Below are 72,089 nucleotides of genomic sequence, written 5' to 3'. Positions count from 1 at the left end.
ATGGAGGAGCAAGTTTAAAGTTCCTGAGAGGAGAACATTCTTGGCCCATGTGCTTGAAGACAGTGAAGAAAGGAGAGAGTTGTTGGAGACAGGATTAGAAAGATATCATAGAAGTGACTCTGGATTTTATTTACCTTTGCTTATGTACTTACGTACATACATATGGAGATATGGAATGGTTGTGAGTATGGTTTAATGTCCATTTTTAAAAAGATCACTTTTGTTGTATCTATATCAGGAAACACATGCATGGGCATTCAGTTAGCCAGCTCTTGCAGCTGTCCAGCTGACAGCTTACAGTGTATTATGACAGCATTGGTACTGGTGATGATGATAACAGATGGCTGAATTTCGAACATATTCTGAAGATAGAGCAAACAATGTGCTGAAGGACTGGATGTAGGGCATGAGAAAAAGAGAAGAGTTTAACATGACTCTAAAATGTACAGCTTAGAAAATATGCACATGAGCTCTCATTAATTCAAATGGCAAACATGGAGTGGAAAATAGGTTTGGAAGGTTAAAATCCAGAAGGATGATTTAGATACACCAATTCAAGATGATTGTTTAAACATCCAACTACTGGCTTGAACACACCAGTCACTATGATAAGAAAGACTTTTTACTAAGGAACTTATATTCTTGGGCATCATGATATTCAAAGAATATATAATAGCAAAAACTTGAAGAGATCCAAACTATTCAATAGTAAGAAAATGCAAATGCCAGTTGTAGTGTATGCACATTTTACTATTATGGACACATTAAAAATGGTGATTACTTGAAGCAGGTAATGACATGGAAAATATTTACATTTAATATTATACAGGAAAAAACCTGAGGACAAGGGCATGATCCTCTGACCCCAACAGAGCTGGCCACCCCCTGGAAGTGGACTGAGACCTTCAGGCAGGACGTGGTGCCCTGACTGCAACAGGGCTGGCAAACAGGCTTGCCAAGTATGGACTGAGACTGGCGGGCAGGGGCGTGGTCCCTGGCTCAAATGGGCCTGTGAGCAGAGAAGTGGACAACAATGTGGACTGAGTCTGGTGGGTTGCGGTGTGGATCCCTGGTTCCAATGGTGCTGTTGGAGACCCTTGGATCCCTCTCTGTTGAATAGGGTTTGCACTTCCCGAAACAATTTAATTGGAACTCGTGTCTGGGGCTGTCCACCCAGGGACACTCTGAGGTTGACCTTCAAAGTTCTGTAGTGGAATAGAACTGAAGGGTGGGTGCTGGGCACTGCAGCTGTCTGTATCTCTTCACAGCCAAGATATAAACCTAATACCGTGGCTTCTTAGGATAGGGTAGAGGTTGGATCACATCAAAACAGAACTAACTTGCTCTATCTCACCAAGTAAGTCCTCAGAGTCTCCAGCCAAAACCATGAAAGGAACCTTTGTAAGTTTGTAGGAGATAAGCCACAATTACAAAGCCTACCACTTTGATAAGAGGCTGATTATCTCTACTACTTAGGAACCACAATTCAATCTCACTCTACCAGTTCTAATAACCAAACGGTGGAAAACAAACATGGTGCAGTCAACAGAAGAACTCTGGCAACATAAATAACCAGAGTAGATTAACTCCCTACCCAAGGAATGACAAAGGTAATTACAACTGAAGATGCCATGCCTAGACAAATGGTTGAAATGTCAGAAATGGAATTCAGAATATGGATGGCAAATAAGATTAATAGAATGGAAGAAACATTAGAAATTGAAATCCAAAGAGTAGTTCTAAAGTTGTCTCGAGAAATTAATGAATTCAGAAAGTAGTGGGAGGAGATTAAAGATGGCGGCTGAGTAACAGCTTCCCTGCAACTGGGCACGGTGAGTCTGGGGAGATAAGACTCCAGACATCTCTGGCTGGTGGGATCTGCCTATAATCATCCCTTTGAGGATACAGGGAGTCAGCAAGGGACTTCTAGACCCCAAGAGGAGGACAAAAACAGTGGGAAACTGGCAAGTAGTTGCATGTGTTTGATCAACCTAATCACGCTGGCAACCATAAGTACAAGCAGCAGTGAGACTGCAAACCAGAAAGGACTTACCTGTGAACTGTTTCGGTGTTTTTGGACTTGGCACTCATTGAACTGCCTTGGGGAGAGGTTGAGTAGGAGTGCGGAGAACTTTGGGCATTGTCTGGGGCCCCAGACAGAGCCACTGAGCTGGGCTACAGGGAGCCACTGTGTGAGAGAACTGCCCAGGCAAGCTCTGCCCTCAGGGTCCCAGAGCAAGGATTAGGCGGGACCTAGGAATCTAGTGACTAAGCAGCCTAAAGACGGGGACTGAGCTGCTTACAGCCTTAACCGTTAGGGGCAGAATGAGACGGTTTGGCACACTGGAGGCTTGGGCTATTGCCCTGGGTAGAGTGCTGTGGTGTCACAACTCATAGCAACCTCAAATTCCTAGGCTTGGCACTGCCCAGACCTCCATAAGATCTGTGCCGCAACCCAGCACCAACCAGGCCTCCGCATGCCCTGACCAGGAACCGCGGGAACCGGGCAACCCTGCATCCTCCCTCCTGTATCCTCCCAGCCTCCACACTGGTCTGCTCATCTGATCAGGCATACTGGTAGCTGTGTGCCCTCTGGAGCGCTCCCTGCCTCTGTGCAGAGCCCTACTCCTGGCCAGAGACTGCTGGAGCATTGGGCTCTCTGCCAAAGTCACTGGGCACCAGGCACTCCCAGAACTATGCACACCACCTTCCGCCCTGTTGCTGGATCTGGGTGTGTCACACGCTGGAGCTGCTTCCACACCCAGAACTCCCTAGCTGGAGCAGCCCCAGAGGACCTATACAGGGTCACTCCCTACAAGGATCAAGCAACAATAGAGTGATCCTGCTGGGATCTAATCTTGGAGAGACACCACCCCAAATATGAGGACAGCCAGAGGCAAAGGTGAAAAACAGTCATGAGGCGAAATCAACAGAAAAACTATGGCCATATGAATAATCAGAGTAGATCAACTTCCCCAAGAATCAAAGGGGCAGACAAAGCACAAGGACCCATGCACATACAAATAGCTGAGATGTCAGAATTTGAATTCAGAATCTGGATAGCAAATAAGATTGAATTAGAACTCCAAGCAGTAACCCAAAAGATATCTCAAGAATTCAACAAATTCAAAGACCAAATGATCAAAGATTTTGACACATTCAGACAAGAAGTGGCATCCCTCAAAGATCTGAGAAACACAGTAGAATCCCTCAGTAATAGAATGGAGCAAGCAGAAGAAAGAATTTCTGACATTGAAGACAAAGCTTCCGAACACTTCCAAACTCTCAAAGGATGAGAAATGGAGGGCAAAAACAGATCATTCTCTGAGAGAGCTCTGGGATAATTTGAAGAAAACCAAAATTCATCTTATAGGGATCCCCGAAAGTGACGAAGTGGCTTCACAAGGCACAGAGTCTCTTCTCCACGAGATTATGAAGGAGAACTACTAGACATGCCAAGAGATTCTGTAATTCAGATAGCAGTTTCAGAACTCCAGCATGACACAACCCAAATAAGACATTCCCCAGATACATCATAATCAATTTCACTAAAGTTAATAGGAAGGAGAAAATTCTGAAAGCTGGCAGACAAAAGAAAACCATTACCTACAAGGGGAAGAATATTAGAATAACTGCATATCTCTCTGCTGAAACCTTTCCAGCTAGAAGAGGATGGTCATCAACTTTTAATCTCCTAAAACAAAATAACTTTCAACCCAGAATCCTGTACCCAGCTAAACTGAGTTTCATTTATGACAGAGAAATTAAATACTTCAATGACATTCACATGTTGAAGAAATTTGCCGTAACTAAACCAGCTCTCCAGGATATTCTCAGATCTATCCTCCATAAAGACCATTGTAATCCTCCAGCACAAAAGTAAACTCACCCAGAAAATTTTGATCAAATTCCAACTTCCACAGTCGCAAAAGGATTAAAAATGTCCACCAGACTCTCGAAAGGCTTATCAATATTCTCAATTAATGTGAATGGTTTAAACTGTCCCCAAAAGAGGCACAGGTTGGCTGACTGGATACAAAAACTAAAGCCAGATGTCTGCTGAATACAAGAATTGCATCTTATATTAAAAGACAAATATAGACTCAAGGCGAAGGGATGGTCATCTATATTCCAGGCAAATGGAAAGCAGAAAAAAGCAGGTATTGCAATCCAGTTTGCAGACACAATAGGCTTTAAATCAAGCAAAATAATTAAGGATAAGGATGGACACTTCTTATTTCTTAAAGGTAATACTCAATATGATGAGATCTCTATTATTAATATTTATGTACTTAACCACAATGCACCTCACTTTATAAGAGAAACTCTAACAGACATGAGCAACTCGATTTCCTCCACTTCCATAGTAGTTGGAGATTTTAACACCGCTTTAGCAGTGCTGGATAGATCCTCGAAAAAGAAGCTAAGCAAAGAAATCTTGGATTTAAACTCAACCATTCAACATCTGGACGTAACAGATATCTACAGAACATTTCATCCCAACATAACTGAATACACATTCTTCTCATCAGCCCATGGAACATACACCAAAATCAACCACATCCTAGGCCACAAATCTAAACTCAGCAAATTAAAAAAAAATAGAAATTATTCCTTGCATCTTCTCAGACCATCATGGAATAAAAGTTGAACTCAATAGCAACAGGAACCTGCATACCCATACATAAACATGGAAGCTAAACAACCTTATGCTAAGGATAGAGGGGTTATAGATGAGATTAAGAAGGAAATCACCAAATTTTGGAACAAAACAACAATCAAAACACGAATTACCAGAACCTCTGGGATACTGCAAAGGCAGTCCTAAGAGGGAAATTTATAGCACTGCAAGCCTTCCTCAAGAAAACGGAAAGAGAGGAAGTTAATAACTTAATGGGACATCTCAAGCAACTGGAGAAGGAAGAACACTCCAACCCCAAACCCAGCAGAAGAAAAGAAATACCCCAAATCAGAGCAGAACTAAATGAAATTGAAAATAAAAGAATTATACAACAAATCAATAAATCCAAAAGTTGGTTTTTTTAAAATATCAATAAAATAAATAAACCTTTGGCCAACTAACCAGGAAAAAAAGAGTAAAATCTCTAATTTAATCAATCAGAAATGGTAACGATGAAATAACAACAGACCCCTCAGAAGTTCAAAAAATCCTCAACGAATACTACAAGAAACTCTACTCTCAGAAATATGAAAATCTGAAAGAAATCGACCAATACCTGGCAGTACGCCACCTATCAAGACTTAGCCAGAACGAAGTGGAAATGTTGAACAGGCCTATATCAAGTTCTGAAATAGCATCAACTATATAAAATCTCCCTAAAAAGAAAAGCCCAGGACCAGATGGCTTTACATCAGAATTCTACCAAACCTTTAAAGAAGAATAGTACCTATACTACTAAACCTCTTCCAAAATATAGAAAAAGAAGGAATATTACCCAACACATTTTATGAAGCAAAGATCACCTTGATCCCCAAACCAAGGAAAGACCCAACAAGAAAAGAAAATTATAGACCAATATCATTAATGAATATTGATGCTAAAATGCTCAATAAGATCCTAACAAACAGAATCCAACAACAGATCAAAAAAATTATACACCATGACCAAGTGGGATTTATCCCAGGGTCTTAAGGCTGGTTCAATATACATAAATCTATAAATGTAAATCAACACATAAACAAACTAAAAAATAAGGACCATATGATTCTTTCAATTGATGCAGAAAAAGCTTTTGATAATATCCAGCATCCCTTCATGATCAGAACACTTAAGAAAATTGGTATAGAAGGGACATTTCTTAAACTGATAAGAGGCCATCTACAGCAAACCCATAGCCAATATTGTATTGAATGGAGTTAAATTGAAATCATTTCCACTTAGATCAGGAACCAGGCAAGGTTTCCCATTGTCTCCATTGCTCTTTAACATTGTAATGGAAGTTTTAGCCTTTTCAATTAGGGAAGAAAAGGCGATCAGGGGTATCCACATAGGGTCAGAAGAGATCAAACTTTCACTCTTCACAGATGATATGATCGTATGTATGAAAAACACTAGGGATTCTACTACAAAACTTTTAGAAGTGATCAAGGAATACAGCAATGTCTCAGGCTACAAAATCAACACCCATAAATCTGTAGCCTTTATATATACCAACAATTACAAAGCTGAGATAACAGTCAAGGACTCTATTCCTTTCACAGTAGTGCCAAAGAAGATGAAATATTTGGGAGTATACCTAACAACGGATGTGAAAGATCTCTACAAAGGGAACTATGAAACTTTAAGAAAAGAAATAGCTGAAGATGTTAACAGATAGAAAAACGCACCATGCTCATGGCTAGGAAGAAATACTACCCAAAGCAATATATAATTTTAATGCAATTCCTATTCAAACTCCATTGTCATATTTTAAAGATCATGAAAAAATAATACTTTGTTTTATATGGAATCAGAAAAAAACCTTGAAAAGCCAGAACATTACTCAGCAATAAAAACACAGCAGGAGGAATCATGCTACCAGACTGTACTATAAATCTATAATGATCAAAACAGCATGGTACTGGCACAAAAGCAGAGAAGTAGATTTCTGGAACAGAATAGAGAACCAAGAGATGAATCCAGCTACTTACCTTTATTTGATCTTTGACAAGCCAATTAAAAACTTTCAGTGTGGAAAAGATTCCCTATTTTACAAATGGTGCTGGGTAAACTGGCTGGCAACCTGTAGAATACTGAAACTGTACCCACACCTTTCACCATTAACTAAGATAGACTCTCACTGCATAAAAGATTTAAACTTAAGACATGAAACTATAAAATTACTTGAAGTAAGTGTAGGGAAAACTCTTGAATAAATTGGCCTGAGTGAATATTTTATGAGGAGGACTCCTCATGCAATTAAAGCAGTATCAAAAATACACTACTGGGACATGATCAAACTAAAAAGCTTCTTCATAGCCAAGAACATCGTAAGTAAAACAAGCAGACAGCCCTCAGAATGGGAGAAAATATTTGCAGGTTATACCTCTGATAAAGGTCTAATAACCCGAATCCACAGAGAAATCAAATGTATTAGCAAAAAAAGAACACGTGACCCCCATCTCAGGGTGGACAAGGGATTTGAAGAGAAACTTCTCTAAAGAAGACTGACGCATGATCTACAAACACATGAAAAAAAGCTCATCATCCTTAATCATCAGACAAATGCAAATCAAAACTACTTTGAGTATCACCTAACCCCAGTAAAAGTAGCCCACATAACAAAATTCCAAAACCAGAGATGTCGGCTTGGATGTGGAGAAAAGGGCACACTTCTACACTGCTGGTGGGAATGCACACTAATACATTCCTTCTGGAAGGATGTTTGGAGAATACTTAGAGACCTAAAGATAGACCTGCCATTCAATCCTTTAATTCCTTTACTAGGTTTATACCCAGAAGACCAAAAGTCACAATATAACAAAGACATCTGTACCAGAATGTTTATTGAAGCCCAATTCATAATTGCTAAGTCATGGAAGAAGCCCAAGTGTCCATCGACCAATGAAAGGACTAGCAAATTGTGGTACATGTATATCATGGAATATTATGCAGTCTTAAAAAAAGATGGAGACTTTACGTCTTTTGTGTTTCCATGGATGGAGGTGGAACATATTCTTCTTATCAAAGTATCTCAGGAATGGAAGAAAATGTATCCGATATACTCAGCTCTACTATGAAGCTAAATTATAGCTTTCACATGAAGGCTATAATCCAACTATAGCATGAGACTGTGGGGATAGGGCCAAGGAAGGGGAAGGAAGGGGGGAGGTTTTGGTGGAGGGAGGGTAATAGGTGGGGCCACATCTACAGTGCATCTTAGAATGGTTACAGGCTTACTAAATGAAGAATACAAATGCCTGCGTACTGTATCTAAGAAAATGCCATGAAGGCTACGTTGAACAGTTTGATGAGAATATTTCATGTTGTATATGAAACCTGCACATTGTACCCCTTGATTGCACTAATGTACACAGCTATGATTTAAAAATAAAAATAAGTAAATAAATTAATTAATTAATTCAAAGACAAAGTCACCAGAGATATGGACGTAATGAGAAAAGACATAGCAGAGCTCAAGGAAACAAAAAATTTAGTTGAGGAGCTCAAAAATACAGTAGAATCCCTCAGTAATAAAGCTGACCAGGCAGAAAAAAGGATCTCTAATACTGAAGACAAAGCTTTTGAACATTCCCAAACACTCGAAGAGGCAGACAAATGGAGAGCAAAAACTGTTTATTCCCTGAGAGAGTTGTGAGATCATTACAAAAGATCAAACATTCGTCTTATAGGAATTCCTGAAGGAGAAAAGCATGGTCTTAAAGGTACAGATTCTGTACTCCAAGAGATTATGGAGGAGAATTTACCATACTTTGCAAGAGATACAGAACTTCAGATAAGTAGACAGTTTAACAACCCCAGCAAGACTCAATCTAAATAAAGCATCTCTTAACCACATTGTTTTTAAATTTGCCAAAGTTAAGAGAAGGAGAAAATTCTGCAAGCAGCTAGATGTAAGAAAGCACTACCTACAAAGGAAGAAATATCAGAATTACTGCAGATCTCTCAGCTGAAACATTTCAAGCCAGAAGAAGATGGTCATCGACCTTCAGACTCCTAAAATAAAACAATTTTCATCCCTGGACCCTGTATCCAGCTAAACTGAGTTTCATTCGTGATGGAGAAATCAAATACTTTAATGACATACACATGTTGAAGAAATTTGCCAAAACTAAACCAGCTCTCCAGGATATTCTTAGACCTATCCTCCAAGACCAGCACAATGCTCTACCACCAAAGTAAACTCCCTCAGAATTTTTTTTCTTTTTTTTTTTTTGTAGATACAGAGTTTCACTTTATTGCCCTCGGTAGAGTGCCATGGTGTCACACAGCTCACAGTAACCTCCAACTCCTGGGCTTAGGTGATTCTCCTGCCTCAGCCTCCCTAGTAGCTGGGACTACAGGCGCCGCCACAACGCCCAGCTATTTTTTTTGTTGCAGTTTGGCCGGGGCTGGGTTTGAACCCGCCACCCTTGGTATATGGGACCGCACCCTGCTCACTGAGCCTCAGGCGCCGCCCCGCACTCAGAAATTTTTGAACAAAACCAACTTCCACAGTGGTGAAAGGATTAAAAATATCCACTGGACATCTGAAAAACATGACACCCAAAATACAATCAGGCTTATTAATTCTCTCAATTAATGTGAATGGTTTAAATTGTCTTCTAAAGAGGCGCAGGTTGGCTGACTGGATACATAAACTAAGAACCAGATATCAGCTGCATACAAAAATCTCAGCTTACCTTAAAGGATAAAAATAGACTCAGGGTAAAGGGATGGACATCTATAATACAGGCAAATGGAAACCAGGAAAAATCAGGGGTTGCAATTCTAGTTGCAGATACAATTGGCTTTAAACCAACAAAAATAAAGAAAGATAAGGATGGTCACTAAATATTTGTCAAGGGAAACACCCAACATGGAAGAGATTTTGATAATTAACATTTATGCACCCTACCAGAATGCTCTTCAATTTATAAAGCAAACACTAATGGATATGAATAACTTGATATCTTCCTGAACTATAATAATTGGAGATTTTAACACCCCTTTGACAATTTTGGATAGATCCTCTAACAAGAAACTAAACAAAGAAATATTAGACTTAAACCTGACTCTAGAACACATGGACTTAACAGACCTCTACAGAACATTTCATACTAATAAAACTGAATATACATACTTATCATCAGCCCACGAATTATCCTCCAAAACTGATCATATCCAAGGACACAAGTCTAACCTAAGCAATTTTAAAAAATAAAAATTATTCCTTGTATCTTCTTGGACCACCATGGAATAAAAGCTGAACCCAACAGTTCTGATATCTCAAAACCACTTTGAGACATCATCTAACTCCAATAAGATTAGCCCACATCACAAAATCCCAAAACTACAAATATTGGCTTGGATGCAGAGAGAAAGGAATGCTTCTACACTGCTGATGGGAATGCAAGCTAATATGACCTTTTTGGAAAGAAGTTTGGAGAACACTCAAGGAATTAAAATTAGGCTGAATGATACCTGGGTCAAAGACGAGACTAAGAAGGAAATCACCAAATTTCTTCAAAATCATAATGAAGACACAAATATCAAAAGCTGTAGGATACTGCAAAGGCAGTCCTAAGAGGGAAATTTATAGCATTAGAAGCCTTCATCAAGAAAACAGAAAGAGAGGTAGCCAATAACTTAATGGACCATCTCAAACAACTGAAAAAGGAAGAACATTCCAACCCCAAACCCAGCATAAGAAAAGAAATAACAAAAATTAGGGCAGAATTAAATGCAATTGGAAACAAAAGAACCATTCAAAAGATCAACAAAACAAAAAGTTGGGTTTTGGAAAAGATTAATAAAATTGATAAAACTTTGGCCAACCTAACCAGAAACAGAAAAGTAAAATTGCTAATATCGTCTATCAGAAACAATAAAGGAGAAATAACAGCAGACACCTCAGAAATTCATAAAATCCTCAATGATTACTATAAAAATCTCTATTTCCTGAAATATGAAAATCCTAAGGATATGGACCAATACCTGGAAGCACGCCACATTCCTAGACTCAAGAATTAGAAATCTTACAAGGGTACATGTGAAACTTAGTGAATGCAGAATATTATTGTCTTAACACAATAACTAAGAAAATGCAAGGAATGCTATGTTAACCAGTGTGATGAAAATGTGTCGAACTGTTTATAAAACCAGTGGTGGTTTTATAACCACCATGGTGCCCCATGATGGCATTAATGTACACAGCTATGATCTAATACTAATAAAAAAAGAAAAAAACAAGAATTAGAAATCTTGAATAGACCTATATCAATCAAATCTCCAAAAAAAGCAAAGTCTGGGACCAGATGGTATCACATCCGAATTCTATCAAACCTTTGAAGAGGAACTAGTACCTCTTATACAACCTTTCCCAAAGTATAGAAAAAAGATTACAATACATTCTATGAAGCAATACATTCTATAAAGCAAATATCATCCTGATCCGCAAATCAGGAAAGGATGCAACAAAGAAAGAAAATTAAAGACCAATACTACTAATGAATATTAATGCAAAAATATTCAATAAGATCTTAGCAAACAGAATTCAACAACACATCAAAAAAAGTATACACCATGATCAAGCTGGTTTTATTCCACGGTTACAGGGTTGCTTCAATGTATGTGAATCTATAAATATAATATTTCACATCAATAAAACAAAAAATGAAGACCATATGATTCTCTCAATTGATGCAGAAAAAGCTTTTCATAATATCTATGATCCTTCCATGATCAGAACACTTAAGAAAATAGGCATAGAAGGGACATTTCTTAAACTGGTGGAGGACAGCTACATCAAACCCACAGCCAATATCATAATGAATGGTGTAAAATTGAAAACATTTCCACCAGATCAGGAATAAGACAAGGATGCCCCCTGCCTCCACTACTATTAAACATAATAACGGAAGTCTCAGCCATTGTAATAAGGCAAGAGAAGGCAATCAAGGTTATCCAAATAGGGTCAGAGGAGATCAAACTCTCACTCTTTGCTGATGATATGATCCTATACCTGGAAAATCCCAGGGACTCAACTTCAAAACTCTTAGAAGTGATCAAGGAATACAGCAGTGTCTCAGGATACAAAATCAATACTTACAAATAAGTAGCTTTTACGTATGCCAACAATAGTCAAGCTGAAAATATAGTCAAGGATTCTATTCCTTTACAGTAGGGCCAAAGAATATGAAATATCTGGGAATTTATCTAACAAAGGACATGAAAGATCTGTATAACGAGAACTATGAAACTCTGAGAAAAGAAATAGCTTAAGATGTTAACAAATGGAAAAACATACCATGCTCATGGATGGGAAGAATCAACATCGTTAAAATGTCCATACTACCGAAAGCAGTATACAAATTTAATGGAAATTAATTAAAACACCACTGTCATTCTTTAAAAAGTTGAAAAAATAGTGCTTCATTTCATATGGAATCAGAAAAAACATCGAATAGCAAATACATTACTCAGAAATAAAAACAAATCAGAAAGTATCATGTTACCAGATTTCAGGCTATATTATAAATCTACAATGATCAAAACAGCATGATACTGGCACGAAAACAGAGAGATAGATTTCTGGAACAAAATAGAGAACCAAGAGATGAACCCAGCTGCTTACCGTCATTGTTCTTTGACAAGCCTATAAAAAATGAATCCCCAACAATAAAAAAATATATATATATTCAGTGAGGGAAAGTCTCCCTATTTAACAAATGGTGCTGAGTGAACTGGCTGGCGACCTGTAGAAGACTGAAACTGGACCCACACTTTTCATCACTAAGATAGACTCTCACTGGATAAATGATTTAAATTTAAGGCATAAAACTATAAAAATTATAGAAGAAAGTGCAGGGAAAACACTTGAAAAAACTGTCCTGGGATAATATTTTATGAGGAGGACTCCCCAGGCAATTGAAGCAACACCAAAAATACATTACTGGGATCTGATCAAACTAAAAAGCTTCTGCACAGCCAAGAGCACAATTAGCAACCAAACAGACAACCTTCAGAATGGGAGAAGATTTTTGCAGGGTATGCTTCCAATGAAGGTCTGATAAATATAACCCACAGAGAGCTCACATAAATCAATAAGAAAAGAGCAAATAACCCCATTTCTATGTGGGCAAGAGACTTGAACAGAAACTTCTCTGATGAAAATAGGTGCATTGCCTATAAACACATGAAAAAAATGCTCATCACCGTTAACCATCAGACAAATGCAAATCAAAACCACTTTGAGATATCATCTAACTCCAGTAAGATTAGCCCATGTCACAAAATCCCAAAACTACAGATGTTGGTGATGATGTGGAGAGAAGGGAATGCTTCTACACTGCTGGTTGAAATGTAAGTTAATATGACCTTTTTGGAAAGAAGTTTGGAGAATACTCAAGAAACTAAAAGTGGACCTACCATTCGATCCTGCAATTCCTCTACTAGGTATATACCCAGATGATCAAAAATTATTTTACAACAAAGACATTTGCACCAAAATGTTTATTGCAGCACCAAAATGTTTATTGCAGCCCAATTCATAATTGTCAAGACATGGGAACTGCTGTGCCCATTGGCTCATGAAGGGATTAACAAATTGTGGTATATGCACACCATGGAATACTAGATAGCTATAAAAAAGATGGAGACTTTACATCTTTTATGTTTACCTGGATGGAGCTGGAACATATTCTTCTTGTAAAGTATCTCAAGAATGGGGAAAAAAAGGATCCTATGTACTCAATACTAGTATGAAATCAATATATAATTACCTACACATTCATATGAATGGTAAAAATAATTATAGTCCAGAAAGTGAAGGGAAAAGGAGAGAGAAGGGAAGGTAGGAGGAGGTGGGAGGAGGGAGAGTATTTGGGGGGACTTCACCTAATGTGCATGATGGAATGATACATTTCAAAACTATTAGGAAAAGAGTATAATTGGATGGATGTGTTACTTAGTTCAATATAAGCATTTCACATTGTATATCAAATCAGTACACTGAACCCTATAAATACAACAATGTACACAGTTATGATTTAATAAAAACAAAAAAATAGTAACTTCAAAAAATAATAATATTATACAGGAAAAGTCAGCATACTGAATTGTATTTACTGTATAATTCTAACAATATTTTACAAAGAAAGAGATGTAAACAAATGACTGAAAAAAGATTTTGGAAGATTATAATCCCAATAATGAGTATGTTGGAATAGTGAATTCCCAGATGCCCCCTTTTCCCTAATTTTTACTAAATCGCATTATCCTTGAACCTATCTATCCACATATCTATAAACACTTTAAAATAATGATAAATGTTGTTCATGTTTTCATATGTTAGTAACTTTTATATCTTTAAACTCATGAAAGAAAAACTAGGAAGGCAATAAAGTCACTTTCTAGAATATTTACTTCTATAAGGTGACCATAGTGAAGGAAAAACTTCTTTGGAGTCTTCTCAGAGTACTAGGGCCTGGCTGTATTACTCAATCTGTGTCCTATATTTTGAAAAGCTCTTGGCTAAAGAGGAGTCTACTAGTGTCTCCAGAAATTTTTAATAATATCATGACTCCCTAAGAAAATAAGACATAGTAGAGTATAGGCAAATGGAAATTATATCCCAGAAATAACTGCCACATGCTATTAGCACTATCAAGGAAATAGGTATATACCTCTCAAGAATCAAAAAGGATTTGCCAACAACAGATAAAGAATGTCTACTTAGACTTGTCCATGGTTATGGTTCCATAAAATGTCTTTTAAGTCCTTTTCTGGATATCTTTAGAAAAGCTTTACTCACAACTACAACCGACAATGATAATTCCATTGGGAGAAAAGGCCACGTGACAAAGTCATAACAAGGTAGCAGGTTGGCTTTATTGCCAAGGTTGAACTTATGGAGAGACAAATCCAAGATAAACAAAGATGTAATGTCTACATGGATATGTAGTTTTCCATGCTCAATAAAAAAAATGAAGAATTAGAAGATAATAAAAGAAATTAGGAAATACAAAAAAATTAATTTTTTAAAATTTTACCTTCAGCACTCAAAACTATATAGTTACATAGTCATATATCAATTCATAAATGAATTCAAAACACTCATTAGGCTTCTGTTCTTCCCCAGTCCTTTTACTATGGGAGAAGACAAATAAAGAATATACTGAATAAAGGAATGCTGAATTGCATGGAAGAGTCATGGAAGGAATTAGAAGCAAAAGTTAACCTTAGGTTTAGGCTGGAAGGACCAGTCTAAAATCACAGATGATTTCAATCCTCTGTTCCTCTGAAACCTTCTTCCTGTGTTTCTTAGGACACAAGTCTCAGAGCTCTCCGGGTTTGCTCCACACTGCCTCTCCAATGCCAGCCCCTTGCCAGCCTGCTCTCCTTAGTCTCCTAGACTTTAGAAGATAGGAAGAATTATCAAACTGAATTTGATTGCTACAGATATATATGGACAGCAAGTATTTTAAAATATCTGTCCCTAGAACTGGATAGCAGTAACAATTACATCATTTAATTTTTTTTCCATTTGAGCACTGTTGTAGAACTGTCACAAAAAAAAAAACAAAAACTATAAATAAAAATAACAGGGATGCACCTGTGGCTCAAGGAGTAGGGCACTGGCCCCATATACTGGGGATGGTGTGTTCAAGCCCGGCCCTGGCCAAAAAACTGCAAATAATAATAACAACTAATGTTTATGACTCTCTTCTTTGAAAAATGCCAGTCACAATTCTTAAGTACTTTGTAACATTTCAACCATCACAGCAAACTTTTTATGTTTATACCATTTCTATCTTCATTTTATAAATACAGAAATAGGGATTTAGAAAATTAAAGAACTTACCCCAGAGGAATACAACAAGCTCTGGGGGTTGGGAAGGGAGAGGTCAAAGAATTCAAACCCAGGCGGTCTAACTGAGAGCCTGCATGATTTACCAACTAAAAGACTCGTTGAATAATTTTGATTAAAACTAACCAAACCTTTTTTTAATATTTGATCTTTGTTATCAATTCCTATGAATAGGGGGCCAGAAATCTACCCCAGTCCTTGACTAGTTTCAGTAGGTCAGGTTGGCATAGCACACGTCTCTTACCCAAAACTTGGGTGAAGATAAAATCAAGTGGCAAAATCTAGAACATGTTGGACTCTGTAAACTGGAGTGGGGGGCTTCCTTTTATATATCCTCTTCTCTACTGTGTACACGGCACGGACAAATGGGTGTTTAAAGGGGTAAGGATAGGACAAACGCCCAAAAAGGCAGCACTAGTATGTTCTACACTGCTTCCAGTGACAGGGAAAGAGCTTTGACAGTGTCTTTCTCAATTGGCTTTGCCATTATGCAAGTAACACCAAATGCTAAAACTAAACTCAGGCCTAAAGTACAAGTCTAGGGCAAAATCTCAGTCCTCAAAAATAGTCTCCAGATTTGCAAAAAGCTTTTCAAAATCCGGTTAAGGAGTAATGATAAATGAATGGATCCTCAAATGAATTTGCCATCCATCTGGTAGTATCAGACATACAGCCACAAATGAAACTGATGTGACGAATGATAGAGTAATGCCTAAAAAGGTTTAAAAAGAAGGAAGTGGTAATATTGATATTTCTGCATATTAAATATTAGTATTAGAGTTTAGATGCCAATTCCTAAAAACACAGACAATGGCTATGACAGGATATTCTCAAATATGAAGAAATATTATTTCTTTATTTTATAACAAAAAGCATAGACAGGTATTCAGAGTCAGCTTGTTACTATGGAATCACATATGATGTCATAAATTTGACATTCTGAATGCAAGGCTAGACTGAACAGGGAACCAAAAGGAAATGGAGCTGGGGAGAAAAGAACCTGCGTAACAACAAAGAATTTCAATAGTTGAAGAAATGAGTCAAACATCACTGAAACAGAAGAAGAAGGTGAGTGCATTAAATGTCCTAGAATCTTTCCACAGAGCTTAGGAAATGTAATATCAGTCCATCACTTACCTCCCTGAATGCTCTACAACCACCAAATAATTTCAGATAGTGGCAACATGTAAAGGAGGAGAAGTAAAGGAAAACATGGAAAACAAGAAAATTAACGTATAGCATAGTAAAACAAATAAGTCATTATTCATTGAGCACATGCTCACATGCCAATGGCAATAGATAAAAACACAGTTGCTATCTTTGAAGAATCTATAGCTTAGTCGAAGGGTGCTCAGTGCTCAGTAAAAGTATCTACAAAAGTTGATGGCAACAGAGACGAACGTTTAATTCTAGGTACTTCCTCCAGGTCACACTGAGAAGAGCATAAGGGTAGCAGCTAGGCAAATACAAGTTGCCTTACATTCTAATAAAGTGTAGAGTGGAGGGCATGCAAGCTGGAGGGAGACAGAGCTACGTCATGAGAATCCTGGTCAGTCTAATCAAATGAATGAAGGCTTTATCCAGGAATGAAGCATAATTCAATTTACATTTTATAAACATCGCTCTAAATAAAGAGGGTGGACAGATCTAGAAGGGGAGAGGGTTTAAGGCCAGGAAACCTGTTCAAAGAGTATCTGCTAAGAACGTAGTCCCATGATATGATCAGAGGCCCAGAACAAGGAATGATAATAGGGTTAGAGAAAAGAAATGAGGTTTAAAATATTGTTTGGAGTTAGAAATGATGGGATATTATGATGACTGGTGTGTGTGTTTGAGGGGGAGGCTGTTGATGAAAAGATTTTATAATTGGTTCAAGAGCCATACTCTGCACTATGTTCTGCAGTCATGCTCCTAACGTCGATGAGATTTTTTCCTAGATGCAAGGCAGACAGCATAAACACACAAATATAGACTGCTATTAGGAACCCTGGTCTAACCTAGAATTTGAGCTTGTTAAACAGATAAATAACACTTAGCTTGATCACATCACAGATACTGAAATACCATGTATACTATCACAAATAACATGAAATGGGACTAATAGTGCAGCGATAAGTATCCAGAATTGAGAATGAAAACATAAATATTTGAATAGGTTTCCAAAAAATGAGTTATTTATTTATTGTACTCTCTTACATAAGTTTTCCTATCAATTTGTTAGTAAGAAACTCATTCCTCTGGAGTGTTCTGAATAATAGATAGTAAGAACAGGAGACATGTTTGTTAATCTGTATGGAATTAATATCCTTGTTTTCAAAAGTCAGACAAACACTGGTAATACTTAGATCCACAGAAAAGTGGAGCTACAGTTATTAAGCAAAAAAGAGAAAAGTTTCTCTTTTATATGGCAAAAGAAAATTTTGCATAAGTAGTGATCTTTAGAGTAATGGAGGGAAAAAAAAAAACTTATTCTGTGTAAGCAACTTCACATTTAAACCCAAATCCTGCCGAGTCCTGAAAAATCCTCCCATAGAATTTCCCACGTTATCTTTTTTAAAAACAATAAATGATTTGTATCTTAAATCTATGAACTCACATTTTTATATTAAAAATTGTTTATATAATTCTTATTTATAAAATATGTGCTATTTTTACTCACACTTGTTAGAACAGGGGGAAAATAATGCCTAAAGTTTATATAGTTTTATTGTTGGCAAAAAGAGAAATTCTGTGTTTGGTTTACCCTTTTATTCTCAAACCTAACTTTTCTAATGCCCCCAAGATTAAAAATTAATAAACATTCTTTGTTTCTCATATTAAGAATGAGACCGGAATAAGGTACTCAAAAGAGAGTCTAGATGGAGAAAAAAGAAAGGATTCTGAGAAATCAGGAGTTCGTCTGAGCACTCAGGTGAGCTGACCCCTGCAGTGGAGGTGAGAAAGTGACAGAATAGAAAGCATAATGGAAAATATTAGGGGATGTGGGAGGGTCCGGGAGAGAAGACCGAGCTGTTCAGATTTGTATTAAGGGCTACCTAATGTCTTCAGGAGGAGGTTAAGGAAAAACTAGGAGAAGCTGGGCCCTACCTTCCCCTCCAGCCCTCACTTCAGCTTGTTCCCGGAGCATGTAGACAGCAGGCTCCTCTGCTCAGCCTATGGGAGGAGAATGGTCTTTGTTCAAATTTGGGAGGGAAAGGGATTCCAGCCATCACATTGACCATTTTCTGCACAATCTTTCAGATGAAGCGTGCAGTCAATCCGAATCACTCGCTGAGATGTTGCACCATGCGGGGTCACCCGTCGTGTAGACGCTGCCTTTGTGCAGCTGAGGGAACAATCCTTGGCCCCTGCCGCACAATACATATTTTTATTCACATGTGCCTGTTGTGGGAGCAGGGCCGGCAGATCACCATGATCAGGGTGAGCAGAGATCCACACTACTGATTTTGGAGGGGCACCCCCTAGGCAATCTGGGGGAGGGGAAGGATCTGGGGAATGGAAACACTTTCACTTGCCTCCCACTGGTCTCCATTCTTATTCCTTCTGCAAGGAATACTTAATGGCCCCATTCCCTGTCAGGCAGCTGCCTTAGGCCTCACAGTAAGCCACCAGCTGCCCTCATTTTTATCATCTTATGAAAAATTGTGCCCTTGCCTTTTAGCATCTATTAACAGGCCTTAAGGGGAAAAGTGGGCAAAAGGGAGGAACAATGGCCAACTCCAGTATGTTCCACAAAAGAGAAGTCACGGGTGAAGAAATACGAGCTATCCAGCATGCTTTTTGGTTTTGGATGTTCTTCCAGGGGAATCTCCATTTTGTTGTTCCACAGAGAAGTTAGGATTGGGCCAGAATTAGAATAGCACGAAGGGCTCCGGTTGAACTCAGAGTCACAGAGGCCAGGGACCTCCCCATGGGTGCTGCTATTTTTAGTGTAACATGGCTCTTTTGTAGGCACATGCATGGAAGGTGTGGGTGGTGGGGTACCACATCCTGGGTTTCTTTTCTCCTTGACAGGGATCACAAGAATTACTGCCAAAGTCTGACTCTCAAGGGTACCTTGTGCAAAATCAATTGTCCAGAACATCTAGAAGCCAGTCCAGCAAGCCTGCGCTTGAAGAACCGCGAAGCAGAAGCAACAGTATCAAGGTAGAAACAGAGATGAAAGGGAGGGGTAGACGGCAGAATAATAACAGTCACAATGGTTAACACGTACTGATGCTTTCTATGCACCAGGCCCTGTCTACGTACTCCACATATTCTAGCTAATTTAGCTTGCATGAGATGCCCCACCCTTATCCCATAAACCCCATTTACCACTGAGAAAACAGAATCACGGAGTATCTTGCCTAAGGTTTCACACTAACAGGCTAGGATTAAAACCCTGTGTCTTAAAGTAGACAGGCTGGGCATTTCCTCCTTTCTTCTTTCCTTCATTCAACAAATATTAACTACCTTTGACTCTCGAAAGAGGGGATGGAAAAGTAACCACAGAGAAAGGTTAAAGAGTGTTAAAATGTGTGGACCTTGTCTCTGACCTAGGCCTGGCCACATAAAGAAAAAAAAGAAAAGTTCGTTTTGAGATTATATATATTTTTGGATCCAGAGAAAAATGGTACAGACTCAGCCATGGGGAAAACATGTATCTCTACCCAATCCCTCTATCTCCTGCGTCAGGTTTAGGTCAATAATCTAGCCAACAGTAGCCCTTGGGATGGTCATGTATGAAACAATCATAAAAACTGACACAATACACAGATGCTCAATAACTTCTTGTCCATCTTGGTAAAGGGGTCCTTTCTCTAGAGTGGTCCCCGCCTGTGATGTGTTCTCACGGACACAGGAAGCTTGGGAAGGTCGGAGGTGATGAGGAGACCTGGGGTTTCTAGCCTGTGGACCTTCCCAGCACCGCTGCACTATTCAATCCGAGATGGGAAGGGACATGCCTGTAGTGTTCCAGCGGGAACGCCAGGCCCAGTTTGTTCTTCCAGTTAACGGGAGGGCACTCACTGAGGCAATGGCCAAGCTAGCTTCATTACCCAAAGCTTCTTGTTCTACCTTGAGGCCTCTGACTGCACAAAACTTTGCAAACTGTGTGCCAGCTGCCCAGGGGTGTGTCCTCTAAGTTCAACATAAACAAAACAACATGTGTGTGTGTTGACAGAGGTGCTAGGAGAAAAAAAAAAAAAAAAGCAGTCACGTGTCTGTTCAACACAAATATCGACTAGCTGGGGCCTAGACCTGTCGGAGTTCCCTTATGCCTATGCAAAGATCGTGCGATGAAGCAGAATTCTTAAGGTGTAGCCCAGGGAACAGGAGGGAAGGGACAGCCCTTTAGCGAAAACTGGGCAGGTACAGGACCTGGGGACCTTGGCTGGCTTTGAATCGAATGCCCCTTTTCTCACAGCAGCCCCCCGACAGCTCCACGACCTCCCGGACGTCATCTGCCTCTCCCAGCCAGCACGACTCTCCTCCGCCGCAGCCCACGCCACCCTCGGCCCGGCAGTCCGCGCCCAGCCAGCCGTCCATACAGCTGGACTCGCAGCCCCCTACGCCCCCAGAGGCCCAGCCCACGTCCCGGCGCCGCAGCTCCAAGCAACACGAGACTCCGGAGCCCAGGATAGAGTCCAGGATGGAGCCCAGGCTGGATTCCAGATCGCACAGCGTCATGCGGGACTCCAGGGAGTTCAAAGGGCGGGAGTATCCGCTCACCCCCCCCATGGAGTGGAAGGCCTACTCCCAGCGTAGAATGTTGTACCCCAGCAACTTCCCGATGGACCCCGACTGTCTCCCCGAAAGTCAACAGCGGCGACAGGAGGAGGATGAGGACGACGACGAGGAGGCTTACTGGGAGTCGGTGAAGAAGTTCTACGAAAAGATCCCCAGCTGCTCGCGTCCGCGGCCGGTGAGCTGCCTGCCGCTCCCGGCCCCCTGGGCGTCCGTCCCCGCAGCATCCCAGCCTCTCCCAGCTTCTCCCAGCCCCTCTCAGCCCCTCCCAGCCTCTCCCAGACTCTCTCAGCTCCCTTTCGCCCCATAGTGAAGACTGTCCCAGGCCCCTCTGTCTAGGGCCCCGACCTCACACAGTCCCAGCCATGGCTGCCCCAGTATCCCAGTTTTCTAAGCAAGGGCCAGCCCGTTTTCTTCCCACCTACTCTGGGTGAGCCCCAAGCCTGATTCCTTCCGGCTGTGTGACTGTTCCCTGGGCGCTCCTCTCCGCAGCCCAAACCCAAGAACGCCATCACCATCGCCGTCTCATCCCGCGCCCTCTTCAACATGATGGACGCCAGGAAAATCTACGAGGAAGAAGGTCTGGAGAAGTACATAGACTATCAGCTCAACAATGAGAACGTCATCCTGACCCCAGGGCCTGCCTTCCGCTTTGTCAAGGTACTCTGCAAGCTGTTCTTGGCCCCGCCAGGAGTCTGAATGGCCAGGCAAGGAGCCAGGACTACCGTGGGGAGCTTGTCTAGCTTCCCTGATAATTCCGAGCCGCCCTTGTCATTCTTGCCCCTTCTAGTTGACCCAGGTCAGTCTATGCCTTCATAAGGGTTTCCAGACTGTTGAAGAAGGGCCTCAGCCCACAAACCTAGAATTGGGATATGGGGCTTCCCCTAAATGGAGTCATGACCATGAGATCTCTAACAGAAGCCTTTGCTCCCTTCCTAAATGGAGTGGTAAGAAGCTATAATGAGTTTACAGTGCTGAGTAGTAGAAATAAAGTACCTTATTAAAATGAAATGAAATTCACTTTGGCTCTTCTGACGCATACACAGCATATTAAGAAAGCCAAGATACTCTTGGCACTTGGCATGATTTTAATAGAGAAGTTAAGGTTCTCTGAGCTTATCCTGAAATGTATAGCACTTACAACATTGATCCCCTACATTATTTATGCAAATATTGCACACTAACATCAAAACCATGGAAAAACAAATGGCATGTCTTCAAGTTGTGGGTAGAACCTACGGTAGCAGCATGAAAGAAAATCACAAGCCTAAAGACCTATGTTTAAAAAACAGATGAAGTGCTCCCTTTGGCAGTACACTACAAAAGTTTTTAGACAGACTGTGTAATGGTCCATTATTTCACTTCAAACAAACATAGTCCACAGCACCTTCCTATTCACCCATGCAAGTTTCAACTAGCTCAGTTTGGTGCTGCAGGGAAGGCTTCATTTGTTTTCATCTGTGTGGATTTTATGTTTCTTAATTTTTGTATATCTCAAAACTTTCATAATGATCCATGTGTCCTAAAATTGGAACAATGCAGAGATAATTAGCATGGCCCTTGTGCAAGGATGATGTGCAAATTCATGAAGCATTCCTTATTTTTTTTACAATATATTTAATTAAATAAGCAATAAAATCAGATAAAAAAATCAAAAACAAACAGACAAGGTATGAAATGCTTAGCCTAATCCCTCTCTCCACTTATCCCCCAGAGATAATTCTGCTGAACAGAATGTTGCAATGATTTTTATTGTTAAATTACCCATGTATTCAATTAATGTTACATTTTATGTTTTTCACTTCTGAGGTCCTATGTATGAGAGTATGAAAACACAAAAATGCATGGCATAACCCTGCCTTAAAGGAGTCATATTCTCTCAGGGAAGTGTTCTGAATTTGAGTTTTACCCTGGTGAGATGCTTTCACTCCAGTCTCACAAACCCCACCTTGCCTGCTCCTCTTTACCCACGTTCGTATTTGTAACCTCCAGGCACTGCAGCACGTCAATGCTAGACTCCGTGATCTGTATCCCAACGAACAGGACTTATTTGATATTGTACTGATGACTAATAACCATGCCCAAGTGGGAGTGCGGCTTATAAACAGCGTCAATCACTATGGTAAGTAAAATAAATACCATGTGGAAGACCAGCTTGTGGCTCTGGAGGAGAGAGGCCATGTTATTTTGCTAACTGTGGCCTAACCAATGCACTGTCTTTGATACTGACACCCCCTTCTGTGGGAGGAATGTTTATTTGCCTATGTCAGAACAAGAGAGGCCATGTTCATTTTTAGCTTGAGCGCAGAGTTGGGCTCAAAGCTCTGGACTTAACTTGTCAAGTGTGAATTTCAAAGTCTTAATCCCAGATCCTGCAATATATTTCTCTGTTTTATGTTTTTCACTTCTGAACTTGACTTCAAGGAGCTGTCAACCCAAAGGCTTTCTCTGTGATCAAACTTCTTGTTCACCACAGATCCGTGTTAAAGGTTTAAAGGTTTTCACCTTTCCTTTCCACTCTTAAAATCTTGATTGCCCTAGCTGCTCTCTCTCCTCACACATCAAATCCATGCCAGCAAAATTAACTTTATCCTTTACGTGGAAAATTTGATTGACTCCTCATAGCATTTCCATCAATGAGTTGAGGACTTTAACAGAAATTTCCCATTTTTTTTTCCATTATGGAATTATCTGTCTTCTTATTTGGGGCACTGGTAGCTTATATTAGAAGTAACATACCCGCACTGTGGGAGGCAGAGGCGGGTGGATTGCCTGAGACCAGTATGAACAGCAGTGAGCCAGAGTAAGACCCCGCCTCTACTAACATCAAGAACATTGCCAGAGGAAAAAGAAAATGAACAACAAAAAAGAGTACTTCAAATGAAGAAGAATGAACAAGGAAGTTGAAATTAAAAAAAAAAAAAAAATTAAAAAAAAAAAGAAGTAACATACCCAATCTTGTGAAGTATATCAAGTCAAAATAAGGTTTAAATTGTGGACATATTTTTAAATAACCAAGATATATTACAAGTTATGTATTTTATATTATATGATCTTAATTACTATGTATAAGGCTGGCATTCCACTAAAACATTTTAAAATGCAGTCTTAAATATATATAACTATTATGAATCCATAATAATAAAAATTAAAAATTCAGCCTTTATGCCATGTGAACAAAAAATAAAAAATAAAAATTCAGCCTTTACAGTGTTATGAATTGAGAAGAGAAAAAAATATATAAAAGGTTTAGCATAGAGGCTGGGCCTGGTAGCTCATGGTTGTAATCCCAGAATTTGGGAGGCTGAGGCTGGTGGATTGCTTTAAGCTCACAGGTTCGAGACCAGCCTGAGCAAGAGCAAGACCCCATCTCTAAAAATAGCCTGGTTTTGTGGTGGGCACCGGAGTCCCAGCTACTTGGGAAGCTGAGGCAAGAGAATTGCTTCATCCCAAGAGTTTGAGGTTGCTGTGAGCTATGACACCACAGCACTCTTCCAAGGCAACAAAGTGAGACTCTGTCTTTTTAAAAAAAAAAAAAAAAAAGGTTTAGCATAGATGAATGGTACATAGTAATCACTCAATAAATGATAGCTAATATTTTTGAAACTCTTAATCTTATTTGCCTAAGTGATTTAAGTCTATCTATCCCTAACTACACTGAACCTATAATAGGCTGGAAGCATAAGGAATCATAGTTATTTACATATTAAATTCTGATTAACTAATTGAGTACAACTTTCTCATGTAGCTCTGTTCATGGAATAACAATCTTCCACCCACAGGACTTAGTTACTCCCCTTCTCTGGGTGCTGAAGGTAATCTGTATCTCTCTCAATTTACTGTGGCATTTATTATATTATAATGAACATTTTACACGCCTGGCTCTTAGTGAACTGTGATCTAGAGAAGAGAAAGGATATTTTAATGATTCCTGAAGTTAAAGTGTCACCTAATAATTTCTTAGTTACTAACTTAATACTTGTTAAGGATTTTTAGAGTATGTTTCTCTGCCATCTATGCCCAATAGCTTAAGTGGAAAAGTGAGAATATTTTGTTAATACCAAAGCAGACACTTCCACACAGACTGTTAATGGATCTTACCTAATCTCTTGATCCATATGGATGATCGACAAACTAGATTCAATATTCTTGTTTATATCATGTGCAGCTATCCAGTTCATCATATATCTAAAACTAACTTTGAATAAGTACGTATTTTATCATATACACAGTGTTATACGCTACATAACTAGTCTCAGATTGTTAAACACTGTTTTCTTTTATAAATAACTCTAGACCGAGACTTTTCTATCTATATCTCTGTTAGTGTTTCAAATTATTCTCTTAGGGTAAACTCCTTAAAGGGGGGGGGGGAAGATGGGGAGGATCCTAAGTCAAAAGGCATAAACCTGTTAAAAGCTCTTGATATGTAATGTCAAATTACTTTCTATACAGTTTGTACCAATTTATACTTTCATCCATAATATATGTGGGTGCCTATTCTACAAACCTCTCATTAACAGCAGGTGTTTTGAAATTGTTTTTTATTTGAAAATAATTTAATTGTATATTGTTTAGTCTGCTAATAATTACACTGAAGATTTCACATCAGAAAAGAGTGACAGTTTCAGATGTTCTGATGTTGTTGTTTTTAGAAAATAGTTTAAATCATAGCACTACTTGTTATTACTATGGGATTGCTACTGAAGAAATACAGAAACAGCACTTAAAATAGAGCCACATATTAACAGGCCTTTTCAACAAGTAGTAGCCTATAATTCAAGGGAAAGTGCACTGTTCCATTGCAGACAACAGTCAAACACTTGGTTTTCAAGTTTTCCCTATGCATGTGAACCAGTGGGTTAGACAAATCTTCAGTTTCCTTTTCTATAATGAATATAATTATACCTCCAGTAAAGCTATGAAAACAAATTGGCATGGTCTATGTGATTATACCTCATAAACTACAATACACCAAACACACCTACCAGTATGTGAAATAACTGAGAAATTTTTCAATATTGGTGCTATGAAAATAATTCTAAAATGCAATTTATTTCTAAAGTAACTTTCATTGAGATTTATAAATGAAGTCATTTAGACTTACAAATAAACTCAGTTATTTCTAAGGTGGCTTTCATTTGGATTGACAGCGTTTTCTCTTTAGTCTTTGCCATGACGAAGTCTTTCTTACCCGATAACAGGTTTACTGATTGACCGCTTCTGTCTGACTGGTGGGAAGAGCCCTATTGGCTATTTGAAAGCCTATCTTACCAACTTGTACCTTTCTGCGGATTCTGAAAAAGTACAAGAAGCAATAAAAGAAGGTATTAGTCTGGTTTCATCTCTCTGGCTAATAAAGAGGTTTGCACTAATGGTTTACTTACATTGGGTTGCACATGAGGTTATGAAGCTCATGTTCATCTTGAATTTTCTGCCAAGGTATTTGTTTTCACATGTGGCAGTCCTTAAGTTTGTTCTTTAGAGTTTTGACTTTCCTAGAAGTGGACATCCTTGGTAATTGTCCTGCCATTCAGTTCACATTTTCCCGACCCTGTAGAAACAGAGGAAGTACAGAGGCAACTGTTCTGAGATACGTGCTTGTGAAGAGGAGTTGAGTCATCAGGGCATAGCTGGCGAGGAAATAAATACAAAGTCTGGGAGGATTTTTTTTTTTTAATGGAAGAAACTAAAACTCATGGCTCCCAGAAGAGTGCTAATTCATCCCCATGATCTGTCAGGTATCGCCTCCGCCACAATGTTTGATGCAGCCAAAGACCTGGGTTACTGTGACACCCAGCTCCGTGTGGCCTTTGATGGGGATGCTGTCCTCTTCTCTGATGAGTCTGAATTTATTTCCAAGGAGCATGGGCTGGACAAATTCTTTCAACATGAGTCACTGTTTGAGAATAAGCCTCTTGCTCAGGTAGGTTCAATGAGCTCTCATTGATTTTAATGCACTTATTTTCTAACATGTAAATACAAATACTTGTTCATTGTGATGGCTTTTAAATTATTTAAGGCTGGCCACTTCTCACTGTCTTACCTTTGAAGCTTTCTCCCATTCTTTAATCCATTTTTCACTTTGAAGTATCAGCTGCTGAAAACATTTTTAATTTTAACACTATTTTATTTATCCTTTTGGAAATTCTAATATGATCTTCTTATAATCATTCTACTCCCTCCAAATTATGAGTAACAGAGGCAAAAAAAGAAAAAAAAAAAAAAGATTACCAATAGGCTATTTCTACATAACAGGCTCTCAAAATAGTAAGGTCATTTCCAATTGGTTAGTAAACATCTTTGTAATTTGTCAGCCCTTGACCTCAAATTCAAAAAAGGCATCACTTAATTGATAAAATCTACAAAACTGAGAGATAGAATTGAATTGAATAAGTTTCAAACAAGTGCAAACTATGAACAACTTACTGAACTGAAACCAAATACTTAGGTTTTTTGGAATCCAACCATGAACTGAAGTGTTAAAGTCAAGGTCTAAAATGAACAAAACCTACAACTTCTGAACCAAAGAAATTTGAAACATCAAAATATTCTTCAATCGTAATCTGAACTGATGGATAATTTAGTTTTACGTAATGAATTTTCCCAAGAAATTTAAGTGTCCCTTTATTTCTCAATTCTTCTTGAACTTAAAATATTGTCATTTTTGCTTAAATATATGAAAGTATGAGTAGACTAATTGAAAGCGAAAAAGTTTTACTACTTTCGGCCACCTTATTTTATAGTGGGCAATATTTACACTGTATGTGTAGGTGTATATTTAACTTCATATTTCCTTTCTAAACAGCTTCTTTTGAAGCCTTGACCTAGTGTTGTGAAATAGTTCAGTATTAACAAATCTTACTATTGGAAGGAAGATTCTTTGTTGTATTTTGTATCAGTCTGTTTTCCAGAAGCTCAGAACCCATTGTTTATTCAGATCCATTGTATATTCAGATATTTTCACCATTACTGAAATGTAGACGTTCTCAAAAAAAAAAAAAAAAACACTTCAAAGAAAGAATTACTTCAGTATTAGAATACTGTTTTCTCGTCTTTCTACTTCTTTTATTTAATTATTTATTTTGCAAGGGGACAGAGTCTAAATCTGTCACCCCGGGTAAAGTACCAGGGTGTCATAGATCACAGAAACCTCAACCTTTGGGCTTAAGTGATGCTCCTGCTTCAGCCTCCCAAGGTAGCTGGGATTATAAAAGCCTGCTACAACATCCTGCTATTTTTTCTATTTTTAGTAGAGACAGGGTCTCGGTCTTATTCAGGCTGGTATCGAACCTGTGAGCACAGGAGATCCACCAGCCTCAGCCTCCCAGAGGATTACAGGTATAAGCTACAGGGATAAGCCAGCCCTAATACACTTTTTTTAGATTCTGCATATATTAGTTCTTGTTTTCCCATGTGTTACCTTGTTCTTTTTTCTGTTCAACTATATTGAGGTATGTTTAATTTATGAGAAGTTGCACATATTGAATTATACATTTTGATGAGTTTGGGCATATACATACACCTATGATACCATCACTACAAACAAGATAATACATATATCTACCACTTTAAAAAGATTGCTTATCCCCTTGCCTTTTTATTTTTGTGGTAAACACGTTTAGCATGACGTAGACCTTTCTATCAAGTTTTTAAACGTACAATGCCACATTATTAACTACATAAGTACTATGTTGTACAACGAATTCTAGAACTTAGTCATCTTAGCATGGTGTCTTAGCATATTCATCTTAACATGTTGCTGCAAACAGTAGGATTTCCATGTTTTTAAAGGAGGAGGAATAGTATTTCACGGTGCATATAGACCAAGTTTCCTTTACCCATTCCTCTGTTGATGGGCATTTGAGTTCTTTCCAAATTTTGGCTATTGTGAATAGTGCTACAGGAAACATGGTTGTGCAGCTATCACTTCGAGATCCTGACTTCATTTCCTTTCATTCAGGAGTGGGATTGCTGGATCACATGGTAGTTCTATTTTTAATTTCTTGAGGAACCTCCATTTTGTTTTCCACAGTGGCTGCACCATTTTACATTTCTACCCACAGCATACAGGATCTCAAATTCTCCACATCCTCACCAACACTGATCTTTTTTTTTTTGTTACTAGCCATCCTGACTGGCATATAAAGTGTTATCTCATTGTGGGTTTGCATTCCTCTGATGATTAGTGAGGTAGAGCACTTTTTTCATATACCTATTGGCTATTTATATGTCTTCTTTACAGAAATGTTTATTCAGCCCTTTCCTTTTGCTAATTGTTATTTTTATTTTGCTATTGAACTGTTAAGAATTCCTTGTATATTTTGGAAATTAATGCCTTACCAGATGTATGCTTTGCTAAATATTTTCTCCCATTCTGTCAGTTACTTTTTCACTCTATTATAAACTGTTTCCTTTGCTAATCAGAGAGTTTTTAGTGTTATGTAATTCCACTTGTCTATTTTTGCTCTTTAAATCATCTTTTTTCTTCATTTAATACTTGAAATTCTTGGTTTGGTGCCCATAGCACAGTGGTTACTGCACTGGCCACATACACAGAGGGTGGCAGGTTTGAACCTGGCCCAAGCCAGCTAAACAACAATGACAAATGTAACAAAAATAGCCGGTTGTTGTGGTGGGCACCTGTAGTCTCAGCTACTTGGGAGGCTGAGGCAAGAGAATTGCTTAAGCCCAGGAGTTTGAGGTTGCTATGAGTTGTTACGCCACAGCACTCCACAGAGGGTGACATAGTGAGACTCTGTCTCAAAAAAAAAAAAAAAAAAATACTTGAATTATGAAGCCCAACTCTCGTCATTACAGAAATACCCAACAAATGTCTAGTTAAGTATAGTTGTTTTATTATACAGTTTCTCTGCCAATGTAAGAAATGCTATTTTGTTTTTTCTAACATAGAAAGGTTGGCTTTCCTATAAAGGCTGGAAGGCTTTGCCAGGTGTATTCTGCTGATGAGAAAGAAGTTAGGAGGTACACTTCATACCTAAGATGTTCAAGGAAAGTGGTAGTGGGGGCCGTGGTTTGGTTATGGCAATGTCTCAACTTTCTCAGCTGGAGGTGGTCTGAAAGTCACCAGAAAAATGATACAGCTGGAGAGGATTAATTTGACAACGCTCCGTGTAGCTTTTGAACCTCTAATCTCCATGGTGGCACAGTGACAACATAACTGATGTCTCCTCATTTGACCTCTCTCCATCTCCATCTCCATTATTCTCCAGAATAATGGTCCGTACCTGTGTGTGTTTGGGAGGGGTTTAATAAGAGCTATTGAAGTCTAATTTATGTATAGTAAAATTCATCATTTTTAATGATAGTTCTGAGTTTTGATAAGCATATTCAATTGCAAGACTTGTAAAAACCACTGCCTGCACAGAAATAATTAACATTTTCATAAAATCATAAAATTCCTTCCTCTAGAGGGTTTTATTTATTTATTTATTTTGGTATTTTCTAGATGTCACAAAATGGAATCATACAGGATGCAATCTGACTTTTTTCATTTACATAATGTCTTTGAGATTCATCCATATCATTGCTGTTTCGCAAGTTTGTTCCATTAATGGCTAAGTAATATTCCGTTCCATGAATGAACCACATTTTCTTTATCTACGTACTTACTGAAGGACATGTAGGTCATTTCTAGTTTTTGTAATTTACAAAGAAAGCCACTTTTTAAAATTTTCATACAAGGTTCTGTGTAAATGTAAGATTTCATTTCATTTCTAAATACCTAGGAGTAGGATTGCTGGATCCTGTGTTAAGTGTGGTGTAACTTTGTCAAACATTGTATTTCCCAAAATACAATGTTTTGCATTCCTGACAGCAATGGACAGAGATTTTGTTGCTTTCATCCTTGCTCCCTTTCAGCACCCGGCTTTCTCTGTGTGTCTGTGCCTCAGAGAAGGTCTCCACATCCTTACCCCTCCTGGACTGTTGCTTCATTGTCCCTTCCTGCCCTTTCTCCCTATGATTTAGGGATGAAGATTGCTCCTGGATCCTGCCTTTCTCATGATATGCGCTGTCTGATGGTCTGGGTTCATGTTTCTTCTCTTTCATCCAGAGCTAAAAGAGTTATTCCTTCATCTTTCCCCAGAAAGGAATCCACTTTTTCCCCCCAAAGTGGATTTTGATTCATGTCCTGAAAGATAACAGTGTTTGAAGCCCTTCGACAGTTTGAGACTATTGTTCCTTAGAGTCTAAGGAACCAGGTGCATTTTTAGTCTCTGCCCAGAGTGGCAGGGGCTCTCCTCCTCCAAGTCTGCACCTGTGAGGATGGCTTTCTTCTCTCGCTCTCCTGCCTTCAGTGTTTCTCATCAGCACCTTGTGAAGTTCATGCAGAAGCCTGAAAGAGGGTGTGCACTTCTTGTATCTGTGGACTCCAGGTCTCTGCATTCTCTCATTAGTTCACTCCTGTCCCTTATCAAATTGTTTCTAAAAAAATACTTAAATTTTGATACTTCCTTTAATAGTGTCTGGCATGTCTTTCTTCTGTGCACTGCCAAACATGTGCCAGTTCTTACATCCAGTCTCTCCTTGAAGATGCCTGTTTTTCCTTAGATTTCATACTAGTTATTGCCCTGTGATGTTAGCTCTCTGATGGGCTCAAGAAAGCTGAGGGCTTTTTTTTTTATCTGAGTTTTTCTTGTTACTGGGTGAGATTATAGCCCTTCTAGAATTCTATGTCTTAAGCAGATTCCAAATGTTTTAAATGATAGTATTTTTGAGTAACTTTTGCTAATATTTCTTTTTTATATGTATATTAAATCATAGCTGTGTACATTAATCAATCATGGGGTACCATGTGCTGGTTTTATATACAATTTGAAATATTTTCATCATTTTGCTAATATTTCTATATTTTATTGATATATTATATAATTGCACTACTATACAAATATACAATTTATAAAACATATCCAAAAATAGAAGTAAAAGAGGATGAAATGGATGCCTCGTTTGAATATGGTGACATACACTCAGCTTTCCCCATTTCATCCCTTTGGAAGTTATTGAAAAGCAGCAAAGAAAATACACCCCTCTGTGTTTCAAAGACAAATTGAAAACCAGGATGGCTGCTGCCAACACTAATTACAACAACTTTATTGCTGTTGCTGAAAAAAGTTTTTTTTGTTTTTTTTTTCCACCTATATGTATGCTTCTGACCTTTGGAAAGCAAATTTATTTTCTTTTTCTTATATGTAGCCTTAGAGAAGGTAAGTCTAAATAAATGATCACACAATGAGTAAGATTACAGAACAAAGGTTGTTTCCATGACAGTAGAGAACTGAGCCTGTGTATTGTGAAAATAAATCAGAAGGAATCCCTTTGACCTTTCCCAGAAAACCACCAATTATCTGAAGGAAAAGCAATCTACTTCAGTATGAGGAATAAAAAGAGAAGCAGCATTGAACATATACAAAAGTACAATGAGGAAAAGGCAGATAAGAAAAAAAAATAATGAAATCTCAGATACTTTTTTTTCCCCCAATCTTGAGATACTTTACTAATAACAGATGAAAAACTCTCTCCAGAAAAATTTGCTGCAGTACAGGTAAAGAATCCATCTAAACATTTGTCATGACTTTTAAAAATTTAAAGTAACATCATAAAGTAGAAATGCAATAATCAAGGAAGAAGCAATGAAACATGAAATGGTAGAATGCTGTAAATGAGAATTGGAAATAAAATTTTAGAGAGACAAGTGACAGAAATAAATAACAGGTAAAGAAAAACCTAACACATGCATAAGTGGAAACCCTGAAGGCAAATACTGAAAGTATATTGAGGGAGAGGATGTTGTGGTTAAATCTAAAGATCCAAATTTCTATAAAAATACAAATCAAAAAAATCCCTAAATTATTATATTTCAATACACACATCAAATTATTAAATTATTAAGGAATAAATGCCCAACATTATGTGACAAAGAAATACATACAAGGTATCTCAAAAGTCACCCCTGAAATCACCATACGTGGGGAAAATAGGAAATTGAAGCTAAATGCATCTTTATTTACAAAATATTCATTACAAAATTTTACAAAGAGGTGGTAAACACATAGAAAATAGTTTGTAAATATTTTGTAAAGTTTTAGGATGAATATTTTGTAAATAAAGCTACATTTAGTTACAATTTCCCATGTTTCCCATGTATGGAGTCTTTAGTGGTAATTTGGGGAATACCATGTAGAATCAGAAAGATTATCACTGAGACATAGCTCAGTGGAATTATATGACTTCAAAATGAAGGAACAATGTTTTCGGTTGACAGTCCACAAAGGACAAGCACCATAAATGCTAGAAGGGATTGGAGGTGGGGTGTGGAACCAAGCCACTGCCTTTAAGTTTCTTAATAGTAAAAGACAGTGGAGCACTACTTACACAATCTCATGAAGTGTGAACATAAACCACAAATTTGATATTCAGGCAAAAGTTCATTAAATACAGAGAAAAGAGGTATGGTTAAGAACATACTACACTCTTAGGGATTACTTCCGTAAGATGTTTTTATGAAAATCAGGACTAGAGAACAAATTTCAGCCAATGTGTGGGTAACTGCAAGTACAAAAGTACAAATGAATATAGAACATGTTTAGCCATAAAATTAAAGCTAAGACAATTGTAAGGTTTGGAATGACAGAAAATAGAAAATAATTATGTGTTCAAAGAATGTAGAAGTTAAACAACTAACAAAGAAAGGAAAACTATGGGGAAAGAAGGTCTATGGAAGATTAAGTATTGTGATAGCTTTGGTTACAAAAGCAATCAAAGGATGAAATATAAAGGTGATAAGCAGAAATAAAAGAATATTTAATAATGAAGTGAATGCACTGAGAAAGATTAAATGACTAAAAGTAGATGGTGGAGGAAAAATAGAAGATTAGAGAGACACAGGAAATATCTTAACTTTATTATTTACCATTGGAAAGAATAAATATTAGTAGATTTGGGATGAAAGGTTAAAGTAATGAAAGTATTCAATAGAAGGAAATAATGCAAATCTTCTTAAATCTCAGAAGAACCATCCATACACACATATAAAGAAGGCAGACACAAGCATGGAAACTTTAGAGACTTTAAGCATGGAAAATGCAATGAAATTGCAAGATAGAGAACCAATCTCAGGTATATTTCTAATATAAATAAATGTAAATGTAAAATTCAACTCATCTTTTAGAAAAACTTTCAGATCAGATCACATAGAAAAATCCAATTTTATGCTCTGCGAAAAAGAGAGAGAGAGAGAGCCAGAGCTAACTGTTCAGAAAGGCTGAAAATGAAAACAAGTGTGAGGATATACAAAGCCACGGTAAAGTACAAGACACAGTTGGATTCAGGCCAAAAAAGCACTGAACTGGACAAAAGAGTCTCATATTTCATGAAGTTAAAACATGCAATTCACAAAAAAGAAATAAAAGACTAGTGCTTTTATTGACTAACTCAAGTTTTTTTTTAGAGTGACCATCTATTCCAGTTTGCCATAGACAGACTAGGTCGGTTGTCTTGGTTTATTTATACAACATCGTTTCACACTTAAAATATCTGGATTCAGATGATAATCAAGTGAATCATGTGGTAATCCAAGGTTTATTCCAGGAATGCAAAGATGGAGTTGGCTGCCCATCAGGAAATATACTCACATAAATACATGAAGTTTTAACATTGTGCTATCGGTCTTCTAACACGGCATGCCATACCCTTTTATAAATTCTTATCCTCTGTTTTTTCAGCACTTACTTTGTTTGGCTCACTAGATCACAGCTCTGATATATGTTCCTTTTACAGGGTCCCTTGAAAGGCTTTCTGGAAGACTTAGGCAGACTGCAAAAGAAGTTTTATGCCAAAAATGAACGGTTACTTTGTCCCATCAGGACCTACTTGGTAACAGCAAGGAGTGCAGCCAGTTCAGGCGCCCGTGTGCTGAAGACCCTTCGCCGCTGGGGTCTAGAGATAGACGAAGCTCTTTTTCTTGCTGGAGCTCCCAAAGGTCCCATCTTGGTGAAGATCCGTCCCCACATCTTCTTTGACGACCACATGTTCCACATTCAAGGGGCGCAGAAATTAGGCACCGTTGCAGCTCATGTACCTTATGGCTTTGGTCAAAAATACAACCCTTAGGGGAGAGGGAGGAGAAATAAAGCAGTGACAGTCTGGTCTTACAGAAGCCAGTTCTTCGACACTCTAAAGTGATTAGGTATTTCAGTAGACTGGACCTCAGAACTTAGCTCGTTTGCAAAGGTTTTCTCTTGATTTTTTAGAAAACATTTTTAACCTCTAGTTACCCTTAAAGGTAACTTTTGAGCAATCAGTACTGCTGAATGCCACTACACATGTCCCATGTAAGTCATAATGATGACACTTTAGGGTAAGTTTAGAACTTCAATGTTTGCATGTTTAAGGGGTTGTTTCAAAAGCTTATTTAGTTTCACAAAACCTTGCTCATTTTTGGATGTCTGTAGATGGAATGAATTGTTACCCATCATTATTCTAAAAAGTGGTCTTCAAAGGTGGAATGGGTATGATTAAGTCATTCTTGAAAACTAAAGCTTTTAATTCTGTTGCCCCTATGACCAGCTTTTTAACTGATGCAAAGTGAGAATGCATTTCACCTGCATATGTATTCCAATTTTGACATTGCTTATTTAGAAATAAATCACCTGATTGTTCTTACAGAGTACTTTCTAAGAGGAGCTCTAGACCAGTGGTTCTCAACCTTCCTAATGCCTAACCTATCCTAATGTGAGGATATATAAAGCAACTGTAAATATAAGACAATTGGATTCAGGCCAAAAAAGCACTGAACTAGACAAAAGAGTCTCATGCTTCATGAAAACTTCATGCCCTTTAATACAGTTCCTGTGGGTTTTGACCCACAGGTAGAGAACCGCTGCTCTAAACAGAACCTCTTGAGAAAGACTCTTTGAAGCTTACTTGGTGGGTTAAATTAGCCCCCGGACCACAGAGCTTCATATTTGACCCAATGTTTATATGGGAAAAAAAAAAAAAAGAAAACATGTTGGCCATCACTTCAAAATGTGACATGAAGTGTTATATTTTGGCCCTTCATCATCTTTCTATTTTGATTTTTGTTTCATTTTCAACAAAAATGTATTGGTTATTAACCATAAAATTCCATATGTTAGGCACAGTGAGCTGGTTTTCATGTTACCTTATTTTCTAATCAAATTAAATGTTTGTGACATAGTAATATTATTACCTTCCTTTTTATCAACGAGGAGCCTAATATTCAGAAAGACTGATAGCTTGCATATGGATGTGGGGCTAATAAGTAGTAAGACTAACAATCAAATTCAGATCTTACTTCGAAAGCTGTATTATCTCCTTTCCCCTCTTCCAAACAAAGTTGCAATTAATTTCATGGACTTTGGGTCCATCCAGAAAGATTAGTCAGTCCATTAAGTCCCATACATAAACTACACAGCACTCACACTGCAGGTCTAAGGTAATTCTTCTCCTCCTCTCTTCTTCACTGTCCCCAGCTCTCTTCATCCTTGCCTCCATCTCTACTCCACCTTTACATACATATTCCACCCCTGCCTCTACTTGAGAGAAGACCACAGCTGAAACATAACTTTTGATTTGCTTCCTAATTTAAGCCAGTCCAAAATATTATCAGTTGAGGCATGTGACATTTTTTGAATACCTACTGTTTTCTAGGTGTTCTCCTAGGTGAAGACAAGAGGGACTCAGATATAACTCTCTCCTTTAGGAAAGTTAAAACCTTCTCAAATCTGGTAGAGGAAGCAAAATATGCAAATTCAAAGTGACAACACTAGATCCTCAATGCCAGTAAAGGTAACACATGAGACTGGGGAAACAAAGGTATGCATAGGCTGAAAGTGGCTGGAAAGAGACTTTTGGTGGGCTTTGAAGGATGAGCAAGATGTAGATGAGCAGGAAGAGAAAGAGGAAACAGATATACTGGGGATTCAGTGAATTTGAGTGGCAGTTTCAACTGAGGATAGGGTGGAACAGGGCCACCTGTTATGGTTCCTGTTCCAGGTGCTTTGTCTAATCCCCAGTGATAGTGCTCTTCCTCACCCTTGAACTCCATTCTCAGTACTCTTAAGAAACCTTTTGGAATCTACCCCTTTTCTCTTTGTATTGTGACTATTAGTTACATGTTACATCTTTCACAAATGTAAGGGAGCAGAGGGAGTTTTATCAAAATTATTCAGAAATTTCATTTCAAATGACACAATTTGTGTCTCTCTTGCCTTGTCCTGACGAATCTGGAATGAGTGGAGTTTGAAGGTAAGAGATCTCTGCACCATACAATAAGCACCCAAGGGCAGAAATGTAGTCCTATTTCTCTGTGGCTCTCACAGGGCACAGTTGAGGCCTAACACAATTGTATGGAGAAATAGATGAATGAATGACATCTTCAAGAGCAGCTTTGTCTAAAGCTATGAAATCTGCAGCTTGAAGATGGGCCTCCATGGTACTAATCTCTGATCTTTATGAACCATTTGATAGTCTACAAAGTATTTTGTCCCGCATTCCTACATGTAATAGTCTCAAAGAGAAGGCAGGGATGTATTTTTCAATGGGTCTGCTCAGAAATATACGTTTACAATTAGTCCAAGTTACTTATCCACTGTGTTCTCTCCCAGTGTCAAATAAGATCATTGAGGATGACTTTTTCTAGAGGGACCAGTGTCTCAGTGGTCTGCTTCAGTGATTCTCAATGCGTGGTCCCCAGATCATCATCACCTTGGAATATGTTTTAAGCACATCCTTAGGCCCCATCCCACATCTATTGAATGAACCCTTTGTTTTGCTTTGTTTGGTCTTCCCACACGTGGCCATCAAACCCATTGTATTTTCAATCCATTCATGTTGCTAAACTTTTATCTAATCTACGAAAAAAAAGGTCCTTCCTCAGAATTCAGTTGGGCTGGGACCATTCTCCAGAAGTGAAAGTAAATTGAATGGCGTTTATAAGTCACAGAAGCCCTTAAAGGAGAAAACACTAAAAGCACTGAAGAGTGGCGCTTTTAACCCAGCCTATAGTGAGATTTGTAAACTCAAAGTATTCATTTGGTATTCCCAATGGGAAGGCTGCCACCCCTCTGGAATATCGATGGTTATGATAATCCACCCAGCCTCCACCTTGCAGCTGGGAACAGGGTCCACCACTGAGGGCACAGGACTCAGAGCGCTCAATTCTCCCAACCAATCAGGTGCTCACACGAGGGAAACTACAAGTCCCGGCATGCCACGCGCGCATCGTTGGCGACTGACTGACCGCACCCCAAAGTGTTTCCCGGGCAGGTGGCAGCCTTCATTCTGGGAAGGCGGCGGCTCCGGAAGTCCCGCGCAGGGGCCGATGGACCCTCGAGCCCGGCGGCTATGACCTTGGCTACCGCGGCGGCATTATTGGCCGCACTAGGTGGGGCGCTGTGGTTGGCGACCCGTCGGTTCGTGAGCCCCCGGGTCCAGCGGCTGCACCGAGGTGGGAGCCCTGGCCTCATGCACGGGAAGACCGTGCTGATAACAGGGGCGAACAGTGGCCTGGGCCGCGCCACAGCCGCCGAGCTGCTGCGCCTGGGGGCGCGAGTGATCATGGGCTGCCGGGACCGCGCGCGCGCCGAGGAGGCGGCTGGCCAGCTCCGCCGTGAGCTCCAGGCTGAGGAGTCCGGGTCAGACCCCAGCGCCGGCGGGGCAGGCGAGCTTGTCGTCAGGGAGTTGGACCTCGCGTCGCTGCGCTCGGTGCGCGCCTTCTGCCACGAGATTCTCCAGGTGTGGGTCTCGCGGGGCGAGCTGGGGAGGAGGTGGGAGGGCTGGGGCCGGGCTCGCGGTAGGAGGAGCCTGGGGGCCTGGGCTGAGCCGGGCGGGGGCGGCCCCCGAGTCCAGGGGTGTGACTGAGACTGCAAGGAGAAAAAACAGCTGTGAAGTTGCTGGCTTGAGAAGGACAGAGAACTGGGAGGGTAGTCTTCTGTCCTCCAAGGAAGTTGAGAAAGAATGGGCCCAATAGAAAACGGTTAAACAAATCAGTTTCTCAGTCTGTCCCTGAAGTAGATTCTCCAGGCTCTGAATTGCTTTTCCCGTGTCGGTGAATCTGCACTAAGCCACGTCTTCTGAACCCAAGGGCATTGGGGAGAGTTGCTTAGATCTTCCTTTCTTTTTCTTCTTCATCTCTTTCTCTTTCCTTTTCCCCCTTTCTGTGTCCCCTTTCTTTTCTGCTGGGGTAGAGTGTAGCTTGCTGCCACCCATAAACTCAATAGCATCATCCTTAACAAGACTCTGGCCTGCTTTCCAATGGAATAAAGGGGACAGAAAAATAGTACCTAGCTTTTATTAAAGGGTCACTGTGTGCCAGGAGCTGGGCCAAGGGAGACGGATACTCTTTTCTTCAAACGCAATTAAAATGCCCCCAGGAATTATTATCTGGAATCTTCTCAGTGATCCTGCATTATTATACCCATTTTACAATGTGAGGAAACTGAGGCATAGGAAGACTAATTATCTCTCTTCTACCCTCCTCCCTGGCAGTGAGGTGGGAGGATTTCTTTGTGCAGATGGTAAGTATTCCACTGAATATCCAGTTGGTTTCTTAAGTAGTTAGACCTATACAACCTAGTTCAATATTTATGTCCTATGAACTTAGTAGCCGTTAGACAAAATAATACACATATTTGAAAAATAATACTTTTCTTCTTAACCATAATTACTAATGGGAACTTTGTGCCAACTTTTCAAACATTGGAATGCAGTTGGACACTATCACCCACAATTGCTGTTCTACATTGATTTTTAGCATTGTACTTGTTTTTTATTATACAAACTGTTAACAAGGTCTAAAAGGTCAGCTTCACAAAGAAATGATTTCATTGAAAGGAAAAGAGTATTATATCGCTGTGAACCACCCGTAGCTAGGATTTTTTGAGATATTGAGCAGAATATCATTGTGTTTCTCTCTCGACAATCTAAAATATTCCACAGCACCCTAGCAGTTTGGTACAGTGCTCTACAGCACCCTGAATCTAAATTCGGGAGCAGACGCATTTGTATAGAGTTGGGTTTTTTAATTTAGCATTTCATTATTGTGTAACACAAGTTAAAAAATAAGAAATACTACGTTAGAAGTGGGATTTTCTGTTCTTCATTGCAATGTAAATGGAGCTGGGTGTGCTGCTTCTCATTGATGATACCTGTGATACTTTGCTACTTTGACCTCTTGAGGCAGAAGCTATTAAAAGGTAGGGACCCAAGGAGATAATTAAGTTGTCCTTGCTCCTGAGTATTTACGTTCCTGGTTGGCTCTGAAATTCAGTGACTATAATTAGAAGAAAAAAAAAAATGGAAGTGTAGATTTCCCACAAGTTGGTATTCTTGGTATTTATGTCGTTTATCTCCTAGAATTTAAAAAACAGTAAATGATAAAGTCTTAAAATAACACATGCCCAGCAAAGAATGATGGCTCAGTAATGATTAATTCAGGAAACCCTTCCAAAGGATTAGTGAAAAAGAACACTCCTTTCTTTCCCCCATCGGTGAACTCTTGTCTTCTTTTTGAAGTTTGACCATTGGAAAACCTAAAGGTGCTTAGATAGACCAGAATGAGAAATAGTTAATCCTCTGACAGGTAGGCTTTGATAACAGTTGTGAAATTTAACACATTTTTCTTTTCACTTAGCCTTGGGCAAGAGGCCAGTGAAATTTGAAATTTGAGTTCATGCTAATTTAATCCTGGGTCATCACAGAGTCCTTAGACCTGGAAGGTGCTGTGCGTTTCTTTTTCTTTATCAGGAGTCACAGAGGAGCCATGAAAGAGCTGGAGAAGATCAACTCACTTGATAAAGCAATGAAAAACCTTCCCTATGAGACCAGTCTAAATTTTAGGACTTTAACTTGGAACAATGCAGAGAAATATGGTCAAAGTACAAAGTTCTCACTATATAGATCTCCTAATTTGGGGCCACGTACAGCTTGAAAGAGATTGTTTTTATTTAGAGAAAAAAATGACTGGTAGAGGTTAAAGGCATTTGTTGACCTACCTTCACACATTTATCTTTGTTGTTACTATTTACAAATCACTGCATTGTTCTGATATTTTTATATTACCTGTTCAATTTTGTTTCTTGATCTTCCTTTGATTTATTCATGATGCTCTCTCTAGTGTTAAGTTTGCATTCTTGACTTTTTCTGTTTGTTTGTTGCAGTTTTAAGGAAATGACTTGCAGTCTTTTCATCCCCTTGGTGGCATTTATTCTTAAGAGAATGAAGAATAAAGCAATCATAATGTTGCCTGTGGTTGATACCAGTGGCTCTGTGGATAAACAGTGCTGAATGTCTTTTTTTTTTTTTTTGGCCGGGCTGGGTTTGAACCCATCACCTCCAGCATATAGGACCGGCGCCCTACTCCTTGAGCCACAGGCGCCGCCCAACAGTGCTCAGTGTCTTACGCTGTCTGTGGTTTCTCTAGCTTACATTGCCTCACTAGCTGTATTTATAAATCCCAATTATAAAGCCAAGCTAGAATGCTAATTAAGAGAAGGGGACCTATATGAAAAGATTTCATCTTCAGATCTGATCTTTGTTTTGCCACTTAGGAGTTCTGTGATAATGGGCAAGTCACCCAGCTTCTGTACTTCCACTGGCCTACAGAGTTGTTGGAAGCAGATGTGGTAAAGTGAAAAAGCACAAGATAGGCCCCTATTAAGCTTGCAAAACTTTTGTTTTCTAATTTTCTCTCAATTGTGGGAAGCACATAGCATATTATAGAATTTTAGTAGTTTGAAACAATCTTTAAATTTTTTATTATAGGAACAATTTTTATGATTTTGTTAATGATCTCAGTATTAACATGACAATTCCCCAATGGGTATTTTTCTAGTTCAACTGAAACTAAAGGAAAAAATCTGGAGTCACAGGAGTGCTTTGTCCCTAAATTGACTGTATTTCTGTTTTAAGAAAAACTTTTAGTGAATTCAAAGTATTTGTATTTTAAAATATTATAAAAGCATAAAATTAGAAATCATGTCTTAGATTGAGTTTCTACATATCTTGGCAGATAACTGTGGATATCTTTTTGCATATCATTTTAATAAATGAGAAAGAAGAACTGTTGAGTAAAAGATTACAAGTATCAGTATTTATTGGAGAAACATTCTTCAAAGGAATGAATCCCTCTTTTCACTAACTAAAACCAAAATTGCCAATGTTTCAGGAGTTTTCTGATCCATAGGCCAACAACTGAAATTAAATACTTTTAGTCTCAAGTTCCGCTTTTTATTAAAACTTATCATGATGAGAAAAAGCAATAAAGGGCCTATTTTCTTACTTCTGCTATTCTCTTTTTGACATTTAAAGGAAGAGCCAAGGTTGGATGTCTTGATCAATAATGCAGGGATCTTCCAGTGCCCTTACATGAAGACCGAAGATGGTTTTGAAATGCAGTTTGGAGTGAACCATCTGGGGCACTTCCTACTCACCAATCTCCTCCTTGGACTCCTCAAAAGTTCAGCCCCCAGCAGGATTGTTGTGGTTTCTTCCAAACTTTATAAATATGGAGATATCAACTTTGAAGACCTGAACAGTGAGCAAAGCTATAATAAAAGCTTTTGTTATAGTCGGAGCAAACTGGCTAACATTCTTTTTACCAGGGAACTAGCCCGCCGATTAGAAGGCACAAACGTTACTGTCAACGTTTTACATCCTGGTATTGTACGGACTAACCTTGGGAGGCACATACACATTCCACTGTTGGTCAAGCCACTCTTCAATTTGGTGTCATGGGCTTTCTTCAAGACTCCAATAGAAGGTGCCCAGACATCCATTTATTTAGCCTCTTCGCCTGAGGTGGAAGGTATGTCAGGAAGGTACTTTGGGGATTGTAAAGAGGAAGAACTATTGCCTAAAGCTATGGATGAGTCCCTTGCAAGAAAACTCTGGGATATCAGTGAAGTGATGGTTGGCATGTTAAAATAGAAGCAAGGAGTAAAAGAGCTGTTTTTGAAATTGGGTATCAGTTATATCTGTGATCAGGAATGATATGGCTTGAGCTCTTGCTACTTGTATAAAAGACAGTTTTGGTTTTACAGTGGCAGTGCTGAGAGGTACATGTGGGATATTTTGAAGTTTTTGAAAGGTTATTTTTTGGATAACAATTTCAGCGAAGATGTTATATATAATATAATAAATAATAAGTATAATGAACAATCTAATTTTAATTCAGAAATTATAATTTGGCAAGCATGGATGATAAATATTGAAGAATTTGTTAACTTAAAATACTATCTTAAGAGACTTTTCAAATATGTTTGAATTTCATGGCCAACCCATGCTGGGTTTTGTGTGGAAATAATATGCTCGGTCTGTGGACACACATCTTACTTGGAATAAATTTACTGATGCAAATTCTGAACTGTGTATGTCTTTAGAGTCTTCACTGAATACAGCCTTTATCACGCTCAGCCGCTGCTGATCTTACATACTATCTGAGGTGATATTTCTAAAACCCAGATCTCTGTCATGGTGTCACATCCCTTCTTGAGAAAGTGTTTTCTTAGACCTTTTTTTTTTTTAATCTGCAGAATTTCTTTCTTTCTTTTTCTTTTTCTTTTTTTTTTTTTTTGGAGACAGTCTCACTATATCACTCTCGGTAGAGTGCTGTGGTGTCACAACTCACAGCAACCTCCAACTCTTGGGCTTAAGCGATTCTCTTGCTTCAGCCTCCCAAGCTGGGACTACAGGCACCCACCACAATGCCTGGCTGTTTTTTTTGTTGCAATTGTTTAGTTGGCCCAGGCCACGTTTGAACCCGCCACCTTTGGTGTATCTGGCTGGTGCTGTAACCAGTTTGCTACAGGCATCAAGCCTGCGGTATTTCTTATTCAAAGAAAGTTTTTTGCGGGCAGCGCCTGTGACTCAAAGGGATAGGGCACTGGCCCCATATGCCAGAGGTAGCGGGTTCAAACCCAGCCCCGGCCAAAAGCCACACACATGCGCAAAAAAAAAGTCTTGCTCAAATGTAGAAGCTACATGGGTAAAAGAGATCACAGCTGCTGCAGTGGTGGAATTCCCCAAAGCAATTCCTAAAAGGACTTTGTAGAATATAGTAGTTTATAAACTACTTCTATTAGATTCAAGATTTCAGTATACATGTGAGACACTTCATGAGCTGGTAACAAGCTTCCCTTGTACACTCTTAAACTCAGTACCGTCCAACAGAACTGTCTGCACTAGTGGAAAGAATTCCATCTGCACCATCCAGTCTGGTGGATTCTAGAACACGTGGTTATTGAGTACTTGAAATACAGCAGAGAACTGAGTTTTTCCAATCTTATTTACTGTTAATTATGCCTAGGGACTGGTAGTTTGGCCAGTACATCTTTAATCATTCCTTTGGATCACTCAGTCCTGAGCATGGGATAGTCACCTACTCACTTCTGGGCCTATCTTTATATTGTTCTTTCAGTCTGGAATACTCTGGATTTTTCCTTGGGAATTCAAGTTACCCTTTAAGTTCCTTTCTAGTGTGTTCTTTCTCTAACTCCCTGGGAGCAGAGAGAATTCTCTCTACCTCTTCTGTTTCCATTGATCTTGATAGTTTTACTAGGAGTTTAGAGCAATAATTATCTGTTCACAGGTCTAGTTAGATAATTTGAAGAGGAATTCTCTAAGGAAAGGAGACTTACTAGTTTTCTTCCCTCAAGAGTCAAAACACACAGTAAACCTTTAATAGTGGTGTGCAAAAAAAGTAATTGAGCCCAAACTGGAATATTATAGACATTAGCATTACAGCATCAAATATATCTACTTAATACTTAACGTTATCTCGCCATCTAATACTGGAAAGAGGAATTATGACACTAAAAGATGGACAACTATACTGAGTTTAATATTTATTTTGGTTAGGGGTAATCTTTAATTTGATTATTTTTAAGACCATGGAAAATATCTAGTTACCAATATCAGTTCTTTTTGAGAATGACCTGGTCCTGGCAGATCATACAGAAGATCTGTTTTCTGTTAGAACATTGCCTCGAAAATAGGGGAAATGCTTAGTGTTTGTATCAGCACAGGTGTTTGTCTCTGCAGGTGTAGTGTGTATAGGAGCATCATGTTCTTTGAAACATCATGTTTTTAAAAAGTAATCCTACAAAAAGACCTGGTGAACTTAGAAATATGGGCAGGAAATACACTAGAATGCAACTTGGAAAAATGGAAGCTAATAAATCTGTCCTACACCTTGACTTCATTAAAAAGGAGCCCTCTTTTTTCATTTAATAACATCTTTTCTGGCCACATTTTGATACCTGATGCTTTTCAGGGAATTTGGATCATTTTTAAGAGTTGAGCCTTTCAGAGTTCTTGTATGTGGCACCATAATAAAATAGTATATATTAATTTATCCTGATGGAAAACTAAAACCTTATCTGGAAACACCAACTGTAAGGCAAAATGAACTGCCATTTGGAAGATGTCCTCACCACTGTGTCTGATGGAATCGAGGACTAACATCTTGTCATCTCTCCTTTCTCCCTTTTGCTGACTCACTTTTAACTATTTGTGGAACAAAGAAGTAAAAGGCAATCCTGTTACTTTGATAACTTGCTCTCATACTCAGCAATCTGACAGATAGAGGAATAAATGAGTTGAAAATCTATTTTCCATGCTGGCTCTTGGCTTCCTTTTTTTAAAAATTGTCTTCTAAAAGGGGTGGGATTGCTGGGCCTTCTGCCTCAATTTCACTTGGAACTATTTACTTGGGATTCTAAGAAGCATTTAATTGAAAGGGGTTTCACAGCTTAAACATACCATATGCTGGGTTTGATTAACAATCCCACTACTTAGCTTCTGTGTGACTTTGGAAAATGACTTTACTTCTCTGAGCTATTCTTTTCTTGGCTCTGTAATTGAGGTATAAATGCCTACTTTAAAGGACTGCTCAGTGAATGAAAGTGACAGAGTGGGTAAAGGATCTTGGAAAGTGCCCGGCACATACGTGCACACATCCATTTCTTCCTCAGTGCACCTAATTATTACTGTTAATGACAACAGTAATTAATATAATGGTTCAGTGAGTATGTATAATAAGGAAATAAAAAAAAGAAAACCTCTAAGCCAGGTATCATTGAACTATATAAAAGGTCAGATTGTAAATACAGTTGAACTTCTGTAAGTTGACCACCCAAGGGACTGCAGCAACATCAGAAGTGGTCAACATAAGGAACTAGGCCTACTGTACTGATAATACGTACATGTGGTTCATGTCCAGTCTATGAAAATTAAGTCAACTTACGAGGTAGTCAGTGGAGGGAGGTGATCAGCTATCAAAGTTATACTGTATTTAAGGTTTTGTGGACCTTATGCAATCTGTACATATTCTCACATACTGGTTTTGGCTTTTATTTTACAATCCCTTAAAAATGTAAAACCCATTCATAGTTGAAGCACAACAGGCTGTACTGTTGTACTTCTACGACTAGTCTCGTCTTCCAATCCCAGTGTACTCACTCATTTGTCTTTAAGGTACTCTGTGTGGGAGTAGTTGTCCTTTATGCTGTAACTCTTCCCCACCCCACCTCAGCCCCAAGCTGAGGATTTTTTTATTTTATTTTATTATCGAGTATTCATTGAGGGTACAAAGAAACAGGTTGCACTGATTACATTTATTAGGCAAAGTCCCTCTTATAATTGTGTCCTGTCCCCAAGAGGTATGTCCCACCCATGACCCCCCTCTCCTCCCTCCTTCCCTTTCCCTGCATGCCCCTTCTCCCATCCCCCGTCATGTACTAGGTCATCAATTGTCCTCATATCAAAATTGAATACATAGGATTCTTGCTTCTCCATTCTTGTGATGCTTTACTAAGAATGTGTTCCACTTCCATCCTGTTACTCTATAAAGCTGCTGTTGTTTTTCCATATTATTTCTAATCTTGTGTGACTGTTTGCTTGCAGACCCAGGAAGTCTAGAGAGTGTATTTTTAAAACCTATCTCCAGCTATAGATTCTGGTGTGAGGAATAGCAGTTATCTGCCTTCAACTCCCTCTCCTGACAAACCTGCTGGGCCTGGCCAGAGATCTGAGAGAATCTGTATTTGAATATTTAATTGATTCCAAATGTCCTAAGGATCACTGGAGAGAGAACATGTTACTAATCACCCTTCAGGAGTGTGGCCCCCACAGACAGCTTCAGATGTTTCACAAACCTCTGGATGATGGGGGCTTGAATTAGTTACAGGTTAACATGGAGGAAGGTAATTTATTCCTAGAGGAAACTCAGTTGTAGTGTTCATTTACATGCAGACAATAAGAAAGAGTTTTTGCTGAGACAGATGTTTAATGGAAGAACAGCAGAAGCACTTTTAAGCTGTAGTAACAGATTATCCATGCTTTTTGAAAAATATACTAATGCCCATTGCCTGTGACTCTTCTAGGCTGATTCTCCCCTTTAACACACAAACAGCTCTTCTGCTCTCTCCTATTCTATTATATACTTAAGAGTAAGTTGTGTTTCTTTCATTTATTCACTTACTAAGTATTTATGGAATGCCTATTATGTGCCAGGCATTATGCTAGGTCTTGGGATATAGGAGGGAACAAAGAAAACCCAAATTGTGTGTGCATGTGTCATCTGCTTGGTATTAATCATATATAGATTATTGGTCTTGTTACAAACCAATGAAATACAAGTTTAAGGGTGCCAGTCCCATGTGCCGGAAGTGGCAGGTTCAAACCCAGCCCCGGCCAAAAACCACACACACAAAAAAAATAATAAATGTTTCTCTTAAAGGGCGGTGCCTGTGGCTCAGTGAGTAGGGTGCCAGCCCCATATGCCGAGGGTGGCGGGTTCAAACCCAGCCCCAGCCAAACTGCAACAAAAAAATAGCCGGGCATTGTGGCGGGCACCTGTAGTCCCAGCTACTCGGGAGGCTGAGGCAAGAGAATCGCGTAAGCCCAAGAGTTAGAGGTTGCTGTGAGCCGTGTGATGCCATGGCACTCTACCCGAGGGCGGTACAGTGAGACTCTGTCTCTACAAAAAAAAAAAAAAAAAAAGAAATATGAGTTTAAAGAGAAAGAATTCCTATAAACGGTAAATTTAGTGCTTTGCAACAATCAAATGAGTGCAAATCAGTAGAAATTTAGTGTTGAATAAAGCTTAAAAACAACTGTTAAATACTAAAAATATATGTTATAAAAAATATTAAAAAGCATCTCTACTTAGTGCTTTGCAAGTAACTGTGAAATTTGAGTCCAGGAAATAATAGACTATACAATTTGAGATACTAAGATAACTGCTGGTTTTGTGTCAGACCACCACAATAAAGTGAATTATCACAATAAAGTGAGTCACTGGAAACTTTTTGGCTTTGGTTTCCCAGGGCATAAAAAGGTTGTATTTACTTTACACTTAAAAACACTTAACAATCATCTGAGCCTTCAGCAAGTCATAAGCTTTTTGCTGGTCGAGGGTCTTAACCTGAATGTTGTCAGCTGCTGACTAATCAGGGTGCTGAAGGCTGAGGTGTCTGTGACAATTTCTTACAGTAAGAGAACAATGAATTTAGCTACATCAATTGACTTTTCCTTTCACAAAAGATTTCTCTGTACATATGATGGTGTATGATACCATTTTACCACAGTAAAACTTCTTTCAAAATTGAAGTCACTACTCTCAAAATCTGCTGCTTTATCAACTACTTTTGTGTAATATGCTAAATTCTTTGTTTTCATTTCAACATTCTTGCTAGCATCTTCTCCAGGGTTACAGTCCATCTCAGGAAACCACTATATTTGCTCATCCATAAAATTGTAACAATTTAGCCACATTCTTAGACTCCAGTTCTAATTCTAGTTTTTTCTATTTCCACCACCTCTGTAATTGCTTCCTCCATTAAAGTCTAAAACTCCTCAAAATCACCCATGAGGTCTGGGGCTTAACTTTTTCCAAACTCTTATTAATGTTGATATTTTAACCCCTTCCCAGGAATCACAGTTGTTCTTACTGGCATCTAAAATGGTGAATCCTTTCCAGAAAGCTTTTAGTTTACTTTGCCCAGATGCATCAAAGGAAATCTATGACAGCTGTAGCTTTATGAAATGTATTTCTTAAATAATAAGACGTAAAAGTTGAAATCACTTCTTGAGTCATGGGCTGCGGAATGGATGTTGTGTTAGCAGGGATGAAAACGTTAATCTGTTTGCACATTTCTACCAGAGAGAATAGAGTCCATGAGCAGTGATGTTTGAAAAGTATTTTTTTCTTTTTTTCTTTTTTCTGAGCAGTAGGTCTCAAATGTGGGCTTAAAAATATTTAGTAAACCATGCGGTCATTCAGGCTTTGTGATTCCATTTATAGAACACAGACAGAGTAGATTTAATGTAACTCTTAAAGGTCCTAGGATTTTCAAGATGGCAAATGAGCATTGGTTTCTGCTTAAAGTCACCAGCTTCATTAGCCCCTAACAAGAGATTTGGCTTTGAAGGAAGGCATTGACTTCTCCGGAGTGATAAAAGAGTGAGTAGGGCTCCGGCCCCATATACCAAGGGGGGCATGTTCAAACCCAGCCCCTGCCAAACTGCAACAAAAAAAATTGCCGGGCGTGGGGAGCGCCTGTAGTCCCAGCTGCTCGGGAGGCTGAGGCAGGAGAATCGTGTGAGCCCAAGAGCTGGAGGCTGCTGTGAGCCGTGTGATGTCACACGTCACAGCACTCTACCGAGGGCGGTGAAGTGAGACTCTGTCTCTACAACAACAACAAAAAAAGTTCTAGATGGCTGTTAACATCTACACTGAGTATCTTTTGTTTAGTGTGGCCACCTTCACCAGTTATCTTAGCTACATCTTCTGGATAACCTGCTGTGGCTTCTACATCAGCATTTGCTGCTTCCTCTTGAACTTTAATGTTTCTTGCAGAAGGTTTCTTTCCTTAACCACTGAAGCCTTCCATCTTTTCTTGTGCAACTTTCTCACCTATCTGAGCCTTCATAGAATTGAAGAGAGTTAGGGACTTGCATTGGATCAGGCTTTGGTTTAAGGGAATCTTGTGGCTGGTTTAATCTATGCAAAACAGTAGAAGTTTCTCCTATCAGCCTAAATCTCTAACTTGTTTATCATATGTGTGTTTACTGAAGTTGCATTTATAATTTCCTTCAAAAACATTTCCTTTGCATTCACAACTTGGCTGTTTGGTGTAAGAGACCTAGCTTGCTGCCTGTTTCACACATCTGAATCACATTTTCATTTCCCAAACTAAATTTGAGAACTTTTTTTAACGCATTGATATACTTAATTGATAATTTGATATATTTGGTCCTTAACATTTAATTTCATCATCAGCTTTTCTTCTGTTTCCTTCATTTAAAAAGCTCTTGCTAATTGCATTAAATAGCTAAGTTCCTGAATATTTAAGTTATTTTTTCTGCATGTTATTTTAACTTTAGAAGTTACCATGATATATGATGTATTACAGCTTTGTCTATCCTAGAGTGTTGGTTTTAGAGTCTATTAAAAAAAGACCAAAAAAGGTGTCGATTCTCCTTTGTAAAATTCAAAGTTAAGAAAAGCATTTGTGCCTTTCTTTCTTTTATCCCTGTGGTACGTGCCATGTATCCAGATAGTTATGCAGCTATTGGCAGAATAGAACTGGTTCTAAATCCTCATAGCCCCCCCCCAACTTTTTTGCCTTTTGCTACTATTAGAGTAGTATGGTGAATGAGTAAGCAGAATTGTATGTTGTGAACAGATTCAAAAGCTTTCATCTGTGAAGACTGACATACCTATTAGCATTTTAGGTAGAGCTTGAAGTTGTACACATGGTTTGAGGAAATGTTGAGCACAGAGAAATATATAATCATTATTATTTTGAAAAAGGGAAAGCAAATTTCTGCCACCAAGCCATGAAAGGACAGGAAATGGCTTCATGTAGTAGGTGTTCAAGGCTAGGCATTCTGTTGACAGAAGCAGGTCCTACCCAGGGGTTTTGTGTTAATGTAATCAAACACTTCAGAGCTGCAGCCTAGCAAACTCAAGTCCACCCACCTCAGAGTTTATCTTTAGCTCATCTGGAAGAGTTTATTTTAAACATTGAACATTGTTTGCTGCTGTTGAAATGAAAGTGAGAGAGTTACAAGCTTTCTTCCACTGCCATCTGGCAGATTTACTGATGGATCGGGTTCTTTAATCCATGTAACCCCATGTGTGGGAGCTATTGTCTTTGTGTTGATCATGCAGCTGGCTTGGCTGAACTTAAAAAGCTCGCACAAAGCTATCAAGAGCCATCCTATAGATAAATGAAGTTGGGGATGTTGCAAAAGTCACTCAGGCCTTTTTGGAGAAAGCTTGGATATATATTTTTCATTTTTCTCTGAACACTTTTTTTCACTCTGAGTTTCCCTTTGTGAACTGGAAAAGAGAAAGATAACTGTGTATTTGGATATTTTGGATGAAATAAATGAAGCTACAGAAAAAGTGACTATATTTAAATAGAAAAGTATGTAGTGCAGTGGAAATGAAAGGAGCAGTATATTTGGGGGTCTGTATCTCATTGATGTGAATACGGAGTGTAAGAAGTTAACACGAGTGTGTCTTTTCAATGGGAGTTTGTCTTGCTTTCTCATCACTCTATATATGACACAGGGACATTCAATGATATATTTATTGCATATTTAATCATTAGAATCCTAGGAATAGTACCACACTGAATCTTAGGTAGTACATTACACTATGTTTTGTAGCTTGCAGCCAACTCCAGGGTACAGTTTTGATCATATCTACACATGTCTACATAAACCTGCATTAAGAGATTACAACAGTAGGCAGTGTACAAGATAGGTTAAATTATATTACATTTCTAGGAACATAAGACAAATGAAATATAGAATATCTTGGATATGCTCAACTGGTATTCAGTTTCCATTTCCACCTACATCTAGAGTGCCCATTTTATCTTGCATAGGCTGGAGAGTTTAAAACAAACAAACAAAAAAAGAAACTACATGTTCTACATCATAGATGAAAACCAGTTTCCAACAAACAGATGACCCTAAAGTGAGATGTTGAGTGGAGAATTGAGAAAGAGGCCTTCTTCCTACTGCTTTTGGTTATTTTCTGCTGACAAGAAAGGTTATAGAAGCAGGGTTGTTTTTGTTTGGTTTGGTTTGCTTTACACAATAAGAGGCAATTGAGGCAGACTCCATAATGATTCCAAGACCGCTCACCTCCTGATGAGTGCTGAGAGGCATTTCCAGTGGTAGTGGCTTCCTGATCCCAGTTCCTGATCCCTGGATCACAGTGTGGCAGGTGATGCTGGGTGTGTAACTTGTATTGTCACTGATGGCCTCCTGATGGTGGCAGAGGAGTAGTGCTCCCTGTGAGGTGAGTTCTTTAGTATTTTTGAACTCATTCCTGTTTCTATAACCTAGTCCGTCCTTTCAGCCCTTCCCATTATTTTGTAGGTACCTATTTTACTGTTCTCTGTTCCTCTCTCCTTAAAATATCTGGGATAGGTTCTGTTTCATGTAAAGGCAATAGTATACCAGGATTACAGAACAGAAAGGAAAAAAATAAATTTCTAAATGTAAACACAATTTCACATGACCAAGCCAAGAACTATATAAAGTGCATAAAGAAATTGAGTGTTATGAAGGGGTCTGGGTGTGGGCAGGGAACCGATGAACAAGAGCCAGCATGGCATTCCTTTGGTGGAATCACAACTGCATGATGTTTAAGCCTAAGCTTTGCAGCCTTAGGTGTTTGGATTTGTCAAAAGATCTGTTGCTAATGAAAAACCAACAAAGGAACAGAAAACTTCTTTCCTTTTGGCAGCAATGCGTATACCAATATGGAAATCCATTTGGGCAGGAAGTAATAATCTGAATCTTGATTAGTTGTTACAGAACCAAGAGAGGAAGTGAATTCTGACACAGAATGTTTGGTGACATTAGCGGTAATATCGGCATTAGGTGAATCCAGAAACTGGGTATTTATTCTCTGGCTGTGTCTCCTTATGTGGGTCTTATAATTACACGTTCTGTTTTGCTGCCTTTACTATCTTCTGAGTGACTTCGTAAAATATGTGTTTATCATTTAAATCTTGTTAGTCTGGCTCAGGAAACATTTTGCCTCTACTGTATCTCACAGAGAAATATAATAAAAGGGACCAAGTGAACTAGCTGCACTCAGAGACACAGGTAAACATAGAGGAAGATTTTGTTCATAGTTGGACAGGCTGGCAGTTAAGAAAATACCTATATGAGGAATCAGATATTCCTGCATGAGGAATATGAGGGTATCTTTTTCAAATATGAGATTTCTGGTGAATGGATCAATTTATCACAGCTGTTTTCCATTTAGGAGAAATGTAATAAGTCCTAGGCTTCCTTCAGCAGGCAGTGAGATTGAGACTGCAGAAGGACTTGTGATGGATAATCCTGCATAAGTGTTTTGGGTGGTGTGAATGGATTAGAAAGACATTCATAACTATGTCCCTGGCTACCCAAAGAACATTTATTTCTGTTTCTCTGCTACAAATCAAACCAGAAAAGTAGAGCGAGTACAAGGGGATTCAAAGGCAAGGTGTGAGTAGTCAGGTACCAGACTGTGAGTACATTGAGGGAAAGAGTCTGTTTGAAACTTTTCTGCATCCTGTTAACATCTGGAAAGTGACTGTCATGAACCAACTACTCATGAAATATTAGCCTGACTTACTGTTAATTAATGACCTGAAAGCCAGGTCATATTGACGGCAGGGTAGATGGTGCTGACTTTGCTATCCTGGTCGATGGTCTCTTCCTGCACATCTAGGAAATGAGTTCAATCTTCTAGGGACGAGTCCTGTCTTGTGAACCAGTGCCAGACTCTCCTGCACACCTTTATTCAGTAGTCAAAATGGTAAGTATGAAAGAGACTTTATCATTTTTGAAAAATAGAATAGTGGTAATTGGGGAATAAGTATGAAGGAGGCTAAAATGTCTACAAAGAAGGCACACCGGCAAAAAAAAAAAAAAAAAAAAAAGAAAGAAAGAGAGAGAAAAGAAAAAGAAAATTCTGCTAGAAGCTGCTGTAGAGTTTTCCAGATGCCCATGTACTCCTGTGAGCAGCCTGCCTGCAGTTGATTGGATGTGACTTGCTAAAGCCAACATATTTAATTCTGCTGTGACCAATATTACTCTGTCCATTAATTAATTTTCAAATAATGATATATATGTGTGTGTGTGTGTGTGTGTGTAAAAATCCAAAGAGGGCTTATTTTCTTTTCAAAATAATGCCATATTCTTGCAAATCTCTAAGATTGTGGCTCATCAACTAAAAGGATATAATAGGACTAAATCCAGTAGAGAAAATTCTTTCTAGAATAATAACTACCATTTTTCATATATTACCTTTAATCCTTGTAACAACATTGCTAAGAATTCTTATTCCTAATTTTAGACTAAACTTCAGAAAACTTTAGTGACTTGGCTTGAACCCCGATGAGCCTGGGATTAGAACCAAAATCTTTCAGAATTTGAGAGACTATAGGATCTTTACTATACCTGCAGATACGTCTCTGAGTGAACTAAAATAGTGTATATGAAAAATTCAAAATTTTTCCGAAAATTGAAACAATATTAGATGCCTAATGTTCACGTTTGTAATTATTCACAATGTTTCCTTTTCGTATATTGAATTGCTAGGTTAGATATTATTTTAAAATAAGGGTATTTCTGCCTGATAGGTCAAGAATGTGTTAAAAAGGCTTTTTTCACTACTATCTTTAGTTTCTCTGTCAACAAAAGTTAATTGAAAAGGTTTCTGCGATCATGGGGCACCATACACTGGTTTTATAGACCGTTTGACACATTTTCATCACACTGGTTAACATAGCCTTCCTGGCATTTTCTTAGTTATTGGTTAAGACATTTACATTCTACATTGATCGCATTAATGTACACAGCTATGATTTAATAAAAAAAAAGAAAAGGTTTCTGCGTAATATCCTCATGTGTAAATTATTTATCATGGTGGTTAAATAACCCCGTGCCCAGCCTAGAGTGTTAGTTTCCTGCCAGAGGGACATGTATCATCCTTCAGGCTTTTGGGGAAATTGCACAAACGAGCATCACAATCATAATATGATGATTAAAAGAAGCATATTAGTTCTTTATATTAGGTGGATTCATTTCTTTTGAAATGCTTCAGTTTTAACTCTTCAACATCTGCTGAGAATTCAGAGAGTAGGCATATCTTTTTAGTGAAAACACAGTAATTAAAGACTTCAAATATTTAGAGTAGTTTTCCACTGTGCAATTAATAACACACTTGGCATGTCAATATTATTTCATGTAAAATTATAAATAAAAGTGAGAAGTGGCAGAGAAAAGCTTTTTTGTGTTTTCTTTTTCAAAAATATTACTTGCGAGAATGTCAGCTTCTAGACACGACAGACTAGGAAGTTACATAGACCAATGCTTCTTTAAGAACAACTAAGAATTCTGGATGAAATTTAAACATACAGAATAGAAAAAGAAGTGAAAGCCTGCACAAAATCTGGGTTTTGATAGACACCCACACAGATTCACATTAAACCGTATTCTGAGGGTCTACATACTCCAGGTAAGGGGAACACGTGAATTAGCACTACTACCATTAGTTATACTACCAACTGTCCCCTGGAGCAGGAGAGTTGCCTTAACCCTGATCAGAAGAGAGCACGTATAAAAGAAAAAGAAAGAAAACCTTTGCCTGAAAGGCTGTAAATTAAGCAAAGGCCCCCATACAGAAGTACAAATCATTTCATCAAGGCAATCCAAGAAAGCTCAAATCATTTGTTAGGTCTAAAATTGTTGGGAGCTGACAGTGTTCTAAATGACCACAGGAAAAAAATACAAAATGCTCTTCAGAAGAAGATACCTTTGAAAAAGGGCTTGGGTAGCCTCTGTTAACATATTTTTCAAGCGCAATGAAAAATGGTAGTTTGCATATCACTAAGGGTGCCAGTACAGGTACTGTGAGTGAGAATCAGCAACACTGATCTAAATAATTAATATATAGGAATTATTATTATTGGCAGTGATAAAGTCACTGCTTACTATGTTTAAAGAAGTAAATGTAAGCTTGAAAATTTCAGTAGAGAGCACAAAACTATAGAAGTGACAACTTTGAGAATAATGCTATGGAATGTCGAGAAATGAAAATTACTATTAATATAACTGAGATGAAAACTCAGAGGTAGATTTGGCAGCAAATAAACACAACAGAAGAGATGGAAATGAACTGAAAGGACAGTTCAGGTGAAGTAATCCTGAATACTGTAACAAAAGACAGGATGATAGAAATTTTAAAGAGATTAAGAAATGTGGTGGATAGAATGAAAATGTGTATTATTCAAGTTATGGAAAGAAAATAGAGACTAGGAACAGAGGCAATATTTGAAGAAATAATACAAAAGAATTTTCTAGAACTCATAAAAAAGATTATCCACAGTTTCAAAAAGCCTAATTGTAAATAGGAATATTAAAACATGTATATTAAAAAGTTATATCCAAACACAAATGGAACTGCAAATCTACAGATGTTCATAACAGCTTTATTCACAAGTGTCAAAGCTTGGAAACAACTAAAATGTCCTTGAGGGAGTGAATGGATAAACCATGGTACATCCCAACATCTGTTCAACACAAGAAATACGCCATCAATCCATGAGAAGACATTGAGGAACCTTAAACCTTAAATGTTGCTGAGTAAAAGAAGCCAATCTTAAAAAGCAACATACTATACAATTCCAACTATTTAAAACTCTGGAACAGGCAAAACCATAGAGACAGCAAAAAGATTAAAGTTTGCCAGAGGTTGAGGGGAGGGAAGAATGGAGAAGTAGAGTACAGAGGATTTTTAGGTCAGTGAAACTATTCTGTATGATATGACAATGGTAGATAGCTGTCATTATATACTTATCAAAACCCATTGAATGTACAATACCAAGAATGAATCCTATTTTTTAACAAAACATTTGTGCCTAGATACATAATAAAGAAACTGCCAAAACAGAAGATCTTAAAAGCTACTCCGGACAAAAAGAAAAGGCAGATAATTGATGCACAACTGCCTCTTCATCAGCAATTGTACAAGCCAGAATTGAATGAAAATAACTACCAATCTAGAATTCTGTACCCAATCAAAATATATATCAAGAATCAATGTAAAAATGTTGACAAATTTGCCAAAACCAAGAAAACCGGCCTCAGATGAACCACATCAAACATTATGTATGTTTCACTTCAACCTTAAGGAAAGTAATTTCAGATGGAAGTTCTGAGATATAAAAAATAATAAGATATATAAAATAAAGCCTCAGTTGAACCACATCAGACATTATATATGTTTCACTTCAACCTTAAGGAAAGTAATTTCAGATGGAATTCTGAGAAATATAAAATAATAAGATATAAAAAATAATAAGACCAAAAAAATTAAGTAAATATAAAACTGATAATTAGCAGATGAAGATAAATATAATCTTGTATATAATGTAATATAAAATGATAGACTTAATATATCTAATAATATTTAGATCAGGAAATGAAAATAAATTAAAGTGTTCTAAAATTTTCCCATTGTCCAGGAATAATGAAAAAGTAAACATTGGTATTAAAATTTGTTAAGTCAAGGATACATTATACAGCAGAACTTCCACAGCTGACCACCTCCCTACATTGACCACCTCATGAAGATGACCTAATTTTCACAGAGCAGACATGCCATCACATGTACATTTCAGTATCATAGGCCTAATTCCTTATGTTGACCACCTGATGTTGGCCAGTTTTTTATAGTCCCGTGGGTGGTCAACTTACAGAGGTTCTACTGTATAATATAGAGTAACCATATTAAAAAGGTATAGTTTCCAAACTAATGCAGCACAAAATAATGAGAAAGATAAAAACAATCTTTCTGAATGAAAATAAGAAAAAAGGTAGAAAGGGTGGGGCACAAAATAAAATGGTGGATTTAAATAAAAATATATGGTTGTAATAAATGTAAATAAATACTCCCATGAAAATATTTTAGACAGCTTTTTTAAAAGTTTCAGTTTCCCGAGATACAGCTTAAATTTAGTAGGCAAGTGAGTTGGAAATGAAAGAAAAATGATACTTCAAGAAAATACTAGCCAAATGTAAACTGGTATTACTATATTGAGACAAACTAGAACTTATACCATAAAACATTAGTTTAGAAAAAGAAGCTCACTTCATGTTCAAAATAGTTTATATTCAGCAAGAAAATACAATAGCTTTTTTTTAATTGCAGTAACTTAATTGTATAAAAATTTTAAATTTAGAGTCTCAAAACATACCATAAAAAGCAAAAAGAAGAAAAGAAAAGAAAAAAAAAACCACAAGAGTATCTACCAAGGGAGTAGGCTCATCTACCGTCATGCTGGATGTTTTAAAACACCTCTTCCTCAGTAATTCATTGAGAAAGCTGACCAACTATCTGTAAGCCTAGAGATCTGAATGATTTGATTAACAAAGTTGATGAAATGAATAGATTTAACACTGTACTCAACAACAATAGAACACATCAACTATCAAACACATGCTAAAGAATTTCAAAAAGTAACTTTATATTAGAATAAAAAGCAAGGTTCAGCATTTGTATATATTATGAGTTTGAGATTACATGGAATGTATTTTCTACTCATAATTCAGCTATGATAAGCAACAGTAACTAAGTGATAACTGGAAATTCTCTTATGTTTGAGAAGAGGGAAATAGACTTCTAAATCACTGGTGAATCAAATAAAAATCAAAATGGAGTGTTAAAATATTTTGAAAAAATAATCATGAAATGATAGCCTTTAAGGAATATGTTAGAAATAGAGAATAACTAGAAAAGCATCATTTGTGCATTCATCTCCAGAAGTGAAAACAAGCAAAAACTATCTCAAGGGAAGTTTAAAAGAAAAAGAATTTAAAAGTAAAAGCAAATGAAATGTTTTCTCTACTCATAACACTGGGACACCAAATGTGTAGTATTTATTTCCCCACACCAAGCAGTGATTCTCTGCAATCTCCAACTGCATATCTGATGATTCGATTCTATTCTGATGTTATCTACCAGGCATTAACGTCAAATCTCAAAGATTAAGTGTTCAGTCCTATAGGACCTTCACACTTCGGACACGAATTGATTATACGGGTCTATGGCTTTTCCACACTGTATCCCAGTTTAATAAATTGCTCATAGACTCTCCCAGCATTCAGCAATCCTAAAGCTCTCTGAACTCCATTGCTTGAAATTTTATGAGGGTTTCATTATAGCGTAGAGGCCTGATAGATTAAATCACTGGCCATTGGTGACTGAGCCCAACGTCCAGTTCCTCTCCCCTCAAGAAGGCTGGGGAGGAGGACTGCCAGTTGGGTGATTCCTGTGGTAACCACCCTCATTAGCATAAACTCAGGTATGACTGAAAAAGGTAAGAACAGATATAAATGAAATAGAAAACAAACATATAATAGAGAGGATCAACAATGTAGATTCTTTTTTTTTTATTTTATTAAATCATAGCTGTGTACATTAGTACGATCATGGGGCATCATACACTTGGTTCATAGACCGTTTGACACATTTTCATCACACTAGTTAACATAGTTTTCCTGGCATTTTCTTAGTTATTTTGCTAAGACCTTTACATTCCACATTTACTAAGATTCACATATACCCTTGTAAGATGCACCGCAGGTGTAATCCCATTAATCCCGGATTCTTTTTTTTTTTTTTTAACTTTTTTTTTATTTTTCTGGCGAGGTTTTTTTTTTTTTTTTTTTTTTTGTAGAGACCGAGTCTCACTTTATGGCCCTCGGTAGAGTGTGGCGTCACACAGTCACAGCAACCTCCAACTCCTGGGCTTAAGCGATTCTCTTGCCTCAGCCTCCCGAGTAGCTGGGACTACAGGCGCGCGCCACAACGCCCGGCTATTTTTTTGTTGCAGTTTGGCCGGGGCTGGGTTTGAACCCGCCACCCTCGGTATATGGGGCCGGCGCCCTGCTCACTGAGCCACAGGCGTCGCCCTGGAGTATACAACAAGTGCAGATATACAGGGCCTCATTTGCATGTTCTGCAATCTTTGTTTTCTAATTCTTAATATTTTCATTGTTGAATTTTTCTTTCAGAAGGGCAATCTGATGGGACAATGGAGCATACATTGAGGACCTGGGGCCTAGGGTCACATGTAGTCTAGCCTTCTAGCTTGGCCACCCCCCACCCTAGGGCAGGTTTGTAGCTGCCTGCTTCCTGCTTCTACTAGGCACGCACTTCAACTATCCCTACTCTTACAGGGGGGCAAGGCACCTTTGAGTCTGTGCTCTCCTGGCGGGTGTCTCAGCCTACAACGTTAAATGTAAAACGAAAACTCCATGGCAAAGCAGTAGAGAGACCACAAAAGAAAGGCAAGATCTTTTTTCCTACTTTAAGGACACAGGTTTCTAAATTTTTATTTTGTACTAGGCTCTAGAAATTACGTGACCATCCCTAAGTGGGGCAGCTTGACTGGGTTGAAATATCCACTTCCAAGATGGGTCATTTGCATGTAGGCTGGTTGCTCAGCCAGGACTGCTGCCTGGAAGTCATGGCACTCCTTCTCCTGGGCCTCTACATGAAATGGCTGATGTTTCTCAAAGCATGGTATCCAGCTTTCAACAGCAAGTGGAAGCTGCCATTTTCCTTCGGCCTGGGCCTGGAAGCTAACATACTATGACCTGTGACACATTCTTGTGGTTAAACTAGTCATAGAACTCATTCAGATTCAAGGAGAGGGACCATAAACCCCACCTCTATGGGAAGGGTTTTGAATAATCTGGAATCATTTGAAATCTGCTACATTTATGTGAGTGGTCAAACAATACCGCGAAACAAGGAAATGAATATGACAAAAGGCAGGTTACTGAATAACTGTAGGAAGGAGGGAGAAGGCTGTGATCAGGAAAGGGTTTCTGGGGCATTGGGAATGTTTGTCCCTTAATTTGAATGGTTTGGTACATGTACTTTAAGCAATTTATAGATGAGCTAGGTTTTTCCTTTTTTTGTACGTATGCCTATTATTTTTTAAATTTAAAAATATATAAAAGTCATTGAATTTAGAACTAAGTTGTTAGATGCTGTGGTTTATCATTAATATTATTAAAAAATCACACTGATATCCTAGAAATACTTTCCTAAAATAACTGTGTGTGAAATAAAACCTTATTATTTAGACTTACATAATTGAAAATTTATAGCAGCCTATTCAGAGATGAAATGCATCAGCTTCAGACTCTCTAAAGATAAAGCACATTAAACAAATGAACATGCAATGCAATATATCATGTGGTCAAGGGAAATCGTTTTCAGTCATATGGGAAGTTAACAGATGCTGCAGGGTCCATGCTCTGCTCCATGGGTACTGTCAGAGCTACTCTAACCAGGCACCACTGTGCCCATGACCATGAGCTGGTGCTAACTCTAGGCCATTCTATATGTAGTTGTTTAAGTATCTCTTCCAGGACTAGTGGATATTAAGTCCAAGATCTTCACAATTTACACTTTGCACCCACTCTTATGGGTCCACCTACATGTTCCTTTCCCACTTTCAAACAGCCAGGCCATTTGTCCCTGTTTGTGAATCTGCATACATTCTTGCCTTGACACTTCTTTCTGCACAAAACTGATGATCAGATGTACTGTCACAGGGCCAGAGATTTCAGGGAAATCTGGAAGCTTATGAGTTTTGAGTTCATTGACCCAATACCCCTATTCCGTGTCTCAAGAAACCACACCTCTGATCTAAGACCCTGACCTTGGCGTAGCCGACTTGCCAGAACTGTACACTCAGACTTCTCTGGGCTCTTCTGCCCTTAAGTCTCATTTCCTACCCCACCCTGCCCCTTGCCCTGGATTCATGCAATTAAAGGATTTTTATATGCTGCCAAAGTATCCCTCTGACTTTCACACTTTTTCCTAAATTAGAGATGAATAACTCCCAGCCTTTCAATGCATCTGCGGCACTCAGTTAAAGTCATCAGATTCCAGGGTTCTTATAAACTTCCCCGAATTCTCAAATACCTTGTCAGTGCTTTTACTTTCACTAGTATCCCATCCTAATTCACCACCAACAACAGTGTTAACAACCACACTGCTACCTCTGCCAGAAGTTAGGTGTACCCCCACCTACTTCCAGTAAGTAGCTGCTCCTTGGCAGATGGCTGGCAAGGGTTCCATGTTCAAACTCCCACTTTAAATCTGTTTCCCTGGACCACTGCTGACACCAACTGTCTTAAAAAGAGATGCCTGAAAAATGGACTCAGATGAAAATCTACCAACCAGTGGCTTAATTACGATCAGGAAAAGCACATGTAAGGGAAAGGAAAAAGCAGAATTGGAAGAGGAAAGGCCTTAGTCAGTGCTTTGGGGTACTTTTAACCTGCGGTGCCCTTCAGATATGTCTGCAATTGATGCAAAATGAGCAGGGCCTTTGCACCCCACTTAATCAGTCCCTAGATTTGAGCTTCCTTGGGGTGAGGAAGCACCCTTCCCCAGGGACATTCCTAGGGAAGAACTCAGTTGTCAGTTCTCAGCAAATAGCACTATTCACAGAAGATTGGGGAGAGGGGGATGAATACCTAAAACAAAAAGAGGGGAATTTAGAGAATTTATTTATCCTTTTACTTTATTTTCACATAGTAAGTCTCCAGTGATGATAAATGAACTGATTCAAAGAAGTGAGAGGTAGGGCAGAAAAACTTCATTACTTTTATAAACATAAAATCTAAGGCCTCTAAAAAGTAGTTGGTATTATTCTGCTGTTATTTAATAATTATTTTCAAAATAATTGAGAGTTCTTTGCAGATGGGTGTGACCATAGAAGGGCAACATGAGGAATCTTGGTGTTAATAAGAATGTTCTATAACTTTTTGTATTAATGTTAACATTCTGGTGATGATGTTGTACTTTAATTGTACAAAATATTACCACTGGAAAAATTCATACAGGACACGTAGGGTGTCTCTTTATCATTTAATAAAAGTTCATGTTAATGTGCAATTATGTCAAAGTAAAAAGTTTTAATTAAAAAGATAGAAGTGTGTCCTTTCCACTTTAGAGTTGTATGACCTTTTAGTATAAAGAGTTAATTTAATCAAATATTCAGAAGCTTAAGAAAAGTTTCCGGACGTGGGTGGGTTAAATTGTCCTGTGGTTTGCTTCCACCATATCTTACCTAACACTGTGGCTTGCTTTCACCATATCCCACCAGTAAGCTCTCTCTTTCAGATTTCCATCGATAGGTTAAATGAGCAATCATGCTCACCTGCCATTTTAATGAGTAAGCTGTTATACAGAAGTCAAGGCATTTGCCTGTGACCACACTTTTAGTAACTGGGGAGGCTTGGGCACAAATCTGGGGCTCAGGAATCGACATTTTTCATAGGGACCTTAAGTGTTTTGAATAAGCAGCTAGGGTTGAGAACTGCTGTGTTAAAGAAAGTACCTTGAACAAAAAAATAAAAAATGAGCTATTCTGGCAAAAGCAGGCCATCTCTATTCTGGAAATGCGTGATGCCTCTGAGCAGGACTCCCCCTCCCCTGCAGACTTGTTTATTTTCTTCCCTTTCCCTGGCATCACCCTCTGATGTCCCATTTCTAATAATTTCTTAGATTTGAATATTGTCTTAACCAAAACACTTGAGATACATCACTGCTTCTTAACTCTTCTACTCTTTATGTTACATCGATACCCTTAAAACTCGTGTCTATGCATATGTCTATTACTCACCATCACTATAGAAAACACTGGAACTATCCCTAGTGCCCTGCTGTAGGCCAGTAGCTCAGCTTGGCAGTGCCATCATCTATGTTCTGCAGTATGTGTGAATTTATTTGCTTATTGACTATATTTTATCATTTGTTAAAAATAGATTACAATTTTTTAAAAAAGAAAATGATAAAGCAACATAAGTTTCATAATCCTAACACATTGGAGACAAAATTACTAAGTTATGTATACTCGTTTTGTTGTTTTTGAATGTTTGAACAAATGAATGAATGAATGAATGAATGAAATAAAAAGAAGCGCATTCACGGAAAGCAAAAATCTATAACCTCAATGAGCCTCAATATTCATTGGGCTTGAGCTTCTTACTGCTATCTTCAATTATAAAATAAAATTTAAAAAACTATTAAAGAACAGAAATAACATGCTACAACTGTTTTTCTAAGATTGAAGATTGTATAAAAATACTAAAGTATAATTAGGGACTTTGAAATTTATATTTGTCTGGGACCAGCCCTTCCTTATACAAATCTGTTTTGCTTGTTCAACTTAAATATATTTGTCTTTCACATACATCTAAGAAGCAGGTTATGTGTAGAATTAGGTATCTGACTGTTTCCTCTAATCTTCATAACCCTTGGTGAGGTAGGTTATCATTAAGTCCTTCTAGAGATGAGGAAATTGAGGCCCACAGTGGGTAGAAGGCAGCTGAAGCATCAGAGCAGGTGGGCAGGCTCTGGCTTCCACTCAATTACTTGTCCTTCTCCAAATTCACAAGCATTTAGGCCTCTCTCTCACCCAGCCACAATAAACCATGCAAATGTCTTCCAGTAAATACTAAGGTAAGACCCACCTTCTTCCCAGTGGTTTTTCTTTTTTTTTTTTTTAATCTTTAAAAGGTCTCTTAAAATCAAAGAGGGAATGATTATTAACTGGTAGAACTACAAGAACTATTAAATTGAACTAGCAAGTTGGATGGCTACCCTTTAATCCCCCGTTTCTATACATTAATACAGACGACAGAGAAAAGGAATCTTGGTTGAGAGAACAAGGCTCCAGCCTCTTCTGAGTAGTGGGAAACCTTTTTCAACTGACCACCATCATCTTACAGGGCTTCCAGAATTGCATAATACCCAAGAATTAAATAAATTACATGTGTGGTTAAGAGAAAGTTAAGCACTTATTTATCCACATCATTAGTCATGGAAATTCTCATAGGGAGGAACAGCCCAGGCCTGCAGGTCAGCCACTTCATGTTTCCTTAACACTTCCACTGTTTTTTAAACACCCGCTTCTTGATTTATGACTATGCTGTGGCCTCAGGCTAGGTCTAATAATGCAGCACGTACCACCCCCATCAGAGTGACACACACATCCCCTCGCACCGATTTAAATCATCCCATATGTGGGCTCTCGCCTTTTACTCTGCTATCTGGAAGTTCATGAAAACAGGTGACCTGCATTGCAAGCCAAAGACCTTTACTTCAATGGGAAGATTTCAGCAAATGATCTCCACCTTTTAGTTAACTTCAGTCACTCAATATTCTGGAAGCTTTTTTTTTTCTTTTTTTTTCAGCTGCACCTTATTTTTCTCCAATAGCTCTGTTTACTTCTGCAGGTAATGCTTCTCCTTTTCTTTGCCTTTTGTGAACAAGAATTATTTTTTGCTTCAATGATAAAGTTGCTACTCCACTAATGAACCCCAGATTACATGCCACCACTGTGGGAGACTTTCGCGTTTCCACCCCCATTCAAGCCCTGAGCACACTACTGCAAATTGTAGCTGTGTTGTGTCTATTTTTAGGTGTGATCCATGTGTGTTTCTATGATTGGCACATATTAGGCAACCAGAAAAAAATAAACTATTTTGAAGTATCTGTATTATATTGTAGGTGCCATGCTGATAATACATTGATTAATAAGATCGACTTTTTTCCTAACAAAGTACTTAATGTCTAGGAGATGTAGATAAATATCTGTATCGATAAAAAGCTACAAAGCAAAATGATGATAGAGTATCTGATAGAGACCTCAGAGGACAACTGAACGTGGTGGTGGGGGAAGCATTGGCTGAGCATGGAATTTTCAGTTGGTCTGTGAAGCCTGGGTTGTCCCAGGGAGAAGGGGAAGAAGTGTCGCGGGCTGTGTCAGAAGTGCGTGTGGCAGCAGACGTGTGGCTTTGGTATGGCAGGTGAGTGGAGACTAAGGAAGGCCCTGGAGAGATGGACATGATGAATGTCACAGAAGGTCTCAGGATCATGTGAAGGAATGTAAAGGTGACCTGGACTGTTAGACAGGAGGCAGTTATTGGGGCTTTCTTAGCTGACAAGCAGCATAGTTAGCGCTGTATTTAGATAAGTGGCTATCACAAGAACATGGGTATTTGAAAGTGGAGAGAGTAGGAACAGAGAAGCCAGTTTGGAGACTGGTACTTTCATGCAGCAGGAGCTGGTCAGGATTTATGCTAGCTTTGTAGGAATTGAGGAAAGTGATAACTACTTTAGAAGGAGAACTGACAGCTGAGGAAATTTACTGGGTGTAAGAAGTCAGTTAGAGCAAAGCCTTGAGGACTTTAATGAAAATAATGAGTCTGATTCTCGGCCTTTGGCAGTAGGCATCTCTTTGGCACCTGGCCCACCCCAAAACAGGGCTAAAGGAACTCCAGCAACCTGGAAGACCTGAGCCAGCTACCAACGGTCTTCCAAGACTCACCTGAGGAGGGATGAGAAAGTAACCGCTGGGGAAAAAGGAAGACTTTGTCTTGCCCAAGCAGCACCATTTTTTCCATTCACTTGCTCATTCTTTCGTTCCTGTGTTTATCAAACATTTATGAAATAGCTTCTATGTGACCTTAAGGAACTTGGTGGAAGAAATAGGCAAATAGATGTTATGGGATGAATTGCGTTACCCCAAAATTTATATGTGGAAGCCCTAACCCCAAGTACCTCAGAATGTAACTTTGGAAATAGAGCCTTTAAGGAGGTAAATAAGTTAAAACAAGGCCATTAGAATGGGACTTAAAGTCATTTGACTTGTGTCTTTCTAAGGGGATATTTGGGCACACAGATACCAGTGGTGCATATGATAAAGGAAAGAGCAAGTGAAGACACAGAACGAAGCCAAGGAGAGAAGCCAAAGAAGGAGCCATCCTTGCCAACACCTGGACTTCCAGCCTCCAGTGCTATGACAAAATAAGTTTCTGTTGTTTAAGCCATCCAGTCGGCTGGGCAGGGTGGCTCATGCCTGTGATCGTGGCACTTTGGAAGGTCAAGCGGGTGGATTGCCTGAGCTCAGGAATTCAAAACCAGCCTGAGCAAGAGTCTCTTTAAAAAAAAAAAAAAAAGCAGGCACAGCTACTTAGGAGGCTGAGGCAAGAGGATCACTTGAGCCCAAGAGTTTGAGGTTGCTGTGAGCTGTGACACTCTGGCACTCTACCAAGGGAAACGAACTGAGACTCTGTCTAAATAAATAAATAAATGCCATCCAGTCTGTGCTATTTAGTTATGGAACTTCTAGCAAATGAACCCTGGTATCATGGGGGCACAAAGAGAATTATAATCTACCTCAGCCTGGGAGATCTCAGGGAGAAAGAAATTTTCAAATGAGGTTCTGAAGGATGAGCAGGAGTTTTCTAAGTAAAAATTGAAGGATGGCATTCTGGACCGAGGAAATGTTTCTTTGGCTCTTGAGTTCCTCTCTCCAAATTAGTCCTGTTTGCCTTGCTCCCTCTCAGCTATATCTTACTTACAGAAAGAGCACAAACCTGCTCTCTCTTCAGGCCACTGCTTGCTTGCCCTGCCTCAGCCTGGCCTCTCCCTGAAGCAAGCTGCCTTCCTGTGTTTGAAGGATGACTGCTGATAGGCACAGCCCACATGGCCTTGTCACCACAGGTACCTCCTAAAGACCCTTTCACCCAGGGCACACTGACCTAATCTCATAGATCAGCTGTGCTTGGCACACATGCCCATCTGTGCAGCACCATCATTAGGGAACTGGTGTCTCCTGATTGGCCAGGCCAACTTGGATAACAATAGTAGTCCTCTACCAGTGTTATGGGAACCATGTGGGATGGCTTTAGGAAGCAGGAGTCTCTTATTAGCTGTAGATGTAAGACCAGGTAGGCAACAGTGGCTGTTACTCACATTTGAAGAAAATGGGGGGCTTAGGGAGGAAGTGGCTTGCATTTAATTGAGCCATCATTTACTAAGGACTATGCTAGATCCTTGGAATCCATTAATGGGAAAAATAAACAAAATTTATCCTATATGGCTTGAATTCTAGTACGAGAGGATGTCAGTAAGGAATAAAGAGTTAGTTAATTATATACTAAACAGGTGATGGGGACAAATTGGAGAGGGTAAGGGGATACAGGCAGAGATGGTGATTTCACAGGGTGGGTCCCGTTAAGGTGGTGGCATTTAGGCACAGGAATGAAAGTGGCGAACTAGTTGGTCAGGCCCAGGGAGCAACAATTCAGGGGCAATGAAGTGGGGCCTGTATTTGGAGGTGTTTGCAGACCAGCAGCCAAGAGGACAGTGTGGCAGGAGAAAAGTGAATTAGGGCGAGCACGTGAGATGGGCAGTCAGAGGTTAACAGAGGCCACATTAGGTGACTTGAGTTTCTATTTAGAACTTAGAAGGACCTCAGATCAATTGTCTATAGAAGGACTAGTAAGTCCTTCATCTACAGACTTAGGTTTCTATTAAGGGAAGTGGGGAGCCATTGCAGGATTTTGAGCACAGCAGTGATTTAATCTGACTTGGAAGGATGACTCTGACTGCAGGGATAAGAATGGACTTCTTGCTGTTTTCAGAAGGAGAAGAACACACACAGTTTCAATCAGCCCTGGTACCCTGTGACCCAAGGATCAGAGCTCTTAGCTCTGCTGTCCACGGAAGGCCTGAACTTATGCCCCCAGTCCTCTTCCTTCTCAGCTTTATGGACCTGGGCAAGTTATTTCCCTCTCTGAGTCATCTAGGAAAGGGGGGTTAATGATTCTGATCTTTTCACATTGTTTTGGAGACCACTTGACACCACAGATGAGCAAGTACCTTGCACACTGTAAAATGTTATACAAATATACAGAATTCTCATCGTTAAAAAGCAAATAATCTCTGGTGCGTTGGACTTTCAGAAACGTCTTTCTGGATAAACTGATGAAGAGAAAACGTGCTTCCCAGATGTGGCACAACAATAGCGGCAGAACCATTCACAGCCTGGGTCCCATCGCCAGAAAAGACATCACGTGGGGGGGAGGGGGAGTGTGCAACAGGCAAGAGGACACCTTGTCTCAGATTTACTAATGAAATAGGTTCCAAGTATTACCTGATGCCTTTGAGCACTACCTGAAACACACTTGCTGCTCACTGTCACTGCATTGCCAAAACTTCAGGACATGCTTACTCATTGCCATGCAGCCTAGAGATGAGGGTGGAAAGGCCCAGAGAGCAAAGGGACAGGAATGAGAAGGACGTGAACACCAGCACCAAAGAGAAGCTCATAGCACAAACACCAGGCATGTGTAGCTCTCTTAGGGACTTTCCTACTCCAAGTACGACCTCCATGTCACACAAAAAGTTGAAGCACAGAGAATTCAGAGAACTTGCTTAGAGATTCACAGCTAATATGATGGCAGGAGGATATGAACACAGGCAGTCTGAGTCCAGGGTGCCCACTCCTTTCATCAGGATGCTTTTCAGACAGCATGAACTGGGACAGACAGGTTTCTCTCTTCCTTGGCTATTATCACTGCCTGGGTACTTGAGTTAAACCTAGTCTCTTATGGCAGAGAATGTTCTGTATATCTTGCCTGTCACAGCCCAGACTCCAGCAATAATTCTGGCCTGCTGGAGCACAGGGCAGTGCACTCATTAAGGAAAGTTGTGTCCTTTAGAGGATGAATGTGCAGCAAAGAAAACATTAAATGCCCAGCTGGTGCAGCTTCAGGGCATTCACCTTATTCACATCTGTGGAGACACATCCTCCCCTCTGCTTCACTGAGCCTCTGCATTCAAGCTTCCACGTGAGGCTTTCCATGACCTCTCAACCTACAGTAGCCCCTCATGTACCCATCACTGTCTATCCCATTTTCATATTTTTATAGCATTTTTCCTGATCTGATATTATCTTACTAATTTTGTGCTTATTGATGATCTGTCTTCCCACACTGGACATAAGCTTCATGGAAACGGAGCCTCATCTGTCTCATACACCCCCCAGTACCTAGCTTCACATAGAAGTCACCTAATAAATACTTGTGGATGGACTGCCCACATAGAGAGCAGACTAACAATTAGTTGGCATTTGGATCGTATAAAGAATAAATTCATAAGGAAGAGACAACCCCCAAATTTAAAAAAGGAACAAAGATGTCAATAGGCATTTCCAGAATAGGAACCCTGACCAGTAATGAGCTGGAGAACACCATTAGCAATCAAAATAAAAAGTTACAAATCCATTTCCATATGATGAGCCAAAATTAAATTATTGCACAAACGTCATCAAAGCTGGTGGTAAACACAGTCACATGCGAATGGTGAAAATGTAAAGTGGTTCATCTACTTTCAAAAACAATTTGGCAATATATAACAAAATTAAAAATGAATATCCTCTGTGGATCTATAATACCACTTCCAGATGTATAATTTAGAGTAATCCTCAATGATGTACACATAAAAATGTGCAAGAATATTCATTGTAGCATTGTTTTAACAATGAAGAATTGGAAAACACCCGAATGTCCATTTATAAATAATACAATATATTATATATATACACACACATAAACATACACACATATATATGATTTATTCAGCTATTAGAAATAATGACTCAGATCTAAACATATAAATCTCAAAAACATATGTTAAATTCCACTTCTGGTGCAGTAGCTGTAACAAAATACTGATTTAGCTGAGAACAATAAGAAAGCAGATAAAATGAAATTTAAAAAATCTTCTTGAAGGCAGCAGAGAGCTACTGAGACAGCCAGGACTTGTAAAGCTAAGTTGTTTAGCACAATTTTCCAAATACTTCTTTGATCTCATGCATTGACCAATTCTTGGTGCAAGGCCAAAAAAAGACAGTTGTTAAGAGGAGATCTTAAGGTCTTAGGCAAACAAACACCAGAGTGCAAAACTGCTGAAGCAGCTAGGACTCAAGAGGCCACACTTCCTGAGAGACTCTTGATTCAGATAAAAGACAAAAATATTCTAGGGGCACCTAACTATAAGGATATTGGCATCATGGTATTTTCCTGAGAAGTAATTAAATAAATATACATAACAGGTGCCTTCTCAGCAGGAATATTCCCTGCAGGAGACAATCTGGCAGACCAAGTGAGCCCAGATCGTCAGAATGGTACATCTTTAGGAGAGACTTTATTGGAGGAATTTGATGTGAAATTGTCCAGAAGCAAAAGTTGCGATTTAAATCGCAACTCAATTTAAATCCTGATTCTAATTTTACCCCCGCTCCCTCCTCTGACTTTCTACATTATTTTGTATATTATACAGTTTAGTAGAAGATTGGATGAATTAAAAAACAGTCCACAAAGTGCTCAAAATTTAAAATAACTCAAGACTTCAAAGAGTTGCATAATGACCAATAATGTTGAACTAGTTACAGACTCTGTTTCCATTACAGCCCTTGTGGCTACACATACAAATCTGTCACCAGCCCACTCTGTTGTTTACCCAAAGAATTTTGTGGGGCTGAGGGAGAGACAATTTTGCTGTCACTTTTTCATTACTCAGTACTCTTATAATTTTTTATATATCTTTTATCAAGGTCATTCAAGGATGTATTGACTAGTGAGAGTACATTTGCTGAAAAACATTTCTGACACTAAAAACATTAGGAAACAATATTAGATGTGATAAAATACTGTGAAGATATTTGGTCAAATATCTGCCAGGATAATTCAAACAGTTGATTTAGGAAAACATGAGAAAACCTCTAGAAAATAAAAATCACTATCAAATAGACATCTCTAAATTTCCCAAAGTCTTTATTGACACATTCCATTGATATTGTTTTAAAAGTAAGTTCAAAAGTAAAACAAAAA

The 72,089-nt window shown here is 38.7% G+C and overlaps 2 protein-coding genes and 1 pseudogene across 8 annotated transcripts; all 3 read left to right on the top strand.

Annotated features, from left to right (window-relative positions):
- The first annotated feature begins 16,550 nt into the window (after nucleotides 1-16,550).
- Nucleotides 16,551-35,827, top strand: NT5C1B (5'-nucleotidase, cytosolic IB). 7 transcript variants are annotated; one of them, XM_053589719.1, is made up of 10 exons: nucleotides 16,566-16,598; nucleotides 18,352-18,440; nucleotides 18,821-18,950; nucleotides 19,545-19,676; nucleotides 20,938-21,432; nucleotides 21,747-21,914; nucleotides 23,247-23,376; nucleotides 26,459-26,581; nucleotides 26,996-27,180; nucleotides 35,055-35,827. In XM_053589719.1, exons 1-10 carry the CDS (start codon nucleotides 16,566-16,568, stop codon nucleotides 35,385-35,387), a joined length of 1,818 nt encoding a protein of 605 aa, XP_053445694.1. In that variant the 3' UTR covers nucleotides 35,388-35,827. The 7 variants fall into 7 exon arrangements, with proteins under 7 accessions (XP_053445698.1, XP_053445694.1, XP_053445692.1 ...); XM_053589717.1 differs by having other exon boundaries at nucleotides 18,352-18,441; nucleotides 18,771-18,950; XM_053589716.1 differs by having other exon boundaries at nucleotides 18,352-18,441; nucleotides 18,771-18,950; nucleotides 19,545-19,683; nucleotides 20,939-21,432.
- On the top strand, nucleotides 22,763-22,859 carry LOC128585172 (uncharacterized; annotated as a pseudogene).
- Nucleotides 35,828-38,544: 2,717 nt separating the features above from the next.
- Nucleotides 38,545-43,659, top strand: RDH14 (retinol dehydrogenase 14). Its single transcript, XM_053589724.1, has 2 exons — nucleotides 38,545-39,032; nucleotides 42,606-43,659. Exons 1-2 carry the CDS (start codon nucleotides 38,643-38,645, stop codon nucleotides 43,221-43,223), a joined length of 1,008 nt encoding a protein of 335 aa, XP_053445699.1. The 5' UTR covers nucleotides 38,545-38,642; the 3' UTR covers nucleotides 43,224-43,659.
- Nucleotides 43,660-72,089: the final 28,430 nt, after the last annotated feature.

The sequence above is a fragment of the Nycticebus coucang genome, chromosome 4 (assembly GCF_027406575.1).
Source record: "Nycticebus coucang isolate mNycCou1 chromosome 4, mNycCou1.pri, whole genome shotgun sequence".
In the NCBI taxonomy this organism is placed as follows: domain Eukaryota; kingdom Metazoa; phylum Chordata; class Mammalia; order Primates; family Lorisidae; genus Nycticebus; species Nycticebus coucang.
Note: the sequence above shows the minus strand (reverse complement) of the source record. Positions and strands in the feature narration are given on the sequence as shown.

Bases quoted from the DNA above. Each gene is read 5' to 3' on its own strand.
- RDH14 (XM_053589724.1), top strand. From the start codon at position 38,643: ATGACCTTGGCTACCGCGGCGGCATTATTGGCCGCACTAGGTGGGGCG. The intron at 39,033-42,605 runs GTGTGGGTCTCG...TGACATTTAAAG, and splicing joins TCTGCCACGAGATTCTCCAG to GAAGAGCCAAGGTTGGATGT.
- NT5C1B (XM_053589716.1), top strand. From the start codon at position 16,566: ATGAGTCAAACATCACTGAAACAGAAGAAGAAG. The intron at 26,582-26,995 runs GTATTAGTCTGG...ATGATCTGTCAG, and splicing joins ACAAGAAGCAATAAAAGAAG to GTATCGCCTCCGCCACAATG. The intron at 27,181-35,054 runs GTAGGTTCAATG...TTCCTTTTACAG, and splicing joins AGAATAAGCCTCTTGCTCAG to GGTCCCTTGAAAGGCTTTCT.